We start from the raw sequence: 72,089 nt of genomic DNA on the forward strand, positions 1-72,089 counted from the left end.
TTTATGGGGTTATATCATTCCGCCATTTATCACAAGCTGCGAGGTGCTTGGGCTGTTAGTGGCTTACATTAAAAGTTATGTCACAAAGACACATCGACGTGAGGACGTGTGACGCGGATTTGACTTGCAAGTTTGATTTTTTTCCTTTTAACAGGACACGGATTTTTTAATTTTTTAATTCATTAAAATTATTTTTTGATGTTTTAATATAAAATGAATTTTTATTAAAATAATACTTAAAACCATTTAAATATTATTACAATAGTGATTCTACGTGTCAGTGTCAGTGTCCGCTCGTGTCTTGGGGACACTGCCAAACTAGTGTGTCCATGTGACATGGATTAAAACAAAACCCCATTTATTTCAAACAAATGAGTGGACAAAAATGGCTAGACAAGAAACAAAGATATAAAAAATAAAAACCCAAAGGAATTTTAACGTTTATGGTTCAGGCTTTACTGTTTGGGTTTAAGTTTTTTAGTATTGGAATTGAAGGTTTAGGGTTTTTGGGATTTGGAATTTAAGGCTTATGGTTTAGGGTTCATTCGAGATTAATATTTTTGGGTATTTGAATTTAAGTTTTAGGGTTTCAAGTTTGGGGTTTAGGTTTTAGGGTTTGTAGAAACTCCAAAGGGTTTAGGTTTTTAGGGTCGGTAGAAACTCAAAAAATGATAAATGCCAATTCGAGGAGTGATGATGGAGAAATATTGAAAAATCTCACACCCTATCGATAGTTAGATTCAAAAGCTGCCCAAGTTATCAACTATTTACAAAAAGCTGCCAAACATTTGGGGTTATCTAAAGGAATTTCAAATACTTGCTATGGGTATGAAATAATACTTCTTACTTTCAATGACTTATTGCCCACACTTTTGGCACCATTTTTTGTTTTGGCTGAGACTAAAAAAAATACATCAAATATGGCCAATTCATTACTCAAAATATATCAAATTTGGCCACTTTATTTTGATTTTTTTTTCCTTGATGGTTTCAAATTTACTTACAGTGACTTATATGTCCCTCACTTTTGGCACCATTCTTTGCTTTGGCTGATACTTAAAAAATATACATCAAATATGGCCAATTCATTACTCAAAATATATCAAATTTTGGCCACTTGATTTTTTTCCTTGATGGTTTTACCTTTGCGCTTAAAAAATTAAATGTCTTAGTCAAACCACTTGTCTAAGTTGTCATCTGAAAAAGAATAAGCGTCATTTTAGTGTTGCCTATAAAAATCAGGCACGATGCAAGTTGTCACTGGAAAACCTGCGTTCGAGTGGGTGACTGTTTTCTTTATTATGTCATATGATACCTTTGAGAATCTGATCGGATCCTGGTAAAAAAGCCGAGTCAGAATCTGAATCAGATCTTATAGAACTGAATCCGACATGCTTTTGTAATCTGGTTCAGTTTTTTTTTATACCAAAACCGATTAATCAGATTCAGGTGGGTCGGATATCTGACCCAAACCTAACTGTTGACATCCCTACATGTGGGTATACCTGTTGTCTTATGGACTGATATCATTAGGGATGGCATGGGGCCTCACCTCACCCTGTTTGGACCGGGGATGAAGGACATGAAACAGGGATGGAGGCGGTTATGGAGGTTAAAATCAAAACCTGCACGAGGATCTGGCGGGTCTTTTCGCACGATTTGGCTATTCCACGTGTGTCATGACTTTATACACACCCTCCTTAGGCACTCTTACACCAGGTGAGGGTCCTCGTTGAAGCTCTAAGGTGAAAATCAATGGAGTTGAGGTAGAGGAAAGAAGAAGAGAAAGTAGAGTTTTGGGAGAAGGAGACTTGAGATAGGCTAAAAATACTCAAAGAGGCAAAACGGGGGGGGGGGGGACGTGAGACCGTCATCTTCTTTTATAGCTCCTTGAATTAGGTCAAGGGCTGGGATGAATCCTAGCCCTTGAGCTAATAAAAACAATCCAAATCTATATGATGTTACTAGCCCTTTTAAAATATATTTTTTTTCTTGATATATTTAATTTTTTTGAAACATAGTCTAAGTACTATATAATATACCTTACATATATTACATAGTATTATATTAATACCTAAAAGAATAAGAAAGGGTGGTCGACCCCCATGGGTTGGCCCCCTTTCCATAATATTCAATTTGCTTGCCAAGCAAGCAAGTTGACTTGGCTTGTTATATATATATATATATTCCTTCCTTTATTTTTTATTCTTTTCTTTCTTTCCTTCTTTTCCATATGGGTCCAACCCTTGTTGGACCCCTTCTAGGGTTTTCCAAAAGTGACTTCCCCCTATGGGGCTCATTTTTAAATTTTTGGTTAAGTGTTGACTTTTCCACCCCTTGTCTTGTTTTTTAAAAACTTTGATTTTAACTTAAATTTCAAGTTTATTTTGGTTTATAACTTTTTTTAACTTTAAATAAGGATGCCACATAGGATGGGAGGACCCACCTATGGACTCCTACCAATTTATGGATTCTAATTAATTTTTTGAAATCCATTCCATGAAATTCAAGGCAAATTAGTTCTAAATTAATTTAAAATATTTTCTAAATTCAATTGAAATTAACTTTAAATACTAAGGCACATAATTTAATTACATTCATGCCATATTAAAATTTTTTAATATATTACCCACATTTTAAGCATCTTAATTAATCATTTTAATCAATTCTATTAGGGTTAAAAATCCAAATCTTCTCAAAATATATCTTAAATTTCTAAAAATTCATGACATGGTATTTCATTCATTTTTTTCCCATTTTGGGTTTTTTTCAACTAACCCTATGAATCTATTTAGTGCATATCTAGCTAAAAGATTTTATAATTTAAAATCTATTACAAAATATGAAAATTCAAAAATTTAAGAAAAAACCTCAAAAAATCGTTGATGTTACAATTCCCAAATACGTTGATTAGGAAGACTTGGCTGATATTTCAAAATCAAAAGATTCTAAAACTTTGTTTTGCAAAATTGTTTATTTGGAAAGTTGTACTCATGAAAAGAAATCCTTTTCTCAAAAATTTTAGTACCCATGCACAAACTCACATCTTTTGAAAAATAGCATACTTAGAATATGATGAACCACAAATCTTATTTTGAACATGATTTATCTTTCAAACCGTGAGTACCACACTATGCAACTCATACGAGGCGAGATCGCTACAGATCTATCATTCGTTTATCGTAGTATTTGTATATTGCGCATACCTCACGATATTGGTCTTGATAAACGGGTTAAGGGTTTTTCAAAGATATCACCCCAAAACACAAGTTCGTGTCCCTAATTGGGTTTATCTGAGTCGTATCGGATACTCAAGCCGAAGTTGTAAAACACATCTTCTAAATACATTGATTTGGAAGATCTAACTGCTATCTCACAAAATACTTTCAAAATCTGTTTTGTAAAACAACGCATTTTGAAAAAAGGTTTGCGCCTAAAAATCCCCTTTTTGGAGAACCGAAGTGCATAAGTGTGAGTCATGTTTTTTAAAACAAATGAACGAAATGGAATACGATCAAAGTTGCACTTAAGTGCAAGTCAGCAAAAAATGAGTTCGTGCACAATACAGTGAGATGGTAAGGTGCCATCGATCCCCAAAGTGTAAAACTGTGTAATGAGCATAAAAATGCGTAAGCAGAACATGAGGTACGAAAATACATAAGCAATGCACGAGGTACAAAACCATACCTCGGCTAAATAAATGCGTAAACAAGTAAATGCGTAAAGCAAATAAGTTGTACACTAAAGCACGACGGCAAAAGTAAAGCCAAGAAAAGTAAAGACAGAAAGTAAATGCAAAAGTAAAAGCCTGAGCACATAAAGCGCGATGGCAACAGAAAGCAATAAAGATAGAAAAGTAAAGATAGAAAGTAAATGCAAAAGTAAAAGCTTGGGCAGATAAAGTGCGATGGCAACAAAAAGCAGTATAGACAAAAAAGTAAAAAGGATAAGGATCATGAAACTGCATCCTTGAGTTAAAAGCGTATGCATATAGATATACATATACATATATACATTGTCCTTTGTCCTTGCCTTTTTATTTTAATTAATTTTAGTTTAGTTTTTCCACTATCTTTTCTTTTTTATTTTCATTTTTAATTGCTTTATTTTAGTTCATTCATTGTCCTTTGTGCAAACTTTTCCCTACCCTTGGGAGTCGCGACATCGCGTATGTCATTGAACGTAAGTAATGTACGTCTCAGGTCACGGGGCACGAGAGAGCTCCATTATGCAAGCTACAAAAAATACTCAAGTTAGCATGCTAACAACAAAAAGGAAAAGAAAAAGGGCAGGGGCACAACCCTTGCCTACCGATTCAAAATAAGAGGAAAGGGGGCAGGGGTTGCATCCTTGCCCGTTGCTTGTCTTATAAAAAAGGAGCATGGAAGGGGACACACCCTTGCTGACTGCTGCCAAAAAGAGAGACAGGAGGTAGGGTGCCCCTGTCCACAGGCTACCGGCAAAACCGAGGCAAGAGGAGGGCGCAACAACACCCTCCCCGCAAAGAAGGCAATGAGAAGCAGAGGCTCGGCCCCTACTTATGGACCAATCGAAAAGACAGCAGGGGCAAGAGGGGTTTTGCCCTAGCCAGCGTGACCAAGATGATGACAAGGGCTTTTCCCCTGTTTGACACACACAGAGAGTCAGGGCAATAACCCTGCCTGTCTGAGGGTCCAAACGGTAGGGGCCTCGCCCCTGCCTGAGCAACTTCAAAGAGGCAGGGGCGGAGCCCTTGTCTGATGGAGTTAGACGAAAGGGGAAGGGAAACTGAGATAGGGGCAAACCCCTGTTTGCCGTGGAGAAAGAGGGGCAGGGCCTTTTTGCCTCTGCCTGCAGGTGACAGAGGGCCAAGCAGAGGCACCGCCTTTGGCTATACTGAGAAATCGGGTGGTGCCTAACAAGGCACAGGGAGGCAGGGCAAGCCGAGCTGCCCCGACCGAATGGTGGGCTCGACAGGGGCCCCGACTTCGACCCTGTGAGGAGGTAACTAAGGAGGGGTGGGGCTCGGCTGTCAGGCCAAGCCTGACCCTCAGTTGTAGGGATGCATGACCTCCCTTTTGTCTGCCGAAAGGGCACGAAGGCAGGGGTGAGGCCTCTACCTGTCAGCCATGAAGAGGGAGGTAGGGGCGCAACCCTTGCCTATCAGATATGCGTAAGCGGCAAGGGGGCATCGCCCCCCTCCCCGTCGACATGTCATAAAACAAGGGGCAGGGGCAAGGGCCCCTGATGATAGTTCGAATATAGGCGGCAGGGAGTGTCTCCCTTATCGACCTGTCAGAAAAGAAAAGCAGAAGAAGACTAAGAAGAAGGCAATGAGAGACTGAGAGAGAGAGAAGCATTCACCTGCAAGAGAGGTCACAGGGGGAGACGAGTTACAAGAGAGGGAACCGACTTAGGGAGAGTTTAGAGACTGTGTCAGGGTGTAAGGCGACGACGTTGGGGATGGCAATGGTGAGCTAGGGATGAACGAGGTCGATGTAGGGGGGAGGAGAGGGCGTCAAGCGAGGATGCTAGAGAGGAAGATGATCGACCGAGGTTGGGTACCCCGGTCGACATCGTTGATGGTCAAAAAAAGAAGAAAAGCGGTCAGACGAGAGAAGAGGGGGGTACGGTAAGGGAAGGAGAAGGGTTTCTTGAAACCCTAACCCCTCGAGTTTCTTAAATAGACTCGGGTGGGGTGGGGTGGGTTTGGGGGGGGGGTATTAAAGGTACCCAAATCGGGTCCGGGTCGGACCCGAATTCGGTAACAATTTTTTTTTTTAACCGTGGGTTTTATAGCTATCACATAGGATAATTATGGTAGTCCATTTCTCCTAACTTCGATGACTGGGAAAGCCGAGTCATTTTTCCATGGGGTGATCGTTAACGACCTGTCCATTGGAGTTTTTGTACCATCCATCCTCTCTCTTGATGAACCGTAGGAGGCGAATGGGCATGACGGGGGTTTCTTAACTGCCGTCCTATTCTACATACTCTGGTATGTTAGACTCACTCAAACATCTTACCTGTGAAGGTGTAACATTATTTTTTTTTGTGTTCCAACAAATGTGCTCAGTGCACGTTTTGAGGTTTGATCGACCTCTCCAGCTACTCATCGTAGTATAATATAATATCCCTATCAAAAGGGCACAACTACGATGGTAAGCATGGATTTCTCAAAAGATAACTGAACACAACATCTGCATAAATAAATCTATGCTCAGTCTTTACAACAAAGGTAACATACAAACTTCGGATTGCTGCAGGTCCACATATTTTTCCCAAGCAACCCAACTTAGGGTGAAGCTAGCTGCATCCAGCAGAAAATAGGGAAATGGCTAGCTTAGCTATGCAACTGTGCACTCGAGAAAACTCAAAATTTGTATAGAGGTAGAACTCCTTCTCGAGATTGATGCACTCATACGATTTCACATCTTTTCAAAAAGAGCAAAAATCAGTACACATAACTGCACACCCTGTGAGGCTTGCCTAAGCAGAGTCTCAAGAGGCAAGGCCTCGCACCGAACACGACAATTCAGAAAGAAAAAGAAAAATAGGGACGCTAAGTGCAGAAAGTAAAGGCATAAAGTACATGCAGAAAAGTAAAAATAGACAGAAAATGCATAAACATAATGCGGGAAGTAAATACGGAACATAAAGACAAAAAATAAGTACTAGAAAGTAAATACAGAAGCATGTCTAGGCACTTAAAGCGCGACAACAACAGGAAAGTAAATGCGGAGAAGTAATTGTCTTTGCTTTTCCATATTTATTCATTTGTTTTAACATCTTGTTCGTTTATAGCCTTTTTATGCAACTTGCCCCTACCTCAGGGGGGTTGTGGGTCTGCATACACGGACATAAGTGAGGACAAGCTTGGGCCATGAGGCGCGAGCTTGCTCCGTTGTGCAAACTGCAAAGAAACACATGTTAGCAAATGAAGCAATTGAACTGGAGGGCGGAGCAGACTTGGCTGTGAGCCCTGACCCCATCCTGACCTGAACGGTGCAGGCGAGGCCAGGGGCTTCACCCTTGACAACTTACTGGAATCGCCGAGGGCGACAGGGGTTTGGCCCCCTGTCAACCCGTCGAAAGGACTTAAGGCAGTAGGGGCTCAACCCCTGTCGTCCCACCAAAAAACGTAGAAGGAGACAGGGGCTAAGCCCTCTGTCGACCTTCTAGAAATGCGGATAGGGGCAGAGGCTTGGCCCCTACCGACCTGCCAGAAGGCGTCAGGAGCCTTGCCCTGTCGTGAGACAGGGGACAATAGGGGCTAGCCCCCTGTTAGTCTGTCAAAGGAGACAAAGGCGACAAGGGCTCGACCCCTGCTATCCTTATGGGAAAAAGGCCCAGGCGGTAGGGGTCGGGCCCTTGCCAGCATGCCGGATAACACCGAGGTAGAAGGGAGAGGAAAAGCCCCCTGCCTGTGAGAAGATCACAGAGGCAGGGGTGGAGCCCCCTGCCTGACACCCCCTGCCTGTCGGAAAACAAAGAGACAGGGAGCGGAGCCCTCCTGCCTAACATAAGATCACAGAGGTAGGGGGCTCCGCCCCCTACCTGACGGAACCAGAAGTAGGGAGGCTCTACTCCCTACCTGCCGAAAAAATCATAGAGGCAAGGGCGGAGCCCCTTGCCTAACATAAACAAAGAGGTAGGGGGTGGAGCCGCCGTCCTGCCTGCCAGAAAATTGCAGAGGCAGGGGGCTCCGCCCCCAGCCAGACGGGAGGAGGCAAAGAGGCTCTGCTCCCTGCCTGATGGAAAAAATGAAAGGAAGAAGGCAGACAGAAGAAGAGGAAAGAGACAACTGGAAGGGGAAAACCCTACCTACGGTCGGCAAGGCGGCGGATGCCGGTGGGGGGTCATCGGTGCGGCTACCAGAAAGGGAAGCAACGAGAGGGCGAGTGTAAAAGGTGCGTCGACCGGGCATCGCCAGCGCACGCAGGGAGAGGAAGAAGATAACGAAGGGGAGAGAATAGGAGGTCGACGGTGATCGCCGACAACAAAGAGAGGGAGATAAGGGCTGACAAATGGGAGAGAGCATAGGAGGCCACCGACGAGGGCTCCGGAAGGGGGAAACACAAAGAAGTTGAGGGTCGGGTGGCCGGGGGTGCAGGGGACACGGAGAAGAAGGAAGCCGATAGGTGGGGGAGGGGGCCTGCCACCTCCCCCTCCCCCTGCGTAACCTATTAAGGTTGCAGGGCGGTGGGGGCGGTGCCCCGATCCCGATGCCTAATTGGATTCAGGTCAGTTTAGACCCGTGTCCATTTTTTTCACGTGGATTTTTACATGAAGGATGAAGTTATCATGATTGATGAATCACTTTGACCCTAGCAAGGTGAGGAGAACGAAGGAGAAACTACTATGTATTGGAGGCAAGGCCAATAATATCTGGGATAAATAATTAAGAACATTCTTGCTCTATTTTTTTGTCACATGCACATTCATCGACATTGGTATTTTAAATATTATAGGTGAATTATATATAATTTTAAACTATTTTATAAATATTTGTTGAATTATAAAAAAATTATTTGTTGAATTATAAATGTCTAGTTAATTATAGTAAGAAATGTTTGCTGAATTATAAAAAAAATGTTTGTTGAATCGTATATGTTTGATGAATTATAACAAGAAATGTATGTTAAATTATAACAAAAACGATATTTTTGTGATTTTAGAGAACTCTGTAAATAACTATTACGATTTTAGTGAACTCTAAAAATAATTGTTGCAATTTTAAAGAACACAAATAATTAATGTGATTTTACTAAGGTATTTGCGAAGTTACGATCATAAGGAGGTTTACAAAACAACTTTGGTGTAAATATACATTTAAGTGAGGGTTACAGAAGAGAGGTTCGCACGGTATCCAACAATTTTTTGCATTTTATGAATATTGAAAAAAAAATAGGTGCCAACATATATTTAAGTGATGGTTAAAGAAAAGAGATGAGAGCTTTGCATAGTTTCCTACAACTTTAGAATAAAGTATGTTATTTTACAATTACCATAAAAGATTGCACCAATAATATAATTTTTTGTGCGCTTCTTGAAGACTACACAAAATATATGCAAATATGAAATTTAAGTGAAGTTTTGCCTTAATCCACAGACAAAATGATATATTGAGTTTTTTTTGGGTGAAGGATTGTTGGTTCGGACAATGGGTGGATGAAAAAAATGAGGGCATTTGAAAAATATATCATATTTGTCATGTAGTACAATCATTTATTCTTTTACACCCAAATGATTAATACAATTTTAATTTAAAAGTAATATTTTGTGCATCTTTATAAGGCAGGTTCTTTTTTTTAAGAAGCGTGTTTCTCGTGACGCATTTAATGTAAGCGCGGTTCCCCTAAAGTTTTCGAAGCGAGTGAAAGAAGCGCGTGGCTTGCGTGCCTCGTTCAAATATCTTTAGAAGCTTCGAAGCGTTGACAACCCCTACCGCCCCTGCACGTATCACACACACAGAGAGAGAGAGAGAGAGAGAGAGAGAGAGAGAACGTGCTCGCCTCTTCTCGATCACCATGAGCATCCATTCCATTAAAAACAAAATGCGGGTCTCCGTTTCTGGTAGCCGAGTGGAGCATTCGCACGTCGGGGTTGAAAAGAGACGAAGATTTGCCGGCAAGCAAGAGTTGTTTCTGCAACCGAGTTTCTTCCCTTTGTAGCTGCAGGATCTTCCGGGTAATGGGTTTCCTTCTTTTTGGTGCAATGTTTCTTGCAACTCCAAGGTTTTTGCTTCGTTGGTCGTTGAATCATTGCCTGGTTTTTTGAAGATTTCTCCGCGTACTTGTTGTTTTCTCTGAGCCGGTGATTGGATTTTTGTGTTTTCTGTCTCGTAAATTTGCAATCTAATTTGAAGGTGAGGTTGCTTGTACTGAGTTCTCTATTGGGTTGAAGGCTTTTTCGTTGTAAGCGACACCACCAATGTTCTCATCAATAGTTATCGATTGATGCCTTTTCAATCGAAACCAAGAATTGTGTTCAAAACATATGAGTTGAATTTCTTTCCCCATTTATGATTTGCTACACGATGGATTCATGATTTGAGTGATTTCATAATCACAATGCAATTGTTCTTTTTTTTTTGGGTTTTTGTTAATAGTGGTGACTTTTTATGGTCAAAGATGCTATTAGAGCAAGAAGAGAAAAAGCAGATGCCTTTTGATTCTCTTTGTTCAAGTTTTCTTTCTAGGACCTTTTTCTTGGTTTCAGGATTTCTCAATGTAGGCGTTTATGTCGGTTAAAAATGTCAAACGTATCTCCGATTAAGATTTGTAAAACTGGCTTGGAACTATTTCATTGGAACAGATTTGGATGCGGAATCGGGTTTTACATTTTGTGAGCTGAGCCAATTAGCATCAATGCTAAACCAAACAAGTTAGTGATTATTTAACAGTTTTGATCCGAGAGACCCAATTGGTCATTGTGTTTCTCAAGAGTAGTGGATCCTCTTATAGCATTAGAATAGTCTACTCTGGATGCTGTACTAATGCTTTTCATGTATCCAATTCCTTTCCTAGCAGAGAGAAGAATATCTGAAATATCTGGCACAGAAGGGCAAATGGAAGTGCCTAACATGGAGAAAGAACATACATCTCCATCTCCTTCAGCTATAAAAGTAGCTATCGCTGCCAGCGGAAAAAGGAACAGCAAGCTTGCGCTTAGATGGGCACTAGAGAACTTCATTTCTGATGGAAGAAAACTTTTATTCAAGATCCTACATGTACGACCACGAATTGCAATGATTCCCAGCCGAAGTATGTCAAATTTAATAAGTTGGTAATCTTTTTGGAGGGGTTTGATCTGAAACTATTGTTTTAGAACATAAGTAAAATGACAATCTGTTGATTTATGTGTGGCATATATATCCATGTAAAAAGTTCATTTACGAAGATCCGTTGTCATAGATTTACATCACCTCTAATTTCACCATGTGAACTTTTTTTGCATAAATTCAAGTAGAGATTTCATCGTGAAGAGTCTGAGATGTTTTGATAGATTTCATCCATCTAGACTTGATTATCACCTATATATTCTCTGGGCATGAAAAATAGGGGAGATAATTTTTAATCTTATGTTGATTTTCACAGGATCACACAGATTGTGAAGGCTGAGACATTGATGTGTTTGTGCACTGTGTTAAAATGTAAACATGTAATACATATATTATATATATAATAATAATAATAATAAAATTATATAATATATATTTATTTTATTATTCTTTTCTTTTTTTTCCTTTTATTTTGTAGTTCAATTTGAAGTATGTAGTCAAGATCTATTTAGATCTTGACTAAAGTCCTAGCTGTTGAACCTAATCCAACGGCTAGAAATAGAGCGATTCTATTGGAAGAGATCTCTAAGAGCTCTTCCATACCTCTTTCCTTCTTGTATAAATAGGGGTGAACCCCTCCATTATAAGGTGTTCTCTTAATGCTTCTTAAGCATTCTTATTCTCAATAAAGATTTATTTATTCATTGTTGTGTTCTTCCTTTTATACCCTTTTATGGGTTTGCGTGAAGTGTCTTTATAGACATTCTTTGGTGGATTCAAGTGCATTTGTAGAAGATCACCATTTTATTACATGGTATCAGAGCTGCGGAGATCGTAGATCTTGAAGCACTTTTGCCTTCATTTCTGCGCCTTATTTGTAAAAGGTGTTTCATCACCTTCTTCTTGGCTTAAAAAGATTTGTTTGAAGAAAGGAGGACTTGCGCTACAAAAAGAGGGTGATAAAGAGGTTTCTCTAACGGAAGAGGAGAAGAGCAAGGCGTTAGCCACTTATGAAAAGAAATGAAAAGAGTGGAGGATAGGGCATGCAAAAATTATGTCATGGCTAATTAATAGCATAGACATTAAAAAATGCTCTAGTCTTGCTAAGTTTGAGCATGCCGATAAGGCTTGGGAATACCTTAAAAACATGTATTCCCTTAAAGATATTGCACATGTGTGCAATTTACAAGACAAAGTTCAGACAATGACTCAAAGATACAAAACTATTTGAGAGTATTACAATGAGTTATCCGAACTTTGGGAACAGTTGGCTCTTCTTGAGCCCAAATGACATTGTGCCGAAGATATCGAGCTCCGCCAAAAGTAACTCGATATGGAACATTTCTATCAATTTGTAAATGGTCTAAGGCCGGAGTTTGAATCCACCAAATCGGCCCTTTTACATCATGGATTTTTTTTTCTATTGTTGATACTATAGAAGAGCTCACTATGGAGGAAAATAGACTTAGAAAAAGTATTCTAAAAGTTGATGATGACTCGGTTTTAGCTGTATCTAGACCGAGAAATCATACTCGTACTTACAAGCCACCTCATTTTGGAAGGCAAAATAGTGACTTTGACAAAAGAAAAGTCATTTGTCATCAGTGTCATGAACCAGTGACTATAGGCCTCAATGTCCAAAATTAAAAAGAAAAGAAGAAAAAGAGTTGCATCTGTTGAATCTGAGTCAAAAGATCAAGATGCACCTGTATCTATGACTCAATTGATGAAAATTCTTCAACCTCTTCTCAAAGGGATATCCTCCTCAACTGAAGCCTCAATTGGAGCGGTTGTTGCATCTTTCTCCGGTTCGGGTAACTTTCCTTGGCTTTTAGATTCTGGTGCTTCTTTTTACATGACCCCGAATGTCAATAGTCTATCTGAATGCCTTAAAAATAACTCAAGTGTGTCAAAGTTTTTACAGCCGATGGCACATCTTTTGAAATAAAAGGAGTAGGATGTTTAAAAAAAAATCATAAATCCAATTTTTTTTTTTATTTCAGAAGTTAAATATATCCCTAAACTAAATTTGAATCTCTTATCTGTTTCACAAATATCTGAATATGGATGTAATATCTCCTTCTCTTCTCATGGATGTTGGGTACAGGATTGTCAGTCAGGAAAGCTGATTGGGGAAGGCCATAAAGAAGGATGACTCTATTACATGGACTTTTTGGAATTGCCCAAGAATGCATTTTTTATAATGTTCAGAAATTAGAATTGGATTTATGGCACAAAAGACTTGGCCATCTTCACATGTCTAAAATTCAATATTTTTCAAGTTTGGTAAAATTTTGTAATTCTGAAAGTTTTTCTTGTAAAAGTTGCATTCTTGGCAAAATGAAAAGATTACGTTTTCTTATTAGAACTTTTGTTTCTTTACAACTACTTGAGTTAATACATTCGGATGTTTGGGGCCCCACAACAATTATTTTTAAAGGTGATTATGCATATTGTGTCATTTTTGTTGATGGCTTTTCTAGACATACTTGGATTTATTTTCTTAAATATAAATCTGAAGTTTTTTTCTAACTTTTAAATATTTCATAAATTGGTTAAAAATAAGTTTCAGAATTATATTTCCATTTTCACACTGATTCAGGGAGAGAGTTTATTTCCAAAGAATTCAAAGACTATCTCAATTTACATGGCATTACACATCAAAGATCATGTCCACATACTCCACAACAAAATGGCCTAGCCGAACGTAAACATCGGCATATTATGGAAACTACTAGGACCTTGCTAATTGTAAATCGAGTTCTAAAAAGTTTTTAGGCTGAAGGCGTCCTAACTGCTAGCTATCTCATCAATAAGATGCCATCTTCCTTGTTAAAAAATATAACTCCAATAGAAAAACTTATCAATTTAGCTCCAGACTGTTCTAGATTAAGAATCTTTAGATGTAAATGTTTTGTTTTTACCAACAAAAATGACAAACTCTCTCATCGTGCAATTCCATGTGCCTTTTTAGGATATGCTGATAATAAAAAAGGCTATAGGTGTTTTGACTTTCAAAATGAAAAAATATGTGTCAAGAAATGTATCTTTTTGGAAAAAGAAAGCTTCTTTGACTTTGAAAAATCCAAGGATGTCACTGAATATTCCTTTTTAATTGATCTAACTTTAAAATTCAATAAATGTGACTTTGCCAATGGTCAAAGTCCTATTGCTATTGAGAATGATGTTAATGGAGAGCAAAACCATAGGGATGTTAGTCTAGAATATTCACGACGAAGAGAGCCAAATCTTCCATGTGCATTAAAAAAATATTTCGAAGTTCCACCCAGAAGGACGTCTAGAATTTCTAGACCTCCCGAAAAATTTGTATCCTATGAATCTTTTTCACCCACATATAGGGCAACCATTGCATTAATACAATCGTATGTTAGACCATCATCCTATTCTCAAGCCAAAAATCATATAGAATGGATAGAAACCATGAAAATAGAATTGGATGTATTAGAAAAGGCCAACACCTAGACTATCCAAGATTGTCTTCCGGGTAAGAAACCTATAGGCTGCTGGTGGGTATACAAAGTCAAAACAAAAAGTGATGAAACCTTAAAAAGGTATAAGGCCTGTCTAGTGGCAAAAGGATATGCCCAAGAGTATGACATCGATTATGAAGAAACATTCGTTTCTGTGGCCCATATGACCACTGGCAAAACCTTAATAACTTTGGCCTCCATTAGAAAATGGCCTATCCTTCAATTAGATGTCAAAAATGCGTTTTTGAATGAGAATCTCACTGAAGAAGTATACATGGAAGCCCCATCTGGTATTAGTATCCCTAAGGATAAAGCTCTTTGTCTTGAATAAGCTCTTTATGGTCTTAAACAGGCTCCAAAAGCCTGGTATGACAAATTTAGTTATGTTATGCTTGATATTGGTTTTCAACCTTGTTTAACTGATACTACTTTGTTTATTAAGAAATTTGATGCATGCATCATTATTCTCCTTTATGTGGATGATATTATCATCACCGGAGGCGATAAACAGGGAGTTGCAAATATCAAAACTCTTCTTAAAACTCACTTTGAAATGATTAACTTAGGTTTATTAAAATATTTTTTAGGTATTGAAGTTACTTATTCCCCTCGGGGGTATTTGATATCTCAATTTAAATTTGCTTTTGATATTGTTTTTAGGTCTGGAATTACAAATGATAAGAAAGTCGACACTCCTGAAGTTGTCAACGTTAATATAAAAATTGATGATGGAGAACTTCTTGACGATCCTACTCCTTATAGATAGCTTATTAGAGCTCTTTCTTATCTTTCCATTACTAGGCCAGATATAGCACATGTTGTTCACACTGCTAGTTAGTTTCAGCATGCTCACACCTCTGTGCATATGAGAGCAGTTTTGCATATCATTAGATACTTAAAGTCTTCTCTTTCACGAGGACTCTTCTTATCTGCTTCATCATGTTTAAATTTAATTGCATATTTTGATGCTGACTGGGGAGGTGATCCCAATAATAGACAATCAACCACTGGTTTTTGTGTATTCTTAAGTGAATCCTTGATTTTGTGGAGGTGCAAGAAGTAGCAGAAGGTCGCACTTTCCACCACTGAAGTTGAATACAAAGCCATGACAACCACCACTATGGAAGTTGTTTGGCTCAAACGATTGCTAGCAAATATGGGAGCTGAAGCGACGCAAGCACAAAAAATGTGTTGTGACACTGACAACAAAAGTGTCATCTACATTACAAGCATCCAGACATTCCATGAACACACCAAACACATTGAGATAGACTGTCACTATGTCAAAGGTAAGTACTTACATGGAATCATTGATCTGTCATATGTTACATCAGAATATCAATTAGCAGATTTCTTCACAAAGCCTCTAGCTGCTCCCAGATTTCACTTTCTCTTAGACAAACTTTTGCTCATTGTACCGTAAGTTTGAGGGGGAGTGTTAAAATGTAAACATGTAATATATATTATATATATAATAATAAAATAATTATATAATATATATTTATTTTATTATTCTTTTCTTTTTTTTCCTTTTATTTTGTAGTTCAATTTAAACTACGTAGTCAAGATCTATTTAGATCTTGACTAAAGTCCTAGTCGTTGGACCTAGTCCAACGCCTAGAAATAGAGCCGTTGGACTAGGTCCAAAGACTCTATTGGAAGAGCTCTTCATACTTCTTTCCTTCTTGTATAAATAGGGGTGAACCCCTCCATTGTAAAGTGTTCTCTTGAATGCTTCTTAAGCATTCTTATTCTCAATAAAGATTTATTTATTTATTGTTATGTTCTTCCTTTTATACCCTTTTATGGGTTTGCTTGAAGTGTCTTTATAGACTTTCTTTGGTGGATTCAAGTGCATTTGTAGAAGATCACCGTTTCATTACACTAAGATCACTCTTATATCAATGCAACAAAAAGGTGTTAGACCAATGACATTTGAGCAGGATCTCTTTTGTTTTTGGCACAATGGAATTGTAAGAAAAGATAGGAACCAACTAATATTAAAGGAAATGAAATGTTTAAGAAGGTTAAGTAACCATTTAAGAAAACAGATTTTGCATACCAAAATATCAATCAAAGTTGAATATCTATATGAATCTTTTTGGAGATCAGACCCTATAGATATGACCTACAAGGTTTGTTTAGTAGGAAATGGGTTTTGGACTGCGATGACATGCAGGTTGGTTTTTCAGTGGCATGAAAACTTGATGGCACACAGATATGTTTGAAAATTTCATGGCTCAAAAAATCGTGTTACTACATTGAAAGAACCTTTTAAATTCATATTTCATGCAGTAAAAGTTTGATACAAAAGTCATAATAGAAATGATGTCTGCACAAATTCTTTTGAAGTAGATGCATGATAATGAAGATAATCTGAAAATGATACTTGATACTGAATATTTTTCACTAGTTAAAACTGAATCTTCTCATGGAAAATATCTTAACTATTGCCTGCTTATGTTTACTGACCATGTTTTGTACATGCAGTGGGACCACTTCCAATCTCTGCAGTTCACAAGGATATAGCTTCTGCATATATTGAGGAAATAGAATCAAAGACAAATGAGCTGCTTTCTCCTTACCAACGAATGTGTGCTCAGAGAAAGGTCTCAATTCTCTTTCCCTTTTCTTTTCTTGACCAAATAGATTTTAAAACATTCCTGAATAATATAGCTTCTGCATATACTGAGGAAATAGAATCAAAGACAAATGAGCTGCTTGCTCCTTACCAACGAATGTGTGCTCAGAGAAAGGTCTCAATTCTCTTTCCCTTTTCTTTTCTTGACCAAATAGATTTTAAAACATTCGTGAACATAGGAATGTGAAATCTATTCACCCTACAAATGCTTTCCTATTAGTTTTGAATGTTGATGCTTAGATTGTGGTGATCCTTTTGAAAGGTGAAAACCATAATGCATATGCATATACATACATGTGGTTTTATCCACAAGGGTGCTTCTGTATATTTTGATGCATTTATGGCTAATTTTGCATTTTGTAGTGACATTTGTCCTTCCTGACCTATCATCAAGCCAAAGATTCATTTGACATGACTTAAACCTATTGGTTACCTATTGACACTTTTGAGTGTAGTCTTTGTCAAATCCTGACTAATCAACTTGTGGTTGCAGTTGAACTGGTCTTAGTTTTTGTCCATAATGGTATGTTCTTTTCTAAACGAGTACTTGCAAGCAAGGACCTCAACATGATCATGACTTAGTTATTTCGTGGAGATTAAATTGCTCCCAGACCATTCATGTCATTGGAACATGTGCAAGTCATAGTCTAAAAACTTTGGTAACTTGACTTATGGTTATAGTTCTTTGATTATATAATATGATGTAATTTTCTTCAATATCAGGGGCCTGATTTTTTGCTGCACTACTTTTCCTTCCCCCAACCCACCCAAAAGAAAGAAAGAAAAAAAACAGAGGCCTGATTTAGGCTGGTTAAAAATTTATGTAAATATCAGTAGAGTATCTTTATGAATTTTTACTAGTAAGAGCCAGCTTCTGCTGTGTTTTTTTGGAATCCTTAGTCTCAAATTTCAATTTTCTCATTCATGCTCCCTTTACAATTTGCAGTTTGCTGTTGGGGTGCAAACATAATTTATTTGCTCATGTTGCATATTTAGGTAGAAGCAGAGACATTGGTGATTGAGGCAGATGATATAATGGCTGCAATATCTAATGAAGTTGTTAAATCTGAAATTAAGAAGCTTGTCTTAGGATCTACCACTCGTAATGCTCTCTCAAGGTATTTATTACAAAGGTTGTCCATGTGTATGTTGTGCCCATGCGTCTTTATGTGCATTTGCTGTTACACCATAGCAAATCAAAGTAGTTGTCATAAGAGTTGATTGGACCCATATGATGTGTGGGTAGCATGCACAAATCTTTGTGGAGAATGTGTGTTATACATGTAATGAAGTGATCCGATACACATGCAAGAACACACTTTCAATCAAGTGGAATGCTTGATTGAATCACCGAACCACCCACACACAAGGGTCTAACAAATTAATATTACATATATTCGCACAAGAGAGTATTATTCAAATACAAGGCCTTCAAGGCCAATTTATAGAACAAGAGAGGGGGCTATTGGGTCAGAATTCTGACTGTTGGGAGCAACTCCAACAGTCATATTGGAGCTGCTCCCAATGATCCAAAACCTGATAAAAATAAAAAGGATAAAAAGTTAGAAAAAGAAATAAAAATAAAAGGAAAATAAAAATGGTTGTCAGCCCCTATTGGACTGACGCCTATTATAGTGAAAGAACCGAAATACCCTTGATGGGTATTTCGGTTTACAACACATACTTAAACATACATATACATATATGTATATGCATACCATAGCATATCTTAACACCCCCCTCAAACTCATGGTACAACCACCGAGAGTTTCCCAAGTAGGAAGTGGAATCTGGGTGATGGTAGCGCTTTGGTGAAGAAGTCCGCGAGTTGGTATTCTGATGGAACATAAGGTAGTTGATGGTCTTTCGCAAGAAGTGTTCACGAACGTAGTGGCAATCCATCTCAATACGTTTCGTTCTTTCATGAAATGTATGATTGCTTGCAATGTAAACATCGCTCTTGTTGTCACAACATAATTTTGAAGGTTATGCAGTATGAACCCCCAAGTTTTCTAGAAGTTGCCTCAACCAAACTAATTTCGACGTAGTGGTTGTCATGGTCCGATACTCAGTTTCAGTCGAGAGGGACACCTTCTGCTGCTTTTTGCATCGCCATGAGATTAGAGAATCACCTACAAAAACACATAAACCAGTGGTTGAGCGTCTATCATTGATATACCCTCCCCAATCAGAGTCAGAATATGCAATGACTTCTAGGGAGGAAGAGGATGATAAAAATAAATCAAGGTTAATAGATTTTTTAATATATCTAACAATTCTCATATAAGACCCATGTGATTAAAAAAAACTTGGACCGGGTCGGATCCGGATCCTACCCGGATCCATAATACCCATTAGGGTTATACGAATGCGATGCAGGGGCGAACGTCTTTTAAACCCTCTGTGCCGCTTTTCCCTTTCCCCCTTGATTGAAAAGGGAAACCTTTTGAGGGTTTCTTGAATCTCTCCCCCTCCGTGCCCTTTAAAATCGCGCAGAGGGGAGGGAGGGCTCTCAACCTGAGCCCTCCCTGCTCTCACTTCTCGTGACCTCCCCTCTCTGCAACCCCCAACGAGCCAGACGCCCGCCTCTCACTCGCTTCCTCCCGTCCGGCGTACCTCGATGATCGTCGACATCGACCTCGCATGACATCGCCCCCCTTCCAGATACGCCCTCCTCCTGACGTCTCTTGTTGTGATTTTCGGCAAGCCCCACCACCGCCGCCTCCTTTTTCAGATCGCTGTCACCTGCGACCTCGCAGGTCCCCACTTCCTCCCTGTCTTCCTCTCCCTCTTTGATGACCTGTCACAGCTATCGCCGACGACTCCACAGGGGAGACCGACATCGACACCGCCTTCTCTCTCTCTCGTTCCTCGGATCCTGTGTGCGACAACACCAGCCGACGACGCCGACCCTCTCTCAAGTAAGCATCGTCCCTCTCTCCTTCTCCCCTTTTCTCTCTGTGTACGCTAGGAGGCTGACGACCCCCTTCCATGCCTCCCCTCTCCCTATGTGTGCGTCGAGAGGACGACAGGAGGCCGACGACCCCCTGCCGTGCCTCCCCTCCCCTCCCTCTCTGCAATCGCTGGGAGGACGACAGGAGGTCGACGACCCCCTGTCGTGCCTCCCCTCTCTCTGCGATCGCCGGGAGGCCGACAACCCTGTGTTGTGCCTCCCCCCCTCTCTCTACGTTCGTCGGGAGGCCGGCAGGAGGCCGACAATCCCCTGCTGCGCCTCCCCTCTCTCTTTGTGTTCGCTGGAAGGTCGGCAGGAGGTTGGCGGCCCCTTGTCACGCCTTCCATCTCTCTCTCTCTCTCCCTTTCTGTTGTTGGCAAGCAGGGGCTTGCCCCCTTCCGCCTCTCAGTTCTGGGCAGACAGGGGACACCCCTACTGCCTCTCAGTTATCGGCAGGCAGGGGTTCACCCGTTGTCGCCCCTCTATTTTTGGCAGGCAAGGGCTTGCCCCCTATCGCTTTTGTAATTTCAACAGGCAGGGGCACGCTCCTGCCGCCTCCCTTTTCCGGCCGGCAGGGATGATGCCCCTGCCTGATTTTTCTTTTCGGTAGGACCAAATGGGTCTTCGCTTGTTGGTAGGAGCTGTTAGTGCACGTCACTATGTGTTGGGACATTGCAAGTTCAAAACCCTAAGGTATGTTGTATTTTGGGTTGGGGTCGATCGGCCTTCGAGTTGCCGAGCCCATACATGTCGCCCCTTATTTCCATTGTATGGGGTCAACCCCGACTCGGTCAATACTTCTTGTATTTTAATAATCACTTTATTTGTTTACAGCTCACACGATAAATCCCGTTTGTGCCCCACAACCCGTGTCTTACATCACCTACACTCGTAGGCGCTCACAGCGATGCAACCTCTCAAGGTAGGAGAAAGTTGCACATGCAGAGAGTAAAAATTGATTTCATCTACACTTTGATTTAGATCATAGAGTAAATAGAGACGATGCCCACAAAAAGCCCCAAATTGGCAATTCTAGAAAACCTTAAAAAATAAACTCAAAGTGAGCAAAATGTGTTTAAGGGCTCAAAAACAACTGTTATGTATCTAAACATCTGAGCCAAAAGTGGCTGGAAAAAAGAACAAAATGATACTGTTGGAAAAATGACCTTCTGGCAGTGTCAAATTTATATAACACATCCCCTGTTGGGGTGATATTACAACACAGTTACAAATTTTGGGGGTGTATCATATTGTTTTAAAGGGTTTTCAGTATTCTGTCGCACTATACATTATGCCTTGTACAATATTTGTTAGATTCATTGTTTACAAATTTTTTAAATTAAACTCAATGAGTATTTCCTCAAAAGAAAAGAACCTGTTGATTTATGATGCAGTGAACCTGCACATGAGAAAAAGTGTTATCTCTCTTCCTTAATTTTATGATCAATAGGCACGATCTATTTCGGAAATTTGAACTTCTAGCAGATATTTTTCATCAAAATAAATTTATTATTTACTCATAACTGTTATCTCACTATTTCTTTCTTTCATGTTTGATTTATATGCTTCTAATCACTTTTTGTGTTGTCCTCTATGCTTCTAATAACTTTTTGTTTCAGTGGTGCATATCATTGATCATAGCAATATACTGAAAGCACATCTTTTTATATGAAGGAAATTCATTGAAAAAGGCACATCCACCACGGTTTTAGACCCATACTTCTGCGTTGTCTATTTTGTATCAAAAGGAAAATTATCATTAGTGCGTACAGCTAGTCTAGAGATGAATAAATTTGCTGAATTTTCAAGTGGTCGGACAAGTTTCTGTGTCAACAGTTTCTCAAGTCATGCTTCTGCCACACAAACAGGTAATCTTGCTTGCTTAGATTTATAAGTGCACATTTTGGCCCCATAGAAAATGGTTATCCCACATAAGATTTTTGTAGTGATCTTTTGGGTTTTCTTTTCTTGATCTATGCAATTAATGTTATGCTCCTTTTTTCTGTTTGTTGGTCCAGCACTTGACATCATTTTCCAACATGGTTGATAGGTCTTATTAGAGATTTGTGGCTATGTGCACCATTTGATCATTCTGTTGGGTTTGTCCATAGAGGCATGCTTATACTGTTAAATTTGTGTGTGTGTGTGTGTGTGTGTGTGTGTGTGTGTGTGTGTGTGTGTGTGTGTGTGTGTGTGTGTGTGTGTGTGTCGAGGGGTGGTTAATGTTTGCAATGCCTGTTTGATGCTAACACTTTTGAAAAGCTGTAATTACACACATTGTAAGAATAGGTTCATTTACTCATTGTGATTTGGGAGCGAGACATCTTTTAATGCTTAATTTATAGACTCACCAGTATGCCCTTGGCAACATTGTAAAAGCCACCAAAGGTGTTCAAGATTTAGTAGGAGCGACAAATATGAACTTCTTGATGTCCATTATAGTTGTTCATCTTGACAACCATTAAAGTTGTTCAAGGTAGCACCTTGTGTGTGCATGTCTAAAATAGTAGGACATCTCTGTAATGAAGTGGTTTAAAGAATAAATATTCTTAAAATCACAGTAATGCTTTACAAGCAAACAAGCACAATGCTCACAAGGGCTCACAAGATCTCAAAATAGCACACACATAATATGAAGAGTTTTATTTGTCTCTCAAAATTGTATATGTATAGTAGGGTTCCCATATTTATAGAGTACAAGAGAATTAGCTGTTATGAATGTCACGAATCAATGTGATTCTTCAATAAGTCACTTACTCAACACAAGAGAGATGACCACTTTTGGGTCCAATGTAAAAATGTAATATATATATAATAATATTATATTATATTATTATATATATATTTTTGTATTTTTCTTTTCTTTATTTTTCTGTTTTATTATCTAGTTCAAATAGAACTAGTTTGAATAAACTAGTCAAGTCTTAGTTAAGACTTGACTAGATAGAGAGTCGTTGGACTATGGAGTCCCCTCCTCCTCCTCTTCTCATATGTGTATAAATAGGGGTGATTCCCCTCTCTTATGAATCAACGCTTCTTAAGCATTTTGTGTATGAATAAAATATTATTTATTTTTCGAGTGTTCTTTCATTTATACCCTTTCAAGGGTCATGCTTGTAGTGTCTTCAATAGACACCTTTTTGTGAGTTCTGAAAAAGTTGTATCATATACCCGACTCGGGTCCATATGGGTTCTAGTGTACATTGTATTCTGGGTCTGGATATTATACCAGACCTGGATCCATTTTGTATACCAAAACATATAAATATATGTCTTTAGGAAATCGTGACAGCTGCAACCCTTCTTCTTCTATTCTTCTATTCTTCTCTCTTTCTCTCAATACAGGTTCTACAAAGGATTCTAACATGGTATCAAAGCCGAGATCCATCTAGGGGTTGAAGAGGCTTTCAAAAGGTGCGTCCGACCAGAGGTTTGAGGATCCCTTCATCTCTTGTCTTTTTCAGTTTTGTTCCTTCTTCATCTCTCGTTTCTTCATTTCTTCTCTAGTTCTTTTCTGGTGGATTCACGTCTCACGTGAATCCCTAAATTCACCTGTGAGGAGCTCACGTGAATCCTTTGTTCACGTAAATCCCGTGTGCCAAAAAAAAGGGGGAAAACTCGTTTCACGTGAATCTTCTGTTTCACGTGAATCACTAAAGTCGACCCACCTTCTTCTTCGTCTGGTATATTCAGATCTGGTGCGCCAGATCTGTACCCTCTCTGCATCCCTTCTTCTTTCTCACTTGGACTGGAATATTCAGATTTGACTGTGAAGTTGGGTCAGATATGAAATATTAAGTTTTTTTTTGCTATCCAGATTTGCTGTGTGACAACAGTTTTTCAATCTGATTCTTATTTCTTCAAGTGTCTCCCCTTGCAGTCTATTTCTTCTCGCTGTCACAACTGGTATTCACATTGCGTTTTGTCTGAAGATACAGTTAGTTTCGAATTCTGTTCAACGTGTGAGGAGTTCCATTGCATTAATCTCAAATCTTATAAAAAAAGGTGGAAGGGAAAACTTAGATTTGGAGATCTGGCAGTTTCTCATTGCTAGTTTTTGAAGGTTACTCAGCTTCTAAAAAAAAGAGGCGATCAACAAACTTCTCTGGCAGTAGACTGAGCTCTTCGTGAATACCCTTGTTAAATTTCCTTTCTTCATAGATTCTCATTCTTCCCAATTGAATCTTTCTTCGAATTTTCTCAATCAGCTTGTTTTCGAAAAGTTAATCACCTCAAACTTCTTGATTTGGAAGAGACAAATCATTCCTTTTATAAGGAGCCAAGGTTTTTTAAGTCACCTGGATGGAACCACTCCAGTCTCGCTAGAATTTGTTATGAGAGAAGAGAAAGATGATAAAGGGGCAAGTTCAATTGTGTATGTCAAAAATGCAGAATACCTCAACTGGGAAAGGAAAGATCAATCAGTATTTGCATACATCACTTCTACCTTGTCTCAAGAGGTTCTTGTTGCAATCCCCGACAATTGTACAACCCTGCAACTTTGGGAGAGATTGGTTCAGACGTATTCACAAGTTTCACAGGCGAGGATGGTTTTTCTCAAGAGGGAATTTCAGCTGCTGAGAAAAGATTTCATGACCATCATGGAATATCTAAACAAGATGAAGACTATCACAGACCAACTTACAGTTATAGGATGTGCGGTGAGTGACAATGATATGGTGCAACAAATTCTGAGTGGATTGGGATCCAACTATAATATGATCGTCACTTCACTACTGTGTCTACCTGCCCTTCTTACTTTTGATGAGTTGCGAGCTAAATTAATTCAGTATGAAATGACTAAAGGGATTTTCTGAAGAAACTCATGCTCATGCAAATTCCCAAGAAGTTTTTGCCACAGGGATGACTTATGGTCGAGGACGATGGCAAGGGGGACAAGGGCGAAATGGATACGAAGGACGTGGATTGCTTCCCACCCCAAATATGTTGATTCATGCTCAGGGACAAAGATCTATTCCCACTTGCTTACTTTGTAACAAAAGGGGGCATATCAAGGCAAATTGTTGGCACAATCTTGAAAATAAAGGAAAGACTCCACAGACAGAACAAAAAAGAAAGTCCAACAATATAAGAGACAAGAGAGATTAGAGATTTGTTGATATCCGCCTTGTCAGAATTGAAATTAAAGCAGAATGATCAAGGCACCTGGTTCGTTGACTCAGGGGCAGTTACTCACGTGACTGGCGATGCAGGTAAACTTTCTAAACCTATTCCTTATTTTGGCAAAAGTAAAATTGTCACTGGAGATGGATCCTACCATCATGTTTCCCATGTTGGAAAATGTGGCATTCCCATGTCACGTTCTACTCTTGAACTTTCTGATGTCCTTCATGCTCCCAATATCAAGAAAAATATTGTCTCTGTTTCTAAACTTGTTGATGATAATCATGCTTCAGTCAAATTCACTCCGTTCTCTGTGCAGGTCAAGGACCTTCGTGAAATGAAATGGGGATCTTCGAAACACGAGCTTAGATTAACAAGGGCAAGTGTCAAGAATGACACTAAAGCATAACCCTTAAAAAGGGTATAACTGAAAACAAAATAAAAATAAAAATGTATTCTTTATTGATATGAAAAACCAATTGTTTAAGAAGCATTGGAGTTAAATACAAGAGGGGCTGCACCCCTTTATATACACAGCTGAAAGAGGACTCAATAGAGTTGTTGGGCACAGTCCAACAACTCTATTTAGAGCTGTTGGAATGTGTCAGTCCAACAGCTCTATTGCTAGTCAAGTCTGGACAGGACTTGACTAGCAACAGTCATTCTAGTTCAAACTGAACTAGATGACATAAAGACAAAATAAAAATAAAGGAAAAAAATTACAGAAAAGAAAGAAATGAAAAATGTATTTATATATATAATAATATAATATTATTATATATACATATATGTACAGTTTTACATTTTAACACTCCCCCTCAAACTTACGGTACAATGAGCGAAAGTTTGTCTAAGAGAAAGTGAAATCGGGGAGCAGCGAGAGGCTTTGTAAAGAAGTCTGCTAACTGATATTCTAAAGTGACATATGGCAAATCAATTATCCCGTGTAGATATTCTTCTCTGACGTAGTGACAATCCATTTCGATGTGTTTGGTGCGTTCGTGGAATGTTCTGTTACTGGCAATGTAGATCGCACTTTTGTTGTCACAACACATTTGTGAAGCCTTTGTTGCTTCAGTTCCCATGTCAGCAAGCAGTCGTCAGAGCCAAACTACTTTCATGGTCGTGGTTGCCATGGCTCTGTATTCAGCTTCGGTGGATGAGAGAGATACCTTCTGCTGCTTTTTACACCTCCACGAGATTAATGATTCCCCTAAAAAGACACAAAAGCCAGTGGTTGAGTGTGTGTTATTGGGATCACCTCCCCAATCAGCATCAGTATATGCAATTAAATCAAGAGAAGAGGAGGAAGATAAGAAAAGTCCTCGTGAAAGAGAGGACTTGATGTATCTGATAATACGCATGACTGCTCCCATATGAACAAAAGTAGGAGCATGTTGAAATTGACTTGCTGTATGAACAACATGTGCTATATCTGGTCTGGTAATGGATAGATAGGAAAGTGCCCCAATAAGCTGTCTGTAAGGAGTAGGGTCTGCAAGAAGTTCTCCATCATCAATCTTCATTTTAACATTAACAACTTCTGGAGTGTCAACTTTCTTTATCATCAGTAATACCAGACCTGAAAACAATATCAAAAGCAAATTTAGTCTGAGATAATAAATATCCTCTAGGAGAATAAGCAACTTCAATGCCTAAAAAATATCTCAACAAGCCCAAATCAGTCATTTCAAAATGAGATTTAAGAAGTGTTTTGATTGTTTCAACTCCCTGTTTATCGCTTTCGGTGATGATCATATCATCCACATAGAGAAGAAGCACAATGATCCCTGCGTCAGAATTCTTAATAAACAAAGCAGTGTCAGTTAAACAGAATTGAAAACCAATATCAATCATAACACGACTAAACCTATCATACCAAGCTTTTGGTGCTTGTTTAAGTCCATAAAAAGCTTTTTATAAGCGAAGGACTTTACCCTTAGGAATACTTAGACCAGGAGGGGGTTTCATATATACTTCTTCAACTAGCTTTCCATTTAAAAAAACATTTTTGACATCCATTTGAAAAATAAACCATTTTTTGATAGAAGCTAAGGCAATTAAGGTTCGGATAGTAGTCATACGAGCCACCGGAGCAAAGGTTTCTTCATAATCAATCCCATATTCTTGGGCATAACCTTTGGCTACTAAACGGGCTTTATATCTTTCAAGAGTACCATCACTCTTGGTTTTAATTTTATAAACCCATCGACATCCTATAGTTTTCTTCCCTGGAGGAAGATCTTGAATATTCCATGTAGAAGCCTTTTCAAGTGCATCTAATTCAGCTTTCATGGCTTCTATCCATTTGATATCATTTTTTGCTTGAAAATATGTGGATGGTTCTTCATATGAGTGAATTAATGCAATAATTGCCCTATATGTGGGTGAGAAAGACTCGTATGATACAAACTTTCCTGGAGGCCTCGAGATTCGGGATGATTGTCTAGTTGGAATGTTAGAATATTTCTCGAGTGCACATGGAGGATTAGACTCTTGTCGCCTGGAATATTGAATACTAGTATCTCTATGAACTTCTTCATTTTCAACATTAAGATCAATAATTCTTTGATCATCATCAAAGTTACAGTCAAGGTCATATTCATCAGATGTTGATGTTAGATCTAGCAAAAAGGAGTACTCAGTGACGTCTTTTAATTTTCTAAAATCAAAGAAGCTCTCCTTTTCAAGAAAGGAAACATTTCTAGACACATATAGTTTATTATTTTTGAAGTCAAAACATCTATAACCTTTCTGGTTTTCAGCATATCCTAAAAAGGCACAGGGAATCGCACGAGGGGAAAGTTTATCATTTTTGTCAGTAAATATGAAACATTTGCACCCAAATATTCTTAGTCTAGAGTAGTCTGGAGAAATGTTCATAAGTTTTTCAATGGGAGTGATATTTTGTAACAAAGAAGATGACATCCTATTAATGAGATAGGTGGCAGTTAAGGCAGCTTCTGCCCAAAAGTCTTTCGGGACTTGATTTGCTATTAATAAAGTCCTAGTGGTTTCTATAATATGGCGATGTTTTCGTTTTGCCAGTCCATTTTGTTGAGGTGTATAAGGACAAGATCTTTGATGTGTGATGCCATGCAATTTAAGATAATTTTGAAAATCTGTGGATAAAAACTCTCCCCCTGAATCTGTGCGAAAAATAGTAATATCATTTTGAAACTTGTTTTTAACCATATTATGAAAAGTTTGAAAGTATGAAAATACTTCAGACTTATGTTTGAGAAAGTACATCCACGTATGTCGGGAGAAATCATCGACAAAAATAACATAGTAAACAAATCCTCCTTTAGAAATTACTGGTGCAGGACCCCAAACATTCGAGTGTATTAATTCAAGTGGTCTTGAAGAGAAAAAGGTTCTGTTCTGAAATGGTAATCTTTTCATTTTGCCGAGAATACAATCTTTACAATCAAATGATTCAGAGTTACAAAATTTCCCTAGATTTGGAAAATGTTGGATTTTGGCTATATGTGGGTGACCAAGTCTCTTATGCCACAGTTCCAACTCTATTTTTTGAATATTATAACAAAAAGCTTTCTTCGGCATTTCCAAAAAATCCATGTAATAGAGTCCCCCTTCTCTATGGCCTTCCCCAATCAGCTTGCCTGACTGGCGATCCTGTACCCAACAACCATGAGAAGAAAAAGAAATATTACACCCATAATCAGAAATTTGAGATACAGATAAAAGATTTAAATTTAATTTGGGAACATGTCTAATTTCTGGAATAATTTTTTTTTTTGTTTTATAAATTTTTTTAAAATTTACTATTCCTTCTATTTCAAGAGAAGTCCCATCAGCAGTAAAGACCTTTGACATGCTTGTTTTATTTTTAACACATTTGGATAGACTTTGATTATTTGGGGTCATATGAAAAGATGCACCAGAGTCAAGAAGCTAAGAAATTTTACCTATATCAGAAAAAGATGAGGCTGCTGCGCCGGTTGAAGCTTAAGATGAGGAAGATGCACCTTTGATGAGAGGCTGAAGAATCTCCATTAGTTGGGCCAGGGAAACTGGTTCATCCTGATCTTTAGGCTTCGATCCAGCAATTGCAGCTCTTTTTTCTCTCAGCTCCTTAAGTTTGGGACATTGTGGCCTGTAGTGTCCCCGTTCATGACAGTGATGACAAATAACTTTTTTCTTATCATAGTCACCATTTTGTCGGTTAAAGTGAGGAGGCCTATATGATCGAACATGATTTTTTGGTCTAGACACGGCTAAAACGGAATCATCTTCAATTTTTAAAGAACCTTTCCGGAGACGATTTTCTTCCATTGTTAACTCTTCAATAGTTTCAACAATAGAAGGAATTTTTCCCCGGTGAAGTAGGGCCGATTTAGTGGTTTCAAATTCCGGCCTTAATCTAGTGATAAACTGGTAAAAATGTTCAGCATCGAGTTGTTTCTGACGAAGCTCGATGTCTTCGGCACAATGCCACTTTGGTTCTAAAAGGGAAAGTTCTTCCCAAAGTTCGGACAACCCATTGTAATATTCACGAATAGTTTTGTCTCCTTGTGTCATCATTCGAACTTTTTCTTGGAGGTTGCACACGTGTGCAATATCTTTAAGGGAATACATATTCTTAAGGTATTCTCATGCCTTATCGGCATGATCAAATTTGGCAAGACTTGAGCATTTTTTAATGTCAACGCTATTGATAAGCCATGACATTATCTTCGCATGAGATATTCTCCATTCTTTCCATTTCTTCTCGTATGAGGCAATAGCCTTGATTTTCTTTTCTTCCGATAGAGGGACCTCTTTATCTCCCTTCTTTTTAGTAAGAGATAGCTTAGGTTCCGAATCGGAACCATCCACAATCCCCCATAAGCCTTTTCCCCATATATGGTGCTTCATGATTGAAGCCCATGTTACATAGTTCGTATCGCTTAGTTTCATAGGCATGATGGTGACTTTATCATTGTCATCCATCGATTACAAGGAGAGAAAGAATAGGGATAGAAGAGAAACAAGAAGGAAAATGAAAAAGAAAGAAAAAAAAAACAATACAACAAGATGTGAAATCTTTTCCAATGAAGTGATAAAACACTTCTCTTCAAGTGGCGAACACTTTTGCAAACGGGCACAGAAACCGAGGCAGCTTTTTCTCAAGATTTAGTACTTCCGCGGCTCTGATACCATGAAATGAAATGGGGATCTTCGAAACACGAGCTTAGATTAACAAGGGCAAGTGTCAAGAATGATACTAAAGCATAACCCTTAAAAAGGGTATAACTGGAAACAAAATAAAAATAAAAATGTATTCTTTATTGATATGAAAAACCAATTGCTTAAGAAGCATTGGAGTTAAATACAAGAGGGGCTGCACCCCTTTATATACACAGCTGAAAGAGGACTCAATAGAGCTGTTGGGCACAGTCCAACAACTCTATTGCTAGTCAAGTCTGGACAGGACTTGACTAGCAACAGTCATTCTAGTTCAAACTGAACTAGATGACATAAAGACAAAAAATAAAAATAAAGGAAAAAAATTACAGAAAAGAAAGAAATGAAAAATGTATTTATATATATATATATATAATAATATAATATTATTATATACACATATATGTACAGTTTTACATTTTAACACTTCGCACGAGGGAAACATTCATTGAAGGAAAGAGACGAGGCAATATGTATGTCTTTGAAGAAGCTTCATGTCATCTCGTCCGCCCTACTCATCTGGATTTGAAGTCTTCATTAGAGTTGTGTTCCTTCTCTTCAACAAATGTTTTTAGTATTTATGAATGTAATAAGATTTTCTTATGGCATAGTCGATTAGGACATTGTGGGAATCATTTTATTGAGAAACTTGTTTCTAATAATCTCATTCCAAAAGAAAGTCTCAATGTGGATGAGAAAAGTCAGAAGTGTTTCAGTTGTCTTTTATGCAAAAGTCATGTATTGCCTTTTCACTCTATTAATAAGAGAGCTTCAAAGCCTTTTGAGGTAATATGTTATGATGTATGGGGACATGCCCCAGTTGCCTCTAGATCTGGAAGTAGATATATCCTACCTAATCTTTGTTGATAGCTACTCTCGATACACCTGGATATATTTCATAAAAAATAAGTCAGAAGTTTTTCTTTTGTTTCAAAATTTTCTTTCCTTAGTAAAAAATCAATTCTCTGAGTCCATTCAATTCTTCCAATGTGATGGAGGTGGGGAGTTCTCATCTAGTGACTTTATTTCTTTTCTTCAAAATAATAGGATAGGAAGAAGGGTGTCTTGTCCACACACCCCTCAACAAAATGGGATTGCTGAGCGAAAACACAAGCATATCATTGAAAGTGCCATGAGTATGCTCCATGACAACAATCTTCCCATCAATCTGTAGACAGAAGCTTTTCATTATACCGTATATGTGATAAATAGATTGCCTATGGTTGTTCTTGAAAATAAGTCTCCTTATTACCGTCTTTTTGGAGCTCATCCTAGTTATCATGATTTGCATGCCTTGAGATGTGTTTGTTATGTGCACATTGATCGGTCTCTGAGAAACAAGTTTCAGGACAAGGCTCAGAAGTGTAGATTTGTGGGATATGCAAACGACTACAAAGGATATAGGTGTTATGATCCCGCCAATAGACGTATCAGAATCTCAAGAAATGTTATCTTTGATGAACAAAATTTTGATCACAAAGCTAGAACAACGGATATGTCCCCTACCAATACCGAAGTTTATTACCCTTGGCTGAATTCAGAACTTTTTGCTAGTTCCAATGGAGTTTGTTCTCCAGGTTGTGGGCGGCAGGAAGAAGAAATGCCCGAGACTATTGGCACATCGAGATCACAGAATGGGGAGAAAATACCATTTGTACCAGGCAAATACAAGGGCATTTGCTATACTAGACAAAGAACGACAACGCCAGACCTTTCAAATCACACCTCAGCAGCGACATCCTATTGATAGGTGGGTCAGCTATAACAATTTTTTCTTGGATTTTCAGTTCTTTTTAACTGCCCTGAATAAGGAAGATGAACCTATTATGTACTATCAGGCAACCACTTCTACCAAATGGGTAGAAGCCATTAATGATGAAATGCAAGCCTTACATGAATGTGGAACATGGGAAATCGTTCTCAGACCACCTGACAAAAATGTCGTCGGATGCAAATGGGTCTACAAAATAAAATATAAACCAGATGGAACCATTGAACGATACAAGGCAAGACTGGTGGCAAAAGGGTTCACTAAAGAAGCAGGGCAAGACTATGATGAGACCTTCAGCCCTGTGGTGCAAATGGGAATGATTCGAATTATTCTTTTCTTGGCTGTTGAACATGGATGGAAGTTGAGTCAGCTTGATGTAAAAAATGCATTCTTGCATGGGGATTTGAAGGAGGAAGTCTACATGGAACAACCCCCTGGATATCAAGAGCAAAATTGTAAAATACATGTGTGCAGGCTAAAAAGAGCTATCTATGGCCTAAAACAAGTCTCTCGTTCTTGGTTTGACAACTTCTCCCTTTAGATTCAAAAGCGTGGATTTTCACGCTCTCTACTGGATCACTCATTATTCATTTTTAGAAGTTAGAATGTGATCACTCTATTATTAATTTATGTTGATGATATTGTTATCACAGGAAACTCTGAAGATCACATCAAAGAAGTGAAAAACCTATTAGGTCAGAGGTTCAAAATGAAAGATCTCGGGGCCTTGCGCTATTTTCTTGGTATAGAAGTCGATAGCCAGACTCATGGCTTGACTCTCACTCAGCACAAGTATACGATCGATGTTCTCAATAAGGCAGGTATGAAAGACTGCAAACTTTTAGCAACTCCAAGTGTGCTCCACCAAAAATTAAGTACTCATGATGGAGACCTATGTGAGGACCCCACCAGGTACCGCAGTCTAATAGGGATGTTGCAGTATCTCACTTTTACTCGACCTGATATTGTTTATTCAGTTAATCAAGTGTCTCAATTTATGCATGCACCATGTACTGTACATACGGAAGCGATTAAGAGGATACTCAGATATCTGAAAGGGACCATTGGAGATGGGTTGATATATTCTTCACAGTCGTCTGGCAAGGATGTGCATGAACTTACTGTATATTATAATGCAGACTGGGCAGGAGATCCTGATGAACGAAGGTCTACGTCAGGATATTGTGTCTTTATTGGAAGAAACTTAGTCTCTTGGAGTAGTCAAAAACAAAAGGTTGTTGCTAGATCAAGCACTGAAGCTGAGTATAGATCCATGGCTGCCGCTACTGCCGAAGTCACATGGGTCAAGCATTTACTAACTGAAGTGGGAGAAACAATCTCTCCATCTACCTTGTTGTGTGACAATCAAAGTGCTCTCAATATGTCATTCAATCCAGTACATCACAGTCGCGCTAAGCATATTGAGATCGACCAACATTTTGTGAGACGAAAGATTGAAGAAAAAGAGATCGAGCCTGAATTTGTTAATATTGAAAGACAAGTTGCAGACATTTTTACAAAGGGCTTGACAAAAGATCGCTTTTGGATGCTTAAAGGCAAGTTGTTCATGGTTCAAAACCATGATCAACTTGAGGGGAGGTGAAAAAGTTGTATCATATACCCGACCCGAGTTCATATGGGTTCTAGTGTACATTGTATTCTGAGTCTGGATATTATACCAGACCTGGATCCATTCTGTATACCAAAACATATAAATATATGTCTTTAGGTCACAATTTCATTGATTGAAATTGTGACAGCCGCAGCCCTTCTTCTTCTATTCTTCTCTCTTTCTCTCAATACAGGTTCTACAGAGGATTCTAACAAGTTCTTCGTGCATTTGTGGAAGGCCACCATTTCATTACATCCAACACAAAGGCAATATTAAAATAGGCCACTTAAGGTCTGAAACACACATAAAGAATGTATCTTGTATAGGAAAAAATCCTTAAGAAAAAAAATACATGGAGAGGGGGGTTACACTCCTATATGTACGCTTTGAGAAGGCTCTATAGAGCCATTGGGACCTACCCAAGGGCTAGAAATATAGTCATTGGGTAGGGTCCAATGACTCTATGGAGTATTCCCAAAAAGCCCTTTAGGCTGGGAATATTTACAGGAATTAAATTAAAGAAAAAGAAAAAGGAAAAAATAAAGAAATACACTTATTGTGACTTTATATGTAAAAAGACCAAAATGCCCCTGAGATACATATGTATATATACATATGTTTACATTAACAACAAAGTCCTACAGTTCGCCATACTAGCTGTTTTACCATCCTAACAATGAGCTAAAGCGAGCATATAGCATCTAGCATGAGCTAGCAAAATTACAAAAGTGCCTTTTAGGTACAAAATAAAAAAATAACAAACAAAAAAAAGAATGCAACAATAAGTAGTATTTGTATATGTGTGTGTATCCTAATCCTACAAAACTATGTATAATTACATATACATTATACATATGACTAGTGTTATCAAAAACGCGCCTTGAGGCGCAAAAGGCATGCCTCGCCTTGAGGCATGGCCCTCTGTGCCTCAAGGCGCAATTTTTTTTTTTACAACAAGACTTCTGGGACATAATCAAAAAGATTTTTTAGGTTAATCTCATATATTTTCCAGTTATTTCAGTTATGTAATAAGTTTCTTAGTATATTACTATATTTTAACTTTTGTTGGTTAATCTCGTATATTTTTCAGTTATTTCAGTCATGTAATTATTTTCTTAATATATTTTAACTTTTGTTGGTTAATTTCATATATTTTTCAGTTATGTAATCAGTTTTTTAGTTACTTTCATATGTTAATCTCATATTTTTTAGAATAATCTCATATATTTTAACTTTTGTAGGTTAATCTCATATATTTTTCAGTTATTTCAGTTATGTAATCAGTTTCTTAGTATATTTTAATTTTTGTTGGTTAATCTCATATATTTTCCAGTTATGTAATCAATTTTTAGTTACTTTTATATGTTAATCTCATATTTTTTAGAATAATCTCATATATTTTCCAGTTATTTCAGTTATGTAATCAGTTTCTTAGTATATTTTAACTTTTGTTGGTTAATCTCATATATTTTCCTGTTATGTAATCAGTTTTTTAGTTACTTTTATGTGTTAATCTCATATTTTTTAGAATAATCTCATATATTTTAACTTTTTTTGGTTAATCTCATATATTTTCCAGTTATGTAAACGGTTTCTTAGTATATTTTTTCTTTTATTGGTTAATCTCATATATTTTCCAGTTATGTAATCATTTTTAGTTACTTTTATATGTTAATCTCATATTTTTTAGAATAATCTCATATATTTTAATTTTTGTAGGTTAATCTCATACATTTTTCAGTTATTTCAGTTATGTAATAAGTTTCTTAGTATATTTTAACTTTTTTTGGGTTAATCTTATATATTTTCCAATTATATAATCAGTTTTTAGTTACTTTTATATGTTAATCTCATATTTTTTAGTACTTATTTGAGATTTTTTATTTCTTTTTGGTTGTTATTTCTTCAATAAAGCATTTCTTTATTTATTTGTATTTTTAGATATTTTTTTATAATTTTTTAAAAGTTTTCAAAAAAAAAATTTGAGGCTTACGCTTTGCGCCTCGAGGCTTACTCCTCGCCTCGGTTTTTGGTGGAGCGCCTCAACGCTTTTCAGAACACTGCATGTAACTCTTGCCTTAAAAATTTTTTTTCCTTAAGCAATTAAGTTTGTTGAAATTGTTGTTTTTAGTTTATTGGTAAAACATCCTAAGCATATATTCATGGAAGCATGCTCCCATGTGGTTCAGAATCAGCTCCCATTTGCTGGAGTGTGAATGGGGACAAACACATGACCAAATAGACTCTTTTGGATATATATATATATATATATATATATATATATATATATAGAGAGAGAGAGAGAGAGAGAGAGAGAGATGAAAACCTACAAAATGGGCACCATGCTAAATGAAATATGTTATTGGATTTCCGATATTTTCTCGAAATTCTGACCGTACAGATGCGATCTATATGCTTGTTTTTATAGGAATCATTTCTTGGAGCATTTGATTCGGATGAATGGATAGCTTTTTATAAGGTTAAAAAAATCAGCGGCCAACGGCCTACAATTTTCATAAATTTTTGAGGCTCCAAATACCATTTTTCCATCCAAAAGGCATGATCCAAGTGTTGATTTCTAGTAAATCAATCATGCCGAACGCATCTGTGGGGTCGGAATTTCTAAAACAAACACCAGAAATCCACTATCATGTTTCATTTAGCGCAATGCCCATTTTGTAGGTTTTCATTTCCTATATATATATATATATATATATATATATATATAGAGAGAGAGAGAGAGAGAGAGAGAGAGAGAGAGAGAGAGAGTTTATTTTTTGTCGGTTAGGGAGCATTTTAGGAACCATTCTTCACAATGCATTTTGGTGGCGGTTGATGAATGTCATGGCAAGCTTCCTCTTTCTTTATCCTCTTATCAAGCCAGGAGTATTGACAGGGCCTTTTTGCAAATATCTTTTAGATAATATACTACAATCACATTTTTTATGCTGGACCTTTTTGACATGGCTACTTAATCTATGTTCTTATGATACCAGGATGGTCAGATGCGAGCTTGTCCTCACCTCCGTTGCATTCTCTATCAAGTGTGCATTCTTCATCCTTGGTGGATCAGCGCTATACGGCTCTTTTAACTATAAATCAGTATAATAATTGTGGGATACCTAGTGCCATTGACATGATCCATTCTAAGTCCCCAGGAGTTCATGACGAGGAAGAATTTGTCTCTATTGATTCTGGTTATGATGAAATGCATGGGGAAAGGGATGGTGCATCTGATAATAGAACTATTCAAGCAGATTACCATTCTGGGGTTTCTGATCGGACTTCTAATTCAGACACCCCAACTGATTCATCATTGTCAAATAGCCAGGTAATAAACCCTGCATTTATTGTCTCAAGAATAAGTTACCTGCTTCAGGATCTAATTTGTTATTAGCAGCAGTTAACTAATTTGCAACTTTTTGCAGATCAGTGATGAGCTAGAAAAACTAAGAATTGAGCTTCGGCATGTCCAAGAAATGTTTAGGATGGCTCAAGATGAGAAGTCTGATACTTCTCGCGAGGTGATCCCTGTCTCAGTCTAGTAGATATTTGTTAGGGTATACATCAAATTTATTTATTTGAGATTGATAGAAAAAATCAAATTTATTTATTTGAGATATTTTTGTTTCATCCCCACATTCTACATCCCTGATTTTCAACCAATAAAATCCAGGATGACAGAAATTCAAAATAGGATCAAAATACCCAGATTAGTGAAATTAATAGACAGGATGGTGTACAAAAGTTGATTTTATTAAACCTAATTCATGAGAGTTAATCTATCTCTAGAGTAAATCCCTTAGGCTTAACCTTTTTATTTTAGACCAAACTCATTTGTTCTGGCTAATAGTCATAATTGCGGTTACTAAAAGTGTATCATATCTATTCTTTTATCTTAGGTAGCTGAGCTAAGCAGCCTCAAGATGAAAGAAGCAAATAGACTCAAAGTGATAAGCGCAAAAGAAGGGAAAGCTAGAGAACTTGCAAGATACGAAAAGGAAAAGCGTGAAACTGCTGAAAGGGAAGCTGAATTTGCAAAGGAATGCTTAGAAAGAGAACAAGCACAGAGGAAAGTAGCCGAGATTATAGCTGCACATGAAGTGAAAGAGAAACATAAGCTAGAAAACACACGTGTTTACCTGGATCAGCAATTTGAGAAGTTTGAGTGGGAAGAAATAGCTTCTGCAACTTCATCCTTCTCTGATTCTCTTCAGATTGGAGAGGGGGCCTATGGAGCTGTTTATAAGTGCACTTTGCGTCATATCACAGTAGCTGTGAAAGTCTTGAAAGCAATTGAAGTCCAGAAGGACAAACAATTCCAAAGGGAGGTATGATTATAACAGTCTAGTCTTCCAAGAAGAATATCTTCTAACTTTTAAACATTGCCTTAAAACATAATAATATGAATCTGGACTCAGACATCAGTAGCAACTGTCTGGTATCATGTCAAATAGTGGGGACTTGATCAGTCCGCTGTCTCATGCTCTCAGCTGACTCAGATTGTCTCCCTTTTAGGCATGTGTGCAACATTGCAGGCATGTGTGCAACATTGCCATGTCACACCAACTCAAATTCATTCTGATGCAGGTTCAGTAAGATTCCCAAGTCAGGCCAATGACTTAAAACAGCAGGCTATTGTCAGTCACTAAGATTGTCATCATTCATGGTCATTTGATGTTAAGGTTGTTAGAATTTGTACATATGCATATGCTTGACAGTACATGTATATATATATTAAATATATTTCGTATATAGGTATTTTTGTAATTTGTTCTTTTTTTTTATATTTCTGTATTTTTGTATTTCCTTTTTTTTTATTCTGTTAGGAGTTGACTGGATGACTAGCCGTTAGCCAGCTTCCAACGGCTCTATTTAGAGCCATTGGAGACTGGCCCAACGGCTAGCCAGCCTCACTCTTTTGTATATAAAAAGGGCTGTAGCCCTCTTGTATTTTATGCTTGATTTCAAGCTTTTCTCATGTTCTTCTCAATAATATTCTGATATTTCTACGTGTGTGCCTTGGTGCATTTTGTAAAATCTATGTGATTTAGTGTATCTTGTGAGAGATATTTCTATTCAAGTCTCTAGTAGACTTGATTGCTGGCCATATTTGAGGGCTTCTTTACATGGTATCAGAGCCGTGAGGCTGCTTGTTCGTGCTTAATCATGGAAAGCTATCTCATAAAAAATATTGGTGCTCGTGGAAGCTGTTAGAATTCCATCTGCACCTGTATTGGGAAGAGAGAGAGAGAGAGAGAGAGAGACAAAGAGAAGAATGCGAGAAAGGGGGCCTGCAGCAGTCACGATTTCTGAATGAAATCGTGACCTAAAACTTTGTATTTATTTTACATTACAAGGGAGTGGATCCGGGTCTGGTGTATCCAGACCCGATTAAAAAAAATGTTACAATGTTACAATTACACTGTACTGTACATAATCCAGATCGGGTCGGATCCTCCTGTATATAATTTGGATCAGGTAAAAGGTTTCCTTGTACCTTTTTCACCCCCTCTCAAGTTGATCATGGTTTTGGACCATGAACAACTTGCTTTTAAGCATCTAAAAACGATCCTTTGTTAACCCTTTGGTAAATATGTCTGCAACTTGTCTTTCAGTACTGACGAACTCAGGCTCAATCTCCTTTTCTTCAACCTTCTGTCTCACAAAGTGTTGGTCGATCTTAATGTGTTTAGCACGACTGTGATGTACTGGATTGAATGACATGCTGATAGCACTTTGATTGTCACATAGCAAAGTAGTGTGAGATATCTTTTCTCCTACTTCTGTTAGTAGATGCCTGACCCATGTGACTTCGGCAGCAGCAGAAGCCATGGATCTGTACTCAGCCTCAGTGCTTGATCTAGCGATAGCTTTTTGTTTTCTGCTACTCTAAGAAACTAAATTTCTTTCAATGAAGACACGATATCCTGATGTAGACCTTCGTTCGTTAGGATCTCTTGCCCAGTCTGCATCATAATACACAGTAAGTTCGTGCTCATCTTTGCCATGACTGTGGTGAATATGTCAATCCATCCCCAATAGTCCCTTTCAGATATCTAAGGATCCTCTTGACCGCTTCCATATGTCCAGTATGTGGCGCATGCATGAATTGAGACACTTGATTGACTTAAGAAACAATATCAGGTTTAGTAAAAGTAAGGTACTGCAACATTCCTATTATGTTTCGATACCTAGTGGGGTCATCACACAGATCTCCATCACAAGCACTAAGTTTTTGATGAAGCACACTCATAGTTCCTAGAGGTTTGCAGTCTTTCATGCCTGCCTTGCTGAGAACATCTACGGTGTACTTGTGTTGAGTGAGTGTCAAGCCATGAGCCTGGTTATCGATTTCTACACCAAGAAAATAACGCAGAACTCCAAGGTCTTTCATTTTGAACCTCTAACCTAGCAAGTCTTTAACTTCTTGAATGTGGCCCGCAGAGTTTCCCGTGATGATAATATCATCGACGTAGATTAATAATAGAGTGGTCACAGGCTGGCTTCTAAAAATAAATAATGAGTGGTCCATCATGGAACGTGAAAATCCATGTTTCTGAATCTCCAGCGAAAAGCTATCAAACCAGGAGCGAGATGCTTGCTTCAGACCGTAGATAGCCCTTTTTAACCTGCACACATGGGATTTACAATTTTGTTCTTGATATCCAGGGGGTTGTTCCATGTATACTTCCTCCTTCAAATCCCCATGCAAGAATGCATTTTTCACATCAAGTTGACTCAACTTCCATCCATATTCAACCGCCAGAGAAATGATAATTCAAATTGTTCCCATTCTTACAACTGGACTAAAGGTCTCATCATAGTCTTGCCCTGCTTCTTGAGTGAATCCTTTTGCCACAAGCCTTGCCTTATATCGTTCAATGGTTTCATCTGGCTTGTACTTTATTTTATAGACCCATTTACATCCGACAACATTTTTGTCTGGTGGTCTGGGAACAACTTCCCAGGTTCCACATTCATACAAGACTTGCATTTCATCATTCATGGCTTCTACCCATTTGGTAGAAGTAGCTGCCTGATAGTACATAATGGGCTCATCTTTCTTATTGATGGCAGTTAAAAATAGTTGAAGATCCAGGGAGAAGTTATAGCTAACCCACCTGTCAATAGGATGTCGTATGCGATTTGATTTTCTGACCTCAAGAGTAGGATTGACGACTGAGACATGGTCTGAGTGGCTTGATGCTGTCAGTCTCTGCCTAGAATAGACGATGCCTTTGTATATGCCGGGTACTTCCACTCCATTCTGTGATTCTGACGTCCCAGTGTTCTCAAATATCTCTTCTTCTTGCTGTAAGCAGTCTGAGGAACAATCTTCATTGGAACCAGCAAAAAGTTCTGAGCTCAACCAAGGATAGCAAACTTCAGTTGGCATGTTCATTGTGTCAGCTCCGTGATCAAAATTTTGTTCATCAAAAATAACATTTCTTGAGGTTCTGATGCGTTTGTTGGTGGGATCATAACACCTATATCCTTTGTAGTCATCTGCATATCCCACAAATCTGCACTTCTGGGCCTTGTCCTAGAACTTGTTTCTCAAGGACTGATCAATATGCATGTAGCAGACACACCAAAAAACACGCAGATCCTAATAACTAGGATAAACTCCAAAAAGACAGTGATAAGGGGACTTATTTTCCAGAATAACCATAAGCAGTCTATTTATCACATGCACGGCAGAATGAAAAGCCTCCGTTCATAGGTTGATGGGAAGATTACTGTCATGAAGCATACTCATGGCACTTTCAACAATATGACTATGTTTTTATTCAGCAATCTCATTCTGTTGAGGGGTGTGAGGGCAGGATACCCTTCTTCCTATTCCGTTATTTCGAAGAAAATAAATAAAATCACGGGATGAGAACTCCCCACCTCCATCACATTAGAAAAATTGAATGGACTCAGAAAATTGATTTTTGACTAAAGAAAGAAAATTTTGAAATAGAGAGAAGACTTCTGACTTATTTTTCATGAAATATATCCAAGTATATCGAGAATAGTTATCAACAAAAATTAGATAATATCTGCTCCCGGATCCAGAGACAATTGGAGCGGGTCCCCATACATCAGAACAAATTATCTCAAAAGGTTTTGAAGCTCCCTTATTAATGGAATGGAAAGGCAATACATGACTCTTGCATGAAAGACAACTGGAACACTTATAACTGCTCTCATCCCAACTGAGACTTTCTTTTGGAATGAGATTATTAGAAACAAGTTTTTCAATGAAATGACTCCCACAATGTCCTAATCGACTATGCCACAAGAATGACTTATTACATTCAGAAATTCTAAAAACATTAGCAGAAGAGGGTGAACATGACTCTAGTGAAGACTTCGAATTCAGATGAACCGGGTAGACAACATGACATGGAGCTTCTTCAAAGACATACATATTGCCTCGTCTCTTTACTTCAGCGAATGTTTCCCTCGTGTGTAGGTCTTTGACCTGCACATAGAAGGGAGTGAATTCAACTGAGGCATTATTATCATCAATAAGTTTAGAAACAAAGACTATTTTTCTTGATGTCAGGAGCATGTAGAACATCAGAAAAAGTATGAGTGGAATGTGACATGGGAATGACAGTTTTTCCAACATGAGAAACAGGATGGTGGGATCCATCTCCAGTGACAATCGTACTTTTTCTAAAATAAGGAATAGGGTTAGAAATTTTACCTGCATCGCCTGTCACATGAGTCGCTACCCCTGAGTCAACAAACCAAGTGCCTTCATCACTCTGCTTCAATTTCAACTCTGACAAGGCAGATATCAACAGATCTTTAATCTCTCCACTGTCTCTGGTATTTGCTAATCTTCTTTTAGTTTCTGTTTGTGGACCCTTTCCTTTATTCTCTGGATTGTGCCAACAGTTTGCCTTGATATGCCTCTTTTTGTTACAAAGGAAGCAGGTAGGAATGGATCTTGGTCCCTGCGCATGAGCTAGCATGTTTGGAGTGGGAAGTAGACCACGCCCTCCGTATCCACTTTGCCCTTGTCCTCCTCATCCCCGTCCTCTACCATAAGTCACGCCTGTGGCAAAAACTTCTTGAAAATTTGGATGAGTGTGACTTTCTTCAGAGAATCCCTTTAGAGTCATTTCATACTAGATCAATTTGGCTCGTAGCTCATCAAAGGTAGGAAGAACAGGGAGGCACAATAGTGAAGTGACTATCATATTGTAGTCAGATCCCAATCCACTCAGAGTTTGTTGCACCATGTTATTGTCACTTACGACACATCCTATAACTGCAAGCTGATCTATGATGATCTTTATCTTGTTCAAATATTCCATGATAGTCATGGAGTCTTTTCTTAACAACTGAAATTCCCTTTTTAGAAAAACCATCCTTGCTTGAGAAACCTGCGAATACGTCTGAACCAGTCGTTCCCAGAGTTGTAGTGTTGTATAATTGTCGGGAATGACAACAAGTACCTCTTGAGACAAGGTTGAGGTGATGTACACAACAACTGATTGATCTTTCCTTTCCCAATTGAGAAATTCTATATTTTTGACATACACGATCGAACTCGCCCCTTGATCATCTTTCTCTTCCCTCGGAACAAATTCTGGTGGGACTGGAGTGGTTCCATCCAGGTGACCTAAGAGACCTTGGCTCCTTATAAAAGGAATGATTTGTCTCTTCCAAATCAAGAAGTTCGAGGTATTCAACTTTTCATAAACGAGTTGGTTGAGAAAACTTGAAGAGAGATTTGATTGAGAGGAATAAGGATCCATAGAGAGTGAAGTTCAATAAGAGTGTTCACGAAGTGCAAGAGTTCTCACACAATGTTTTTTTGTTGTTGTCAGAATCAGGGAATAGAGAGACTGAACCCAATAGTGAGACTGAACCCCTCCCCTTTTATGCACTCCAGAAAGCTGATATTGATGTGAGAGAAGACTTTTCCCACGTTAAATGTATTTTCAGACAATTAGCAAAAAAAACTTTAAATATATTTTTAGACAAGCAGCAAGGAATAAACAGGGAGGAAGCAACTCAGCAAGAATACATTTGAATATGTAGAAATAGATGCGTGGAGGAGATTGAACAAACGATAGCAATAAAGAAGTTCAAACAGGTAATATCAAACAAAAAGGAATGAAATAGGGCACGCGATTGGTCTGATGTTTCACGTGAATCGATTTCAGCGATTCACGTGAAATACAACTACTCATTTTTTTAAGGTCTGAGTTCACGTGAACCTCAGATTAAGAGAGAAGTAACCCCATGTGAGATGTGGGTACACAGAAAGAATCAGAAAAGGAGATAAGAATAAGGGAAGAAAGAAAAAGGAGAAGAGTAGAAAAGAGGAAGGAACGATAAAACCTCAAAACTTCGATTGCCGCACCTGCCAGAACCCTTTTTTGCCCTCAGACAGATCTGAGCTCTGATACCATGTTAGAATTCCATCTGCATCTGTATTGGGAAGAGAGAGAGAGAGAGAGAGAGAGAGAGAGAGAGAGAGAGAGAGAGAGAAAGGGGGCCTGCGGTAATCACGATTTCTGAATGAAATCGTGACCTAAAACTTTGTATTTATTTTACATTACAAGGGAGTGGATCCGGGTCTGGTGTATCCAGACCTGATTAAAAAAAAAGTTACAATGTTACAATTACACTGTATTGTACATAATCCAGATCGGGTCGGATCCTCCTGTACATAATTTGGATCGGGTAAAAGGTTTCCTTGTACCTTTTTCAGAAGCCACCTCGTAAGGCATGCTGGTGATCTTTCTCTTTACCTTCCATTGGATCGTGGGTTCTTCTTCCTTGTTTCAACATGGCTGATTTTTCATCACAGAACTCAAGCAACTCCAACTTCGTCCCTCCATTCAAACTTGACGGTAGCAACTACATTATTTTGGCGGGACACTTGGAGACATTCATAAAAAGTCAAGGATTATGGAGGTATGTTAGAGGTACTATCTTTGAACCCACTCCTAAAATTACTATATGTGAAAATGGTGTTGAAACAAATCTTGAAGGAAAAGAGAAAGAAAAAGCAATAGAAGAATATTATAAAAAATTAGATGAATGGGACATGAAACATGGTAAAATCTTATCATGGATGCTAAGTGGGGTTTGAAACTAAGATTGCCTCAAATCTTTTGGCATAAAAAAACCAAGTGAGGCATGGGAATATCTTAAAGTTATGTTCACCGAAAAAGACATGGCACATAAATATTACTTTAAAGAGAAAGCTAGAAACATCAAACAAGGGGATAAGAGTGTTAGAGACTACTTCATGGAGTTGTCTTCCGTTTGGACCCAACTTGCGCAATTTGAACCAAAATGGGAAGGTAAGTTTATTGAAATGAGGAGGGCTCAAGTTGAATAAGATAGATTTTTTGCTTTTCTTTATGGTTTGAGACCCGATTTTGAACAAACTAGGGCCTCTTTGCTAATCACCTCCTCCTATTCATGAAATTCTCACTAAGCTTAGCGGAGAAGAAACTAGGCTTAATATGAGCAAAAGTGATAGTGTTCTTGCTACACCTAGTAGCAATTAGACAGACGATTGTGCTCTTGCCGCCTCCAAACCAGGAAATTATATCAAACCTTATAGGCCCCCCTCACTTAAAAAAAATCAAAATAGAGGGAAATTTAAAGTAATTTGTCACAATTGTCATGAACTCGGTCACATTAAACCTCAATGTCCGAAATTCAAAAAGGACTATAAAGTATAAACTCTATGAAAAAAGGGTCGCCACGGCTCCATCAAAGTAAGAAGAAGACAACTTGAGTCTTAAGGATTTCTTCAAGTCATTATCGCAATTGACGGAGGCATTACAACCATTGCTCAAAGGATCTACATTCGGGGCGGCGATTGCATCTTCCTCCACTCCCGGTACGTGTTCTTGGCTTCTAGATTCCGGAGCTTCATTTCATATGATCCCACACAAATCCATTCTATCTGAATGTCAATCTAACTCAAATGTATCTTTTGTTTCTACCGCCGATGCAATTTCTTTAGAAATAAAAGGTGTTGGAAATTTCAAAAACAATTTATCAAATCATGAGTTTTATATTCCAAAAGTTAGATTCATACTCAAATTAAATCTTAACTTACTTTCTGTTTCTCAAATCTCGGATCACGGATGTGATATAGTATTCTCATCAAACAAGTGTTGGGTGCAGGATCGCCAGTCCAAAAATTGTTTGGGGAAGGGAGATCTTTATTATATGAACTCCCTCAGTATTCCAAAATAATCTTTTTGTAATTCTGTCCAAACCAAAGATATCAAAGTTTGACATCATAGACTTGGTGATCCAAATATAACTAAATTAAATTAAATTTTGTACCTATTACTAAGAATCTTTGTAAAGACAAATTTGAATGCAATGAATGCATACTTGGAAAAATGATCTCTTTACCTTTTGGAAAAAGGACATTTTTAATCCTCTATGCCTTTTGAGTTGGTTCATTTGGATGTGTGGGGGTCCCTCTCCTATTGTTTCAAAAGGAGGCTTCTCCTACTATGTTGTGTTCATTGATGATTATACTAGATCCTGTTGAATTTACTTAAGTTTAAATCCGAAGTGTTTGCATCCTTCAAAAGCTATCATAACATGATCAAAACTCAATTTGAAAGTAAGATTAAAATCTTAAGAACAGACTCTGGAAGAGAATATTTATCAAATGATTTCAAACAATACTTAGAAAATAAAGAAATTTTACACCAAAGATCTTGTCCTAGAGCACCACAACAAAATGGTATTTCAGAAAGAAAACACCTACATATTATAGAGACTACAAGGACTCTACTTATTTCTAAGAATGTTCCAAAAAATCTTTGGGTTGAAGCTACCCTAACCTCAGTATACCTTATAAATAGAATGCCTTCAAAATCTTTATCAAATGAAATATCTTTTAAAAACTATTTAAGTATGAACCTAATTACCAAAGACTTAGAATATTTGGTTGTAAGTGTTATGTGTTGAATGACAAAGGAGATAAACTATCTTCCAAGGTTATCCCTTGTGCCTTCATTGATTATTCTGAATCGCAAAAAGGGTATAAATGTTATGATGTCAAAAATGATAAACTCCTTATTTCAAGAAATGTTAGCTTTGTTGAGAATGAAAGTGGATTTGAAGGATGTAATTCACAAGATGCAAATATTGATTACTCTTTTCTATTTAAATTGCTTTTTAATTATGGTTGTGATGATCATTATGAAAATAAGGAAACTTCTATCGAGTCTTCTATTGAGGGTGGAACATCAGTGGAACCAATAGTGTACACTCGAAGACATAGAAACATATTTACTGAAAATGTAAATCAAGGTGTTCACGAATCATTAGAACCTGCCATTGAACAACTTGTCATTCGTAGATCTGAGCGAACTTCGAGGATTTCTGACAGATTTGTTTCTTTTGACTCATCTCCCAAACATAGAGCTTGCCTTTTAGCCATTCATTCTTACTTTGAACCCTCCTGTTACAATGAAGCCAGAGGACTACCTGAATGGGAAAAGGCCATGCGTATAGAATTAGACGCCTTTAAAGGTGCCAACACGTGGAAAATTATAAACTTACCTACCAGAAAAAAAACCATAGTTTGTAGATGGATTTACAAGGTCAAGACCAAGAATGATGGTTCCTTGGAGAGACATAAAGCCAAGGTAGTTGCCAAAGGTTATTCTCAGGAGTATGGTGTAGATTATGAAGATACCTTTGTCCCTGTTGCCAAGATGACCACAGTCAGAACCCTTATTGCAATTGTCTTTATTAAAAATTGGAATATGTTTTAGATGGACGTTAAGAATGCCTTTTTAAATGGTGAACTAAGGAAGTATACATGGATGTTCCACCTGGGTTGATGGTTTCTAAAGGCAAGGTGCTTAAATTGCAAAAGGCCTTATATGGGCTCAAGCAAGCACCCAAAGCCTGGTTTGATACATTTAGTAATGTTATTACTAAATATGATATATATTGTTATACTGACACGACTTTTTTTGTCAAGAATTCTTCTACAGGTATTGTAATTCTTATATGTTGATTACAGGCAGTGACAAAGAAGAAATTAAAAAAGTAAAACAACTTTTGAAAAACACTTTTGAAATGACTGATCTTGGTTTTCTAACATATTTCCTTGGAATAGAAGTATCATATTCTACCAGAGGATATATATTGTCAAAAACAAAGTTTGCTTTAGATATCATTGACATGTCAGGATTGACAGATGGCAAAGTTGTTGATGCTCCTGATATTGTTGGAACAAAGATGAAAGCAGATGATGGGGTCCCTTTGGACAATCCAATTCCTTTCAGACAACTGGTTGGATCTCTTATATACTTAAGTATTACAAGACTTGATATAGCTCATGTTGTTCACGTGGCTAGCCAGTTTCAACACTCTCCTACATCAGTTCATATGGGTGCAGTCATGAGAATCATCAAATACATTAAAAGCACCATCAATAAGGGAGTTTTTCTATCCTCTTCATTAGATCTCATTGCTTACTCAGATGCTAATTGGGGTGGGGATTCAAATAACAGACACTCAACAACTGGATTTTGTGTATTTCTAAGTGAATCCTTGATCTCTTGAAAGTGCAAAAAACAATAAAAAGTATCCATGTCATCTACAGAAGCTAAGTATAGAGTAATGGCCTTTACTACCATGGAGATCATATGACTCAAGAAACTTATTTTAGATATGGGAGTGCAGTTTCAGAATCCTTTTAGATTGTGTTGTGATAACAAGAGATTCATATACATATCTCAGAATCATACTTTTCATGAGCGAACTAAACATATCGAAATGGACTATCACTTCATTCGTGAAGAGTACCTAAAGAAGACTATATAGATCTTCCTTATGTGACATCAGAATATCAACTTGCTGATTTCTTTACCAAGGCTTTGTGTTCGCGAAGGTTCAATTTTCTTCTGAACAAACTTTCAGTGTTTACACCGTAAGTTTGAGGGGGGGTGTTAGAATTTGTACATACGTATATGCTTGACAGTATATATATATATTATCAAATGTATTTCGTATATAGGTATTTTTGTAATTGTTCTTTTTTATTTTTGTATTTTTGTATTTTTGTATTTCCTTTTTTTTTATTCTGTTAGGAGTTGACTGGCCATTAGCCAGCTTCCAACAGCTCTATTTAGGGCCGTTGGAGGCTGGCCCAACGGCTAGCCAGACTCACTCTTTTGTATATAAAAAGGGTTGTAGCCTTCTTGTACTTTATGCTTGATTTCAAGATTTTCTCATGCTCTTCTCAATAATATTCTGATATTTCTACGTGTGTGCCTTGGTGCATTTTGTAAAATCTATGTGATTGTGCCTTGGTGCATTTTGTAAAAGCTATGTGATTTAGTGTATCTTGTGAGACATTTCTATTCAAGTCTCTAGTAGACTTGATTGCTGCCCATATTTGAGGGCTTCTTTACAAAGGTCCTAGAACTCGATCGCGACATTTGCCTGACTTTTCAAATTCCCTTCAAAAGACACTTTTTGTTTGAGCCATATGTTCATTTACAGAAGTTGAAGCAGTGCACTTAAATTGTTCAGTAAATCGTGTTCTTGATTACAAATTTTTCTCTTGATTTCAGCTTGAGATACTAAGCAGAATTCGACATCCCCATTTACTGTTACTTATTGGTGCTTGTCCTGATCGTGGCTGCTTGGTTTATGAGTACATGGAAAATGGTAGTCTGGACGACAGGCTATGCAGAAAGAATGGTACTCCACCAATTTCTTGGTTTGATCGTTTTCGAATAGCTTGGGAGGTGGCTTCCTCTCTGCTTTTTCTGCATAGTTCTAAGCCACGACGGGTGGTTCATCGTGATCTAAAACCTGCAAACATCTTGCTTGATCACAATCTTGTAAGCAAGATTGGAGATGTGGGTCTCTGTACCCTCATTCCTATGGATCATTCCACCATGGTGACAGTCTACAAGAATACTGCTCTTGTGGGCACTTATTGTTATGTTGATCCGGAGTATCAAAGAACTGGTTTAGTCTCACCAAAATCAGATTTATATGCTTTTGGCATCGTGATTTTGCAATTGTTGACTGGACAGCCTCCAATGGGGCTGGCCCACTTTGTGGAGAAGGCAATAGAAGAAGGACGTTTGGAAGAAATCTTGGATGATAATGCAGGGAAGTGGCCTATCAAAGAGGTGCAGGAGCTGGCACATATGGGATTGGGTTGTGCTGAATTCAGACACAAGGATAGACCAGATTTAAAGGATGAAGTTCTTCCACTGCTGGTGAGATTGAAGGGGATTGCTGATCGTGAGAAATACTCAATACCTAAGGTAGTTGGGCCTCCAAATCATTTCCTGTGCCCAATACTTCAGGTTGGACCCTTCCTTTTGTACTGCAAGTTCTGTTTTATTTAAGATATTTTATCATACTTCCATAGTTCTATGGTTCATGAGTTCTCTTTAAAAATGTGCATGTTTGTTGCTTTCCTTTTAGTGTGCGTGTGTGGACACATGCTTCCATTTCAGTTGATGTGCAGCTTTTGTTTGCTTGATTTGTTCTTTCACTTTTTTGTTGGTGGAAACTAAAATTTGATATGGAATACAGGACATAATGGAAGACCCATGGGTTGCACCCGATGGATACACATATGAAAAAAGAGCCATGGAGAGATGGCTAAGCAAACATGATACATCACCAATGACAAATTTACCGTTGCCAAATAAGAACCTCATTCCTAACCATACTCTGTGTTCTGCAATTTCAGAGTGGAAATCCAAAAACCAATGAGACGGCTAGTTTCTCTTGCCTAGTAACAAGAAATGGGCATTCAACTTTGTAAATAATCAGGTATTGAAGTGTCTCCTGGGTTGCAACAGGGCAGGGTCTACCGTTGGATGTTTTTAGATTGAAAACCATGGATGTGTTGTATTAGCCCTTTGAGGTTTGTCCTTTCTTCAGTCATTTAGCTATTTTTTTTTTATGCAACTGGAATTTCAGTGTCTTGGTGCTGGAGCAACTGAAGCCTATTGTGGGTGCATAACCAAATCTTCTGATTTTGATGTATGTTGTTACTTAATGTTCCCACATATTTTCTCTTTCCTACGTTTTCCTTGTTCTTTATTAATTTATTTATTTTTCCTGTCTATATTCGAGTAATGATAGATTATTTAGAAATGATCTATTATTCTGCTGGCCATCAGTCTAAGACCTTGATTACTCAAAGCTGATGTTTCGCATCATTGTTGTGGAGCCTGCAGTGCTTCTCTATCAAAGAGAAAGTGAATTGGTCCCCAAGGAACCCCCGAAAGGGCTGCCGTCGGGTACACAAAAGTGACGAAGTTGCTTTGACTGCGGAACCATGCCCGTCATATGGAGCGAGCCTGATGATCAGGCCGAGGGCAGCCCTGATGGTTGATGGTTGCAGCTAGGATGTTTAGCCGTGACTTGGCTTTCATGAAAAAGTTCAACATTAGTTGGTTTTTTTGAGAAACCTGAAAGATCAGAGAAGTATTACTATAGTGGACAGCTTTGAATAAAGGTTTTAATCAGCCCAAAACTCAACTGCTTAAGAAAATCGAGATTGACATCCCCTTTTGTTGAGCTCAGGCTTGTCACTAAAGAGGTGTTAGGATGCACCGTTTAACAGATAAACCGAATAAGCTGGGAAATTGAATTATTCTCCATAATAGATTATCCCACCATATCCTGTTTATCCGGATAAGTGGGTGTACCAAAACACCACCTAATAGCATGGACCTGAGCCTGAACAAAGTTGACCTTAGGTGCTTCCAGAGTGAGACACAGCCACCTAGGATATGATTGGTACGACAGTTTGATGTTTCTCCCTGGATAGACTAATAAAATGGTATTTCTTGTTCATGTGACTCTTTGCTAAAATCAAATTGCTTGGGACATGCATAACAGTGCATGGTGGGCTACGTCTGGCTTCAGAAAACCTTTGCACGCCCTCTATTACCTTTTGGGAGGCTTGTGCCCTATAGAAGCTGTCCCCCCATTTACGGAATGTGATTCTCCCAGGTTGGTAAATAATCTCGTAGCAGTAGGACGGCTCATGTAGAAGAATCGTCACTCGCAGTTACAGCATGCTCCACACAGACTACACATGCCGTTCCACATAGGCTGCACTCGTAGTGGAGAAAGGGTAGGCTACACTCGCATTAAGAGACTAGGACCACCAAAATGTAGGGATGACAGTGGACCGGGGTGGGGTGGGGGATAGGGTCTCCACCCCCGCCCCGTTTCAAAATCCAAACCTTCATCCCCGCACGGGGATGGATTTCAACCTCTACCCCACCTCCATCCCTGTTTCATGTCCTCCATCCCCGATCCAAATGGGGGCGAGGTGGGGCCCCGTTTCCCCTTAGTCTATAGTCATCCCTTAAAGGATTGGGGACGGGGTGGGGATTGAGGCGAGGATGGGGCGGGAAAAAGCTTAAGTCCATCCCTGCCTCCATCCCCGCACGGGGATAGATTTTAACCTTCATCCCCGCCTCCATCCCCGTTTCATGCCCTTCATCCCCGGTCCAAACGGGGCGAGGCGGGGCAGAGCCCCGTTGTCCCCTGGTCCACTGCCATCCCTACCAAAATGAGAATAGGATTTGGGCCACCAGGTCATTGGGGCTGTCAATTTGTTGGGAGTGACCTGGCTCTGATCCATGGTTTATGAGTTGCATGTCGACTTGTAGACAGGCTGAATGTTGTTGGACCCTGTGTGCCTTGTACCAGTGGTAGCCGTATTTGACCGAGCCTGGTCCCAACCATGACGCACCACTCTTTTACATGTGTAAGTTGGCAACGAACAAGGACTCACTCATTTTGGTTAGCCCTGGTCCTTAAGGCTGCCCAAACATTGAACTTTTTTTTATCATGAAGCAGGTAATCTCTGGGTGGGGTCACCTATAGCTAAGCCACTAGTCAATTGTAGTACCAAGATAAAGATACACTAGCTCACACGGGCTTCATACACATGGCTAGGTGAATTGGCTTAAGGTGTTCAAGCTGAAAGACACCAGGAGTTTCATACCTGAGATGTACTTCCCTTGCTGCAAGGTTGAAAGAGAAGATAAACTTGTGATTTTTTTTTTTTTGAGAAGCAATCTGGGGTTAGGCAGATCCCCACGAGTTACACAAGGTACCATTGGGTTTTGAAATCTCTCTTCAACTAAGTAATCTTGTAAAATCAGAATAAGTTGTAGCTTATCCTTCCCATGCAAGTCATTAACAATTGTCATTGAAGGCCAAAGGTTGAGCAACATTTTCAAAATGATCTTTTCTTCGATTGCACAAGCAAAAAGCTATGGATCTCTATGTCTTTTACGTGGGTCTTGAGTTTGAAACCTTGCTTTTAAAAGAAAACGAAGTCAGAATTTAAGATGGCTAATGAAAGAAACAAGTGGGGCAAAAAAAGACCAACTCATCGTCAGATGATCACGAATAATTGCCTACTATTTCTTTCGTTCCCTTTGTTTCATTCCCACCAATAAGAAAAGACTCCATGATGAGAAGGTTGTTCCATGTGTGAGAAAATGCATACATAAATCTATTCACAGGAAGGGTGGCATGTATAGATTTACATAGTAAAAGCCACAGTTTTAAAATCCAGTGACTCGTTCTTGATAGACTCGTGACTCGGCCGGTCATGTTAACTTTATATTTTATATAAAATATATAAATATATATACTATGTATATTTTATATTCTGTTACCAATATATTGTATATAATATGCATTACATTTGTAAAACCCACAACTTAAAAAAAAAAAACTTTAAGTGGTCGGATCCGACCCAGACCCGAGCCGAGTACCTGATACCCCTCTTCCGTGCCTATTTAAGGGGGGGGGGGGGGGCGGTTACTCACTCAAGAAAACCCTAAACCCCCCTCCGTGCATCTCTCTCTCCGATCTTCAAGCGTCGGGCACCCGACCCGACCGACACCCCCCGTCCGACCCTCTTCCCCCTGCTCACCCTCCCCGCCCTTGCTTTCTGGCGACACACAGCCCATCAACCTTCCCCCTCCCTGCAGGTAACACTCTCTCCTCTTTCGTCGCTCGCCCTCTCTCTTCTCTCTGGCCTCCCCTCCCCTCTCATTCGACCTCTGAGTGTCGGCATGCAACTCACCAGAGCCCTCGCTGGTGGTGCCGACCTCGCCGGCTACCTCCCCCGGTCCCTCCTCCCTTGCTCGTTCCCCTCTCTATCGCCCCCGACCCCCTTCCCATTCGGTAGGGATGGCAGTGGACTAGGGCGGGGCGGAGGACAGGGTCTCCACCCCCACCCCGTTTCAAAATCCGAACCTTCATCCCCATCCCCGCACGGGGATGAATTTCAGCCTCCACCCCCGCCTCCATCCCCGTTTCATGTCCTCCATCCCCTGTCCAAACAGGGGTGAGGCGGGGCCCCGTTTCCCCTTAGTCTATAGTCATCCCTTACAGGATTGAGGACGGGGCTAGGCGGAGATTGAGACGGGGATGGGGCGGGTCGGGGAAAAGCTTAAGTCCATCCCTGCACGGGGATAGATTTTAACCTTCATCCCCGTTTCATGCCCTTCATCCCCGGTCCAAATGGGGCAAGGCGGGGCGGAACCCCGTTGTCCCTCGATCCACTGCCATCCCTACCATTCAGAGAACCATCGTCGGACCCCTTGTGGGAGCCCTCCGCCGACATCGGTGCTTGCCCTTTCTTCGTCGGATGCCTCCCAGGTAAACCCCCCACCCTGTCTTCAAACTTCATCAAGCAGGGGCGAGGCTTCTGCCGTTTGACCATCAAGCAGGCAAGGTTGTCGCCCTGCCTCTCTGTTCTTGCCAGGCAGGGGTGAAGCCCCCTCCCATTTTAGACTTCCAGCAGGCAGTGGCTTTGCCCCTGCCTCTCTGTGTTTTTTTTTATCAGGCAGGGGAAAAGCTTTTCCCCTGCCATCGACATGGTCACGTTGGCAGGCCCCAGCCTCCTCTGGCTTCTGGAAGGCAGGGGCGAGGCCCATGTCGCTTTTCATTCTCCCTACAAGGGAGGGTACGCGACCCTCCCTTTGTCCTTCCTATCAGAGGAAGGATGTTGTTGCACCCTCCTCTTTTTTGGTCCAGCCAGCAGGCAGGGGCAGAGCCCCAGCCCCTCTCCCTCTTTGATGCAACAGACCGACATGGGCCTGTCTCCTGCCCCTGCTTCTTTTGACAAACCAGGCAACGGGTGAGGGTGCAACCCCTACCCCATCCCCCTTTATTGAATTGGCAGGTAGGGGTTGCACCCCTGCCCCTTTTTTTCTCTTCCATCTTATATCATACTAATCATGATGTTGTATCCTTGCAGCTTGTGCAACAGAGCCTTCTTGTGCCCCGCGGCCTGAGACCATCATTATATACACGCAAAATCGTGAGCAACCTCGCAACTCCTCAAGGTAGGGGAAAGTTACTTAAAGGACAATGAATAAATTAAAAATAAAATAATTAAAATAAAAAAGAAAGGATCATTGAAAATATATATGTATATGTATATCTATATACGTCCACCTTTAACTTAAGGACACGATTTTGCAATTCTTATTCTTTTTATTTTCTTATTTTTACTGCTCTCTGTTGCCACCGTGCTTGATGTGCACAAGCTTTTCTTTCCGCATTTACTTTCTTGTTTTTACTATTTTCTGTTGTTGCCGCCGCGCTTGATTTGCCCAAACTTTTCTTTTCACATTTACTTTCCCTTCTTTACTGCTTTTTGTCTTTACTATTTTTTTTACTTTGCCGCGACACTTGATGTGCATAGGCTCTTTTTGTATTTAATTCCTGACCTTACATTTTTGTCTTTACTTGTCTTTACTTTCCCGTTATCATTATCTGTTGTCGTCGCTCTTTATGTACATAGGCTTTGCTTTTGCACTTTTGTTTTTTGCCTCTTTCCTTGCCACCCTACTTTGGGCGTAAGCTTGCCTCTTGTGACTCCTCCCATGCAAGCATCGCAGAAACACCTACCAACTTCGCTCTTTTCAAGAAAGACGCAAAGTTGTATACATGTGCTTTAGTCTCAAGAAGAGAATTGCCCGTATGGGGCTTCGACTTCTTGAGCGCGTAGTTGTGCAAAGCCAAGCTGAAGCATTCTAGCATTTGGCTCCACCCTCAGTCGATGCACTCAAAGAGATATTTCGGATATGTGGCAATCCTAAAACATGTATGATATTATTTGTTTTGTAAAGATTTAGCATGCCAAACTTACTTGTTATACATCATGTTATTGAGAAACTCTGTGTTGGGTTGTCCTCGAGAAACCCATACCCCTATCACTGTAACCATACATTTAGACAAGTATGATTTTATGATGAGAGGTCATTGGTAACCTCAAAGCGTGTCATGTGCACTTGTTGAAACACATAAGAATGATGATGTTTCATCTTCACAGGCAAGATGCTCGAGTGAGTATAACAGACCACATCATATAGGATGGGGCGTTAGTTAAGTAACCCCTGATGTGCTCATTCGCCTCTTGTTTTCATCAAGGAAGATGATGGATGGTACAAAAACTCTGATGAACAGGTTGTTAACAACCACCCCTCAGGCAAATGACTTGGTATCCCCAGTTAGGGGATGAGATTACCAAAAATTAGCCTAGGTGGTAGATCCCATGGACTTCTGCAGAAGTACGATGCATCTGTAGCCACAAATGTCTTTGGGGAATCCTCTCTTGGTCATTGACCGTCTCCTTAGGAGCGAACTCAGCTAGCAATTTAAGGTATCATAAAATACATAGCATAAAAAATCTCATATTAGTCTTGACTGTTTTTACGTTTTGCGTCTGTGCATACTCACAGGCTAGTTAATATCGAAACAAAGAATATCATATTATCAATAACTGTTTGAATTAGCATTTTTTAGAATGATGAATTGTTTGCTTATAACCTGTGTCAGCTGATGATTGTTCGTTAATTTCTATCCGCTTGTAGAATTAATTATCTATGTTAGAAGTAGATTATTATCTGCATAAGATAATTGCTCATGCTAGCGTAGCTAAATTTCTGTTCTAAATTGTTTATCATGTTAATGTGGCTTAATTATTATTTAAACTGCTTATCATGCTAGCATAATATGTCCTGCTTTATTTTTTATTTCATATTGTCTCGCTTGCATACCTACCAATTTTTCGTGAAACTGACCCATTTTATAGGCGCAGGTGACGAATAGGTTTATCAGACAACCGATGGTGGGATGTGAGATGTCCTGAGACTTCACTTCTCTGCTCACGGTTTTGTGTCTGGGACACTTGTTTTAGCTAGAGTTTTGTATAAGGGGAAACCTTAACTTTTGTACAACAGATAGTTTTCATAATGAATATTTGGCTCACTAATTTTCTTGCTAAAATGTTTTTGATAATGATGTTTTGATGACGGATTTTTACGGTAACGTACTCAAAGTTGTCAACTTGTTTTGCTTTTAAAAAAAAATCATTTTTGCTAATAAAAACTCTGAAAAATGAAAGGTTTTCTAAGTATTTTAAAAAAGTTTTCAAGTTTGAAATTTTGAGGCGCTACAGCTTGGTATCAGAGCAGTTGAGGACAGTGAGTTTTGACCATCGAACATCTATATCGCGCTGTAAGTAAACCATCATGTTTTGAGTTTCCACTTCATGTTTAGACTAAATTGTTATGTATACTGTTCCAGTTTTTGTTTGTGAGATGAACTCTCTGATTGGTGTTGGTAGTGGCCTGAGTCATGGCGCGTGTCAGATGCGTGGTCGATCTGTGAAAGGTAGGGGCCTCTTTGTGAAAAGGGGTGGACGTACGACGTCCTGGTCGGATTATTGGATTAACCGACCACCCCCACCCACCTTTATGAATAGTTGGGGCTCCCTGCTACCAGTCGCTTACCAAGTACCATTAGTTTCAACATGGTCGGCGGTTTATGCACGAGAGGATAAACATGTGTAATTGCATGTACAAATTGACCAACACTTTGCATAAGGTGTTTTTGAGGAGAACATCCCCCTTGAGGTCCAAGAAGAGTGTGTCTTTTGTGGAGACATAGGGCACACCCTAGACACCTGTCTCCTAATGGCAGAGTACGAGGGGGCGACTGCAGCTCAGGGACTTGAGGACACCACTACCTCAGTCTGGGATGCCTCAGACCCACATGCAGCAGACGAACAACTACCACACCCTGCAATTACCATGGGAAATGCTTCACCCACTTGCACACATGCACCTGCCTCTCTAATCTACTTCTCTGACTCACCAGAGTATACACTTGCGACACTGCTCTATAGGCAAGAGACCCTTAGTGACGAGCTACCTCCCTCCACTGCTCTGCGCAGGTTTAGATGCATGGGTAATAAGAGGGAGTACTTTCGGTAGTTCACTCGCCATCCCTAGAGGAAGTTAGTACCTATCAAGTTTTGTATGCGAGTCTGCGAACTCCATTGAAGATAATTTTCCTTTTCAGCTTGTACACCAACATAGCTGGATTTTTGTATGAAATACTAATGTAATGTTTAACGTACTGCAGAATAGTATGCTTTTTGTTCTAATTTCTAGTATTTTTTACTAATGTGCATTGGTTTATTTACAAGGATGGTGAGGATCTCAAATGAGAACTCAACAAATGAGTGGTCCGAGTAGAGGAGATTCATGATGGATTCCTTTTAACACCCTTGTCAAGGCGATTAGGAGCCAAGTCTGCTTGCAGTGGGACCAGGTTCTTTCCTCAAAGATGATGTCGATCACGACCTATGAGAAATTTTTGAAGCTTAATCTGCCAATCTTCTCAGGCAGAGTGGACCCAGACATGGCTGAGAGCTGGGTCAAGGAGGTGGAACGAGTGTTCCAAGTCTTGTCAATCCCAGACAACAAGAAGACTCTTTTTGAGACTTTTCATCTAAAGGATGACGTTTGCGACTGGTGGGACACGACCCGAGAAGTACAATTTTTGGACGCCACTGTTATTCTCTAGGAGGCTTTCAAGAGGGCTTTCTTAGGAAACTGCTTCCCCCCTCATGCAAGGGAAAAGAAAAAGGTCCAGTTTTTAAAGTTGTGTCAGGGCAACCTGAGTACATCACCAAGTTTTAGCGGTTGGAGCGCTATTGCCCCAACTTATTCAAGGACGATTGCGAGAGAGACGAAAAGTTCATCTAGGGCCTGAAGGAGGGACTCCAGCACCGAGTCCTCGCTAGTATGCCCCAGACTTTTTCTACGACTGTAGCAGCAACAACCCTTCTGAGTGTGGACTGAGAGTGTTCGAAGAATGCGCAGGGTAGAAAGCCACTTGCGGCAAGTGGTGAGCAGAAGAAGAACCTCCCCGGTGGCCAAGTCAGGCGGCCACCCTTCTCGGTGAAGTCAGAAGGAGGGAAGAAGCATGTTCCTCCAGCAAGAAGACAACGTCAGCAGGGCAACTCGCCGCCCAGATAGCAATCCGGCAAGGTCTGCCCTAGATGCAAGTGACTGCATGCTGGGCAAGCGTGCCCTTGTGAGACAGGTGGTTGCCTGTATTATGGCAAGATGGGCCACTGCCACTACATTCGGGATCGCTTCAAGGAGGCTGACGACCTCAGGCGGGCTGGTGGTGTGCCCCAGCCCCCTCGACCACCTCAGCAGCGACAACAACAACCACGACCACCTCAGCAGCGACAACAACAACCACAGTCCAGTGGTACGAAGAAGGCTCCAGAATGGGTCTACGCTGCCATGATTAAGCAGTTGATCAAGAGAGAGCTTGTGCAAGGTACTATCATGGTCACTAACCAAGCGACCTTCACGCTTTTTATTGTGATGCCACACAGTCTTTTATTTCTTTAAAATTTGTTGAACAACTGCATATACTTGTAAAACACTTGAGTAATGCTCTAGATGTGTACAACCCGATTGGGAAAATCACAGTTTATGCTACCTATGTGCTAAATTTGGACGTAGTTGTGGCAGACCAACACTTGCCAACTTGCACTATCCTATTGGATATGACAGAATTTGACATCATCTTAGGCATGGATTGACTGCACATATATCATGCCAAGATCCATTGTCGAGATGGCAAGATTGTTTTGTCTCCACCAATCTTCTGAAGATGGAGTTTAGGGTTCCCAACCTTGTTCGTGTGAGTTGGATGATTTCATCGCTGAAGGTACAGAACTACTTACGAAAAGGATGTACCGCCTTCTTAGTTAGTGTCATCCAATATGATTTATAGCCTACTCCTATCAGCGAGCTAGATGTGGTTCACATTTTTTCAGACGTGTTTTCACAAGAGCTGTCAGGATTTCCTCTGCCAAGTGAGGTAGAATTCAACATCAAATTGTTATAGGGCACTGCACCAATTTCCAAAGCACCGTACCGAATGGCGCCTGCCGAACTTGAGGAGCTCAAAAAAATACAGGAGCTGTTGGATCAGGGATTCATTTGCCCTAGTATTTCACTTTGGGGAGCTCTCATATTGTTCGTAAAGAAGAATGACAGATCCTTGTGGTTGTGCATTGACTATCAAATGCTCAACCAGGCTATAATAAAGAATAAGTACTTATTGCTGCATATTGAGAATCTTTTTGACCAGTTGCAGAAGGTTAAGATCTTCTCAAAAATTGACCTTAGATTTAGGTACCATCAACTCAAGATTAAGGAAGATGATATCTCCAAGACAGCCTTTTAGACCAGATATGGGCATTACGAGTTTACCGTTGTGTCATTCAGACTCACCCCCCCCCCCCCCCCGTAACTTTCATGAATCTGATGAATAGGGTGTTCAAGCCTTTTTTGGAATCTTTTGTGATCATGTTTATCAATGACATCCCGATGTATTAAGAAAGCTGAGAACAACATCGTGAGCACTTGAGTATTATTTTAGAGACTTTGCGTAGGAAACTTTTATTCGCAAAATTTTTTAAATGTGAGTTTTGGCTTGAGGAAGTCATGTTTTTGGGACACATCATTTCCAAGAATAGAGTGTCCATAGATCCTGCGAAGATAGAGGTTGTGCTAAATTGGCAGCAACTGAGGAACATTCGTGACATCAGGAGTTTTCTTGGGTTAGCTGAATATTATCGAAGGTTTATCCAAGATTTTTCTAAGACCGCTCTGCCTATGACAAAGTTGCTGAGGAAGGAGACCAAGTTTGTTTGGGACGATAAATGCGAGGCTAGTTTCCAATTGTTGAAGGAGCGACTCACCATTGCTCCCATTTTGGCCTTGCCCTCGGGTCAAGGTGAGTTCGTGATCTACACCGATGCCTTTGGGTCAGGCTTAAGTGGGGTGTTGATGCATCACAAAAGAGTGATTGTGTATGCCTCGTGCCAACTTAAGATTCATGAGAAGAATTATCTGACTCATGACCTGGAATTGGCCACGGTCGTCTTTGCATTGAAGATTTAACGACATTACTTGTATGGAGAGCAATTAGAGGCCTTCATAGATCACAAGAGCCTTAAGTACTTATTCTATGAGAAGGAGCTGAACATGAGGAAATGATGTTGGCTAGAATTACTCAAGGATTATGACTTTACCCTTTCCTACTACCCAGAAAAGGTGAATGTTGTAGCTGATGCCCTCAGCCACAAGTCTTCGAGAATTTTGGTCAACCTACTCTACGCTGGGTGGAGACTGATCGAGGATCTGGTTGCTAGTACGTGGTGTTCGTTCAAGTTATCGAACATGATGGTTCAATCCGAGCTACTCGCAAGGATCATTGTCAGGCAGAAGATTGATGCACACTTTGAAAAGTTGAGGGCCCAAGTGTTGCAGGACTGTACTCCTTTCTGTCTTGCAGAAGATGAAGGTATATGAATGAGTGATCGCATTTGGGTCCCAAGCGACCCTGTTTTAAGGGACGAGATTTTAGCATAAGCTCACAAGTCTAAATACACCAGCCACCCCGGAGGCACAAAGATGTTCAAGGACCTACAACAAAGTTTTTGGTGGAATGGCTTGAAGCGAGACGTGTCTGAGTATGTCTCGAAGTGCTTGACTTGCTAGCAGATCAAGATCGAGCATCAGAGGCCTGGTGGAGTAATACAACATATAGAAATCCCACAATAGAAGTAGAAAGAAATCACCATAGACTTCATTGTTTGTTTGCCGAAGATATAAAGAAAGCATGATGCAATTTGGGTGATCATTGATAGACTCATCAAATCGACTCATTTCCTACCTATCCATCGCAAGTAGTCACTGGACAGTTTGGCAGACCTATATGTCCAGGAGATCGTGAGATTGCATGATGTTTCAATCTCCATCATTTCTGATCGCGATCCGCGGTTCACCTTAAGGTTTTGGGGGCAACTTCAGCTAGCCTTAGGCACTAAGTTGAAATTCAGCACTGCTTTTTATCCTCGGGCTGATGGGTAGTCTGAACGTACGATCTAGACATTAAAAGACATGCTCCTATCCTGCATGATAGACTAGAAGGGACTATGAGATTCTCATCTCAATCTGGCAGAGTTTGCGTACAACAACAGCTATCACAATAGCATTAGGATGGCCCCGTACGAGGCATTGTATGGGAAGCCTTGTTGTTCACATGTCTACTAGGACGAAGTTGGCAAACAGAAAATGGATTCACCAATAGTGCTACAACACTACACTTGACAGATACAAATGATTCGCAAGTGACTCTGCACTGCGTAAAGTCGATAAAAGAGTTATGTTGATCGCTGTCGTCGAGAACTCACATTCTTGATAGGAGATATCATTTTTGTCAAAGTACCTTTGATAAGGAGCGCATTTCAGATCGAGAAAAAGAGAAAGCTGAGTCCCAGATTTGTCGAACCATTCGAGATCTTAGACCAGATCGGTGAGGTAGCCTACCGTGTGGCACTGCCTCCTCAGTGTGATCAAATTCACATCTTCCGCATGTCCATGCTCAGGAAGTATGTGCACGACCCATCACACACTATTCACTATGATGCTGTGGACATTCGAGGGAACCTAACGTTCGAGGAAAGACCCATGGCAATTATTGATCATTGTGACCAAGTGCTTAGATAAAAAATGATATTGCTGGTCAAGGTGCGCTGGCAGCACCATGGGTTTGAGGAATGTATTTGAGAACCTGGGAATGATATAAGAGAAAAATACCGTGACTTATACTTTGAACCATGAATCCAATAAAAATTTTATAGACAAAATTATTTTAAAAAAGGTAGGACCTAAAACCATGACTTAAAAAAAACCTTTAAGTGGTCAGACCCGGGTCGGATCCAGATTCGAGCTAGGTACCCAATACCCCCCTCCCATGCCTATTTAAGGGACATGGGGGGTAGGGTTTTCTCACTCGAGAAAATCCTAAACCCCTCTCTCTCTCTCTCTCTCTCTCTCTCTCTCTCTCTCTCTCTCTCTCTCTCTGTGTGTGTGTGTGTGTGTGTGTGTGTGTGCTCTCCCCTCCCCTCTTGTCTGGCCTCTAAGCATCGGGCACCTGACCCGACCGAAACCCCCCGTCTGGCCCTCATCCTTCTGCCCACCCTCGCTCTCCGGCGACCCACAGCCCGACATCCTCCCCCCTACAGGCAACATTGTCTCACCCTTTCGCCACTCACCCTCTCTCTTCTCTTGTTCAGCCTCCCTTCTCGTCTGACCTCCAAGCGCCAACCTACAGCTCGCCAGAGCCCTTGCCGACGACACCGACCTCACCGGCCACCTCCTCTGGTCCCTGCTCCCTCGTTCGTTCCCCTCTCTGTCCCCTCGACCCCCTTCCTTTTCAGAGAATCGTTGTTGGACCTCCTATGGGAGCCCTCTGTCGGCATCAGTGTTTGCCCTTTCTTCGCCTAACGCCTCCCAAGTACCCCCCCCCCCCCCCCCTCTTCGAACTTCATTAGGCAGGGGTGAGGCCTTTGCCGTTTGACTATCAGGCAGGTAGGGATGTCGCCCTTCCTCTCTGTTCTTGCCAGGCAGAGGCGAAGCCCCTTGCCATTTCAGACTTTCGTCAGGCAGAGGCTTCGCCCCTACCTATGTGTGTTTTGTCAGCCATCGACATGGTCAGGTTGGCAAGGGTAAGGCCCCTGCCTCTTCTCATTTTTCGATAGGCAGGGGGCGGGCCCCTGCCTTCTTTGGCTTTCGAAAGGCAAGGTCTAGCCTCTATCTTTTTGGGGCTCCTCGTCAGGCAGGAGTTTCGCCCCTATCGCTTTTCATTTATCAGTAAGCAGGGGCGAGGCCCCTGACTCTTTTCATTTTCCCTATAAAGGAGGGTACGCAGCCCTCCATTTGTCCTTCCTTTCAGAGAGAGGGTGCTGCCCACCCTCCCTTTTTTTGGTCCAGTCGGCAAGCAGGGGCAGCGCCCTTGTGTCTCTCTACCTCTTTTATGCAGCAGACCGGCAAGGGGCGTGTCCCTTGCCCCTGCTTCTTTTGATAGACCAAGCAACGGGCGGGAGTGCAGCCCATGCCCCTACCCCCTCTATTGAATGGGCAGACAGAGGTTGTGCCCCTGCCCCTTTATATCATACTAATCATGTTGTATCCTTGTAGCTTGCGCAATGGAACCCTCTTGTGTCCTGCAGCCTGAGATCGTCATTACATACACGTGAAGACGTGCGCAACCTCATGACTCCCCAAGGTAGGGAAAAGTTGCGCAAAGGACAATGGTCGAATTAAAAATAAAATAATTAAAATAAAATTTTAAAAATAAAAAAGAAAAGACCAAGGACAATATATGTATACGTATATCTATATGCGTACGCCTTTAACTCAACGATGTGGTTTTGTGATCCTTGTCTTTTTTACTTTCTTGTCTTTGTTGCTTTCTGTTGCTGTCGCGCTTGATGTGCACATGCTTTTCTTTCCACATTTACTTTCTTGTTTTTACTGCTTTCTATTGTCATCGTGCTTGATGTACTGAGGCTTTTCTTTTCGCATTTACTTTCCCATCTTTACTGTTCTTGTCTTTACTTTGCCGTCGTGCTTGATGTGCACATGCTCTTTTTTGCATTTAATTCTTGTCCTTGCATTCTTGCCTTTACTTGTCTTTACTTTCCTATCATTATCGTTCTTTGTTGTTGTCGCCCTTTATGTGTATAGGCTTTGTTTTCATATTTTTATTTTTTGCCTCTTTCCTTGCCATCCTACTTTGGGTGTAGGCCTGCCTCTTGTGACTCCTCCCATGCAAGCCTCGCAGGAACACCTACCAACTTCACTCTTTTCAAGAAAGATGTGAAGTTGTTTATAGGTGATTTAGTCTCAAGAAGAGAAATTCTCGTACGGGGCTTTGACTTCTCGAGCGCGCAGTTATGCAAAGCCAAGCTAAAGCATTATAGCATCTGGCTCCACCCTGAGTCGATGCACTCAGGAAAGATATTTCAGATCTGTGGCGATCCCTGAACATGTATGTTATTATTTGTTTCGCAAAGATTTAGCATGCCAAACTTACTTATTGTACAGCATGTTATTACGAAACTCAGTGTTGGATTGTCCCCAAAAAACCCATACCCCTATCATCATAACCATACCTTTAGACATATATGATTCTACGATGAGTAGGATGAGAGATCGTTGGTAACCTCGAAGCGTGTGATGTGCACCTGTTGAAACACATAAGAATGGTGATGTTTCGCATTCACATGCAAGATTCTTAAGTGGGTCTAATAGACCAGAGCATATAGGATGAGGCGTCAGTTTAGTAACCCCTGACGTACCGATTCGCCTCTTATTTTCATCAAGAGAGATGATGGATGGTACAAAAACTCTGATAGACAGGTTGTTAACAATCACCCCTTGGGCAAATGACTCGGTGTCTCCAGTCATCGAAGTTAGGGGATAGGACTACTAGAAATTATCCTAGGTGGTAGATCCCATGGACTTCTGCAGAAGTAAGATGCATCCGTGGCCATGAATGCCTTTGGGGAATCCTCTCTTGATTACTAACCGTCCCCTTAAAAGTGGACTGAGCTAGCAATTCGGAGTATCATAAAATACATAGCATAATAAACCCTCAAATCAGTCTCGACTGTTTCTACGTTTTGCGTCTATGCGTACCCACAGACCAGCTAATATCGAAACAAAGAATATCTTGTTCACAATAATTGTTTGAATGTGCATTTTTTAGAATGATGAATTGTTTGCTTATAATCTGTGTCAGCTGGTGATTGTTTATTAATTGCTATCCGCTTGTGGAATCAATTATTCATGTCAAAAGTAGATTATTATCTACATAAGATAATTGTTCATGCTAGCGTAGCTAAATTTCTATTCTAAAATGTTTATCATGTTAGTGTAGCTTAATTATTGTTTTAAACTGCTTATCATGCTAGCATAATTGTTATCATGCAAAATTTTACTTTTTCAATTCAACTGACATTTTGAAAAAGTTTTTATAAAACTCGCCTCCATTTTGAAAACTTGAGGAAAACTTGAGGGAAGGGACTTGACTGTCAGTATGGGGTTTAACCATTCTCGGTGCCTTAACCAAGGGAAATTGAGCCAATGATTGAACAATATATATTGTTTTATTCAAATGCCTAGGAAATTATTCTAAATCCTAAAATGTAGAAAGAATCAAACACACATATGACATGATTTGGAAAAGAAGTTTATTGAAAACATAATGCATGCCTAAATTCTTGAAAATACTTTGAAAGGAAAATATTTTGAGATATTCTGAAATTGAATTTCTAAAAAAATTAAATGATTGAACATGTGGCCTTGTGGACCCATGCATGATGCAACCTAAGTCTAAATGATGCATGGATGCAGTTTATCGAAATTCCTTTTTGAAAGATTTGAGAAAAATCATTAATAAATCCCCTTGTTTTAGAAAATTCTTTTGATAGAAGGGGTTTTTGTGCCTTAGAGAATTCGATGAAGATAAATTCGTCACATATTCATGACTATGGCCACAAGTATGTTTTAAATATATCTTATTGGATTCTAAAATATGGGTTTTGAAAAAAATATTTTAAAAGATTTAAAAGTATGCAATGACTTTGAAAAATAACCTAAGTGTTTAGACTTTTGTAACTTAAAAGAGATTAATAAAACTTGAATTTCATAATTTTACTAAATTTATTAACTTCATGGAAGAAGGTACACGTGTCATTCGTGTTTCACCATTATAGAATTTAAAACGTACATATGCATGACAAACCATAGCAATTAATAATAAGAAAATAAACTATATACTTATGCAATCCTAAATTATGCAGAAAAGTAAATTTTCACTATTTTTGGTCTTTAATTATAATTTACATTGAGAAATTAAAAAATAAAATAAAGAAACAAAAGAAAAATAAAGTCTTGAGCTTTCTTGCAAAATCAGCAAACTTGTCAGTAGAAATATATAGGCTTTTCGGGATTTATCCAATAATATCTGGAAATTAAGGGATATTTATCCTGAAATAAGCCATTTTCATGCATTCATAAAATAAAATCTCTAAATAATATGAATGAAAATGCATGATTTAATAAACTATAAAAAATTGATTATAAAATAAAAATTTCAGAATTAAAGAAAAAAAGACCAAAATATCCCTAAAGGTTTAGAATAATTGCAAAAACAATGTTAAAAAATAGGGTTTTAGAAAATGTTTTAAAATGTCTAATCCGAAAGCTAAACAAGCTTCAATCGACACCAAATCGGGTGGAGAGCACCTTGACATGATCAAGAAAATGACCAGATGTTAAAAGCAGAAAAACTATTTATGAAAATGATAAAATAATCAAGAAAGATTGAATATGCTTGTGTTTTTGCAGAACAGGGTTTTTGTAGAAAACCAGTTTTGAAAAAATAGTAAAATAAATTCTTAGATGACCTCTAAAAATTCTAAAAATTGACATAAACAATCTTAACAACCCTAAAGATAGCATGCAATCAAAAAATAAATTTTATAAATATGCAAGTAAAAGATATAAAATTAAAAAATGAAAAAAGGTGGGCATATGCAAATCCTGAAATTCATGTTGTTCTGCATATGCATATTTGCATATTAAGCATAAGCTGACTTATGAAAAGAAATATGTATTTTGCATGAACATGTGAATACATGCATATGAAAATTGTTATTCATGTACATTCTCATTTAGCATGTATGAATGTGCATTTGAAAGCATGTTAAATGAATGCATAAGTGACAAGCTCATTATGATTTTTTCATTAGATGCATCGGTGGTCAAAAGTGGATCACCGTAGGTTGTATGGGGGCCTTGAGTAGATGTTACTCAATGTTTAGTTTTTCTTATGCATAGCAAAAATCAACTTAATGATTCTTAAATTGATTACACTATTTCATGTACCATGGGCTATGGTCTCGTGATTAGTTTCACATATTGATTTATGAAACATATGTTGTTGTGTTTTTCATATTGAATTACAAAATAAAGAATTGAAATAATTTATTCTTTTAGTAAAAAGATAAAAAAAAAAGAGAACAATATAATTCACGTTTTTCCTAAATGTCCCTTCTTTAGTGTAGAAATTCTAAACTGTGGTTTTGAGAAACTGTGAGGATACTAAAACTCTGTGTGCGTTTGTGCCCCTGAACTCAACTAGGTGGTTCACCTCTCAGCCACAGTTTTAGGGAGATTCTGCCACTTTGCCTGAGAGTGATGTGTAGACACAGTTGTTGTTATTGGTATATCAAGAAAGTGACATCATGTTGATTTTTCTGTTGTCCCAACATTAGATGTTGATTTCTAATATTCTAATGAATGATGTTGAGTTATGATATCAGTCGAAGGTTGAGTGTGAAACCCAATAATAAGATACAAATTATGTGTTAAGCTACAATTGAAAACCTAACTTGACCTCGGGAATTGTTGTACATGTTTTGAGTATCCGCGAGATATAATAAGTAGAACTAATATTGTGTGCATCTAATAAAGACATGCATATAAAGGAAATCTCTGATAAAATATAATAAATTACTCATACATGTGCATTGACATCATGTATATTTTTATTATACATTATATTATATTATATTATGCCTATTTACCTGTTCACTTATTTTTGTTATATTAATGGTTGCATGATAATTGCTTCATGATGCATGATAATAATTCTTCAATGAGTGATAAATGTTTCATATTGTTTAATAATTATTTTTTATTGCATGAATGATTAGTTGAATAATGATTTTGTTGCAATTGTATCTCTCTAAAATATTGCATTAATCTTATTTATGTTCTTTTTACTTATTTGATTTGTTAGAGAGACATGTACGCATGATCTATGATTCTGACATCATTATTTTTATATTTTTTACAATATCTGAGACTCAGTGACGAGACAACTGCTTCGAGGAGCGACGAGGGCTATACGACTGCTTGACAGTTTTACTTAGGGACAGAGTGACTCTACCTTTTTGGTTTATTTATATTCATTTGCACATGTTCTTGGTTTGCTTTTATTGATGACAATGTAAGATCCCTTGTGGTTGTAGATTGATTATGACTATAAAGGCCTCAAGTCTTTAGGAATGTTTTCGCAAAAAAAAAATTTAAATCACTTTTTAACAAGTATTAGTTAGGGTCGTTACAAGGGCCATGTTTTCCCTTTGTCCACTGTCATTCCTATGGGTAAATGTTAACTTAAGAGTAATGACACCTTTTAAATAATTTATCCTAAATCGTCCCAAGGGCTTCGAAAAAACATAACTACACATTTTTTTTCTTAATCTTAACCCGTGGATTCATCATTACTTATTCACTAAGAATCATATTTTGGGTCAAATCGATTCAATGAGAAACCTTGATTTCTGTTTTGTTGAGTTTCGGTGAGATACGGGTGGTCGATTTTCATTGCTTTAAATACACATCTAATTATCTAAACATGAAAATACTTTATCTTATGCATGTTTTTTTATTAAACTATAGATAACACATCTATAAGTTGACAGTTTACAAGATAAGAACGTTTAAGAGCTACTCATTACTCGCTTGTTTAAATGAAAGTTACATGATCTATATATTTACTTCATAGAAATCTAGATGATGACCCTTTATGTTTAGTAGGGATGGCAATGGACCGGAGAAAAATGGGGCCCCGCCCCGTTTGGACCAGGGATGGAGGATATGAAGGCAGGGATGAAAGTTAAAATCCAAAACTGTGCTGGAGGTCAGGATTTTGAGATGGGGCAGGGGTGAAGACCTTGTCCCTCCACACACACACACACCCCGCCTCGGTCAACTGCCATCCCTAATGTTTAGAAGTGCTTTTATTGCGATAACAAATCAACAGCTCACGTCACACTAAAAGTGATGAAAAAATTTGGGTTTCCTTGTTAAATTTACTTGATTTATAAAATGATTTTTTAGTAAAACAAATAATGATAAACAAAAAATGCATGCAACTTTTTGAGTTCGGCTCAGCTCAATCATCAGGAGCTCAAGCCCTAGAGCTAGTTATGAGCTTGAACAGCTCAAACTCAGCTCATTTGGCTTAGTTTACCAGCCCTAGGAAGGGAAATCAGTGGTAGGATCCCAACTCAAAAAATAATAGAACCAGACCCGGACTCAGTATGTGGACCTAAATTTGTTTCCAAGATGGGGTGGAATCTGGCAAATGCTTGCACCCTAACTATTTGTGTCATTCTTGGCTTGCGTCTCAATCTGACCCATTAGTGCAACCGGTTTACTTTGCACATGAGGAAGTATCTTGGATTATAATGGGTTTCGTCAAATGTGGGGTTCTGATCCATTGGACCCTTAGGAGACACAGCCACGTGAAGTCCATTCAAATCATTGAGATCTAAACCTGATGCAAATCGAACCCTCTATTCACGAAGAAACACAACGTTACACTACTCCTATGTGCAAAAACCAAATCAAAGCAGGAAAGTATAGAAATTGCAGGAAATTCAAGAAAATAATAATAATAATCAATCATCCAAATAATCAACTCTTTCAATCCCTCACCACATACCAAGTATTTATAGAAAAATGAAACTCTAACTCTACGATGAATATTGGATAAGATCCGAATACCCAAATGCCATGAAAAAAATCTAAAATCTAAAATGGATTCAAATGGGTCCTTATGGACCCAGGTCCTCTATTCTGCATGCTCCTGCATCAACACCTCTCTCAAAAGAATCATTGAGGTCCACATGCCTAGCAATGCAAAATACTGTGGAACAGAGACCTGGTCTACTTATGCCGGATCCTATTAACCCATTGGCTGGATCCGGTATTGATTTTTTTCCAAGCATGAATGCAAATTATGCAATAGGGATCTGCATATGCTAAGAAGATCTGACTCAGCTTTATATACTTGATAAGGATCTGACTCAGCTTTATAAACTTGATAAGGATCTGATTAGGTCTGGTTTGGCGGGGGGGTTTCCTAACCGAGTCAACATCCAGATCCATTAAGCCTAGGTCAATGAGGGCAGATTGGGCCGCATCCAAATTCAAAACCAAGTCCAACCACTAGCACATGGCGAGACGCATAAGAATTAGGATGTCAATGGGTTGGATCTGCATCAAACATCCAACCTGACCTGAACAAGAGTTTCCAGATTTGTTCATAAAGATACTAATTTGAATATTATTCAGGTCACCCTGAAATGGCTCGAAAAATACTCAGGGCTCGGTTTTAGCTACCCAAGTAATTTATATGTATTTTTAAAAATAAAATATATTGTTTAAAACAAAATTTAATTGTACAGATCAGGTTAGAACCCAACTTTCTCTAACCCGCATGACCCGAACCCTAACCCAACTGCATGTCATTTGGTTAGGTTATGGTCAGATATCGAACTCATTGGAACCCTAATGACAATACCAGTCACACAAGAGAAGACCGAGCTACTCCTTATCTAATAGGTCATGCACTTCCAATATGTTGGTTCTTTGTAGGGCTGTCAAAGGGTCAGGTTTGTCCGTCTGAACCCACGTATCTGGGTATGAGCTTAGAAAATAACATTGGGGTCGACTCGAACCCAGCCTGATCAGTAACATGTGGGTCAAGCTTGAGCTATGATTTTGCCTGATATTCTATCTGACTCGACCAACCCGAAGGTTTTCTTATATATTTTTATATAAGAATATATTATAAAAAATCTCAAAATTATGATAGTTTCGGGTTTAGGATTTCATTTTGTTGGTACCAGTGCTTCCTGTTTGGGAGAGTTTGAGTGCATGTACGTTGACAGCATACAATGTCTTGAGGAACGATGCTTCAACATACTATGGATCGAAGAAACAAGTACTAAAAGCAAAAACAGTTACATACAAAAACAAAGATTTTACGTGGTTCAGTAAGAATTGCCTGCATCCACAACTGCATTTTTTGATTGATTGGGATACACAAATAAAGAAGAGGATGTCTCCTTAAATATGAGAGTCCGAATTTTACATGGAGTCTAGTAGTGTTGTTAGATACAACAAAGAATTTAAAGTAAAACTATATAACTACTCTCCAAAAAAATTCGTGAAAATTATAAATTTATATCCAAGTATAATCCACACTCCTCCAGCACAGTGCTCTTTCATCGCAATCATCACTAATTGGTCGTGAACCATGGATCCGAACTGAATGCCAATAGTTGAATCTGGACTTGGACCAAGTAGACCCGATCCATTTTCTTATATTCGGGGGCGGCCAATGTATCTTTGTTGATATGGATATGATTGCGAAGGAAACAGAAAAAGGAATCAGATAAGTACTGTGGGGCCTACATATATTAATT

General features: G+C 39.1%; 1 protein-coding gene and 1 long non-coding RNA gene across 8 annotated transcripts; both read left to right on the top strand.

Moving 5' to 3' along the window:
- Positions 1 to 9,456: 9,456 nt before the first annotated feature.
- Positions 9,457 to 50,593, top strand: LOC149819467 (U-box domain-containing protein 35-like). 6 transcript variants are annotated; one of them, XM_089985596.1, is made up of 10 exons: positions 9,457 to 9,669; positions 10,509 to 10,745; positions 16,744 to 16,862; positions 17,891 to 18,012; positions 21,522 to 21,715; positions 36,541 to 36,875; positions 36,973 to 37,068; positions 37,447 to 37,875; positions 49,132 to 49,881; positions 50,114 to 50,593. In XM_089985596.1, the coding sequence occupies exons 2-10, from the start codon at positions 10,550 to 10,552 to the stop codon at positions 50,294 to 50,296; spliced, it is 2,424 nt and encodes an 807-aa protein (XP_089841722.1). In that variant the 5' UTR covers positions 9,457 to 9,669; positions 10,509 to 10,549; the 3' UTR covers positions 50,297 to 50,593. The 6 variants fall into 6 exon arrangements, with proteins under 6 accessions (XP_089841722.1, XP_089841721.1, XP_089841724.1 ...); XM_089985595.1 differs by having other exon boundaries at positions 10,512 to 10,745; XM_089985597.1 differs by lacking the exon at positions 9,457 to 9,669 and adding an exon at positions 9,704 to 9,847 and having other exon boundaries at positions 10,512 to 10,745.
- A 2,823-nt stretch (positions 50,594 to 53,416) lies between these two features.
- On the top strand, positions 53,417 to 60,074 carry LOC149819468 (uncharacterized). 2 transcript variants are annotated; one of them, XR_016427328.1, is made up of 3 exons: positions 53,417 to 53,553; positions 54,828 to 54,915; positions 56,670 to 60,074. It is a non-coding gene; the product is annotated as an uncharacterized LOC149819468 (long non-coding RNA). The 2 variants fall into 2 exon arrangements; XR_016427327.1 differs by lacking the exon at positions 53,417 to 53,553 and adding an exon at positions 53,891 to 54,226.
- The last annotated feature ends 12,015 nt before the right edge of the window (positions 60,075 to 72,089 follow it).

The sequence above is a fragment of the Nuphar pumila genome, chromosome 13 (assembly GCF_984573655.1).
Source record: "Nuphar pumila chromosome 13, dmNupPumi1.hap1.1, whole genome shotgun sequence".
In the NCBI taxonomy this organism is placed as follows: Eukaryota; Viridiplantae; Streptophyta; class Magnoliopsida; order Nymphaeales; family Nymphaeaceae; genus Nuphar; species Nuphar pumila.

Coding starts and splice junctions, on each gene's coding strand:
- LOC149819467 (XM_089985596.1), top strand. CDS start 10,550: ATGGAAGTGCCTAACATGGAGAAAGAACATACATCTCCATCTCCTTCA. Junction 21,716..36,540: donor TGCTTCTGCCACACAAACAG/GTAATCTTGCTT, acceptor TTATGATACCAG/GATGGTCAGATGCGAGCTTG. Junction 37,069..37,446: donor AGTCTGATACTTCTCGCGAG/GTGATCCCTGTC, acceptor CTTTTATCTTAG/GTAGCTGAGCTAAGCAGCCT.